Source organism: Dendrobium catenatum, unplaced genomic scaffold (assembly GCF_001605985.2).
Source record: "Dendrobium catenatum unplaced genomic scaffold, ASM160598v2 fragScaff_scaffold_594, whole genome shotgun sequence".
Classification (NCBI taxonomy): domain Eukaryota; kingdom Viridiplantae; phylum Streptophyta; class Magnoliopsida; order Asparagales; family Orchidaceae; genus Dendrobium; species Dendrobium catenatum.
Genome location: NW_021319056.1, coordinates 609,087 through 681,175, shown reverse-complemented (window position 1 = coordinate 681,175; position 72,089 = coordinate 609,087). Strand labels below are relative to the sequence as shown.

General features: G+C 35.9%; 5 protein-coding genes and 1 non-coding gene across 7 annotated transcripts in view; 3 read left to right on the top strand and 3 right to left on the bottom strand.

Annotated features, from left to right (window-relative positions):
* Window positions 1-618, top strand: part of LOC110115957 — a 28,640-nt gene extending 28,022 nt beyond the window's left edge. For both annotated transcript variants that reach the window (XM_020849374.2, XM_028694913.1), the window contains exon 16: window positions 1-618. This exon is cut by the window's left edge and continues 298 nt beyond it. The gene's annotated coding sequence lies outside the window, so the exon portion shown is untranslated.
* An 11,152-nt stretch (window positions 619-11,770) lies between these two features.
* LOC110115976 lies at window positions 11,771-14,036 on the bottom strand. The gene is made up of 2 exons (XM_020849402.1): window positions 12,828-14,036; window positions 11,771-12,751 (listed from the first exon to the last, which is right to left on the bottom strand). The coding sequence occupies exons 1-2, from the start codon at window positions 14,034-14,036 to the stop codon at window positions 11,771-11,773; spliced, it is 2,190 nt and encodes a 729-aa protein (XP_020705061.1).
* A 1,306-nt stretch (window positions 14,037-15,342) lies between these two features.
* Window positions 15,343-40,488, top strand: LOC110115975 (pyruvate kinase 2, cytosolic-like). The gene is made up of 13 exons (XM_028694924.1): window positions 15,343-15,381; window positions 16,148-16,225; window positions 16,323-16,454; window positions 20,312-20,392; window positions 33,169-33,237; window positions 33,363-33,452; window positions 34,971-35,115; window positions 35,208-35,296; window positions 35,436-35,531; window positions 35,750-35,817; window positions 35,904-35,994; window positions 36,125-36,181; window positions 40,136-40,488. The coding sequence occupies exons 1-13, from the start codon at window positions 15,343-15,345 to the stop codon at window positions 40,289-40,291; spliced, it is 1,191 nt and encodes a 396-aa protein (XP_028550757.1). The 3' UTR covers window positions 40,292-40,488.
* A 1,834-nt stretch (window positions 40,489-42,322) lies between these two features.
* On the bottom strand, window positions 42,323-42,395 carry TRNAA-UGC. The gene has a single exon. It is a non-coding gene; the product is annotated as a tRNA-Ala (tRNA).
* Window positions 42,396-45,440: 3,045 nt separating this feature from the next.
* LOC110115960 (probable thiamine biosynthetic bifunctional enzyme, chloroplastic) lies at window positions 45,441-61,303 on the bottom strand. Its single transcript, XM_020849377.2, has 9 exons — window positions 60,858-61,303; window positions 55,319-55,393; window positions 53,642-53,717; window positions 53,476-53,551; window positions 53,230-53,364; window positions 52,954-53,018; window positions 52,721-52,848; window positions 46,907-47,163; window positions 45,441-46,443 (listed from the first exon to the last, which is right to left on the bottom strand). The coding sequence occupies exons 1-9, from the start codon at window positions 61,053-61,055 to the stop codon at window positions 45,927-45,929; spliced, it is 1,527 nt and encodes a 508-aa protein (XP_020705036.1). The 5' UTR covers window positions 61,056-61,303; the 3' UTR covers window positions 45,441-45,926.
* Window positions 61,304-66,940: 5,637 nt separating this feature from the next.
* On the top strand, window positions 66,941-71,868 carry LOC110115959 (ras-related protein RABC1). The gene is made up of 7 exons (XM_020849375.2): window positions 66,941-67,099; window positions 67,219-67,374; window positions 67,816-67,884; window positions 69,040-69,105; window positions 70,102-70,223; window positions 70,428-70,556; window positions 71,563-71,868. Exons 2-7 carry the CDS (start codon window positions 67,242-67,244, stop codon window positions 71,671-71,673), a joined length of 630 nt encoding a protein of 209 aa, XP_020705034.1. The 5' UTR covers window positions 66,941-67,099; window positions 67,219-67,241; the 3' UTR covers window positions 71,674-71,868.
* Window positions 71,869-72,089: the final 221 nt, after the last annotated feature.

The following is a 72,089-nucleotide window of genomic DNA, read 5'->3' as shown; positions in this document are numbered from 1 at the left end:
AGATGAACATGCCAGTGTTAATTCATTTCAAGCAGATTCTGCTAACGGTAATATTTCAATCATTGCTGATCGAGCAGTAAAAACAACAAGCTGAAGCAATAATATAGCTGTGGTAATATTTTGATGGATTTGAACCGCCAGTTTGAGAAGGGAGTAGTCTGGTTTCCTCCTAATTTGAATTGCTTCCAAGTGCTTGCAGTGACTGCGTTGGAATGAAGAACATCAGGCAATGATCATAGTGGTAGAAAGTTTTTTTTTTTTTAATTTGCGGGTGATTATGTTAAAAGGCAAAATATCACCTTTCTTAGTTGTAGAAACTAGAAACGCCATTTATTTAAGAAATGAGCATCCATTGACTAAGACTTCATTTGTGATAATTTTTTTGTTGCTTTCTAAAACGATATTTTAGTACAAAAATTTCTTGAATTAGAAATTTTTGTACTAAAAAGTAGTTTTATAGAGTAGCAAAAAAGTTATTCCAAACGAATTCTAAAGTATATATTTAAGAAAAGATTTCTCTCTCTTTGATTGATTGCTGTAATATTTACATTGTTCAGGACATGTGACATTTGCAATGCAAGAAATGATGAGTGGAAATTAGAATGAACATTTTCTTCATTTAATTTGAAAAAAAAAACATTTGGTTTTGCATATATTGATCAAAATTTTGATCAAGAGTATTATTATGTTTATTTTGTGATGAATGTAAGATAAATATTGATTGATTTTTTGTTTATTATATTTATCTTGAACTTATTTAAAACAAGGGGTTGTTTTTTTTTTTTTGTGGATTTGGTTGTTTGCAAAATAAGCTCAAGTAAAATCAAAATGATTTTATTAGGTCATGCTATAGTGAAGGCTCTTGATAGGATCAATGGTGTGTTTAGGCTTTGTTTTGTACAATTAGGTATAAATTATTAATAAAAACAAAAGAATTGTATTATGAAATGTATAACATATTTAGAGGATAGATTTGATGCCTTGAGTTAAAAGTATTAGGGCAATTTCAAATTATAAGTTAGGGGTTTTTAATTAAAAAACAAATAAATTATTATATTGTTAAAAAATGAGAATACAAATTTTAAGCATTTTTGTAATCAATTAAGAAATCAAATATTAAGAGGAATAAAATTTAATTTTTGCTTATTATTTTTTGAAATAACTTTTTAATACAATTTTTTGACCTGAATATTTTTGTATTAAAAAGTTGCTTTTGAAAGCAGCTAAAAGATTAGTCCCAAAAGAAGTATGCTTTCTTATTACTTGTTAAAGCAGCTTCTTAATACTATTTTTTTTTTATTAAAAATCTACTTTAAGAAATAATAAAAAAGTTGTCTCATATAAAGCCTAAGATAATTTTTTGTGAAGAATACATGTTATCAGCAGAGGAGAATCAGTTTGCCTTGAGAGGGTTTCGACGCTTCTCATTTGTGAGAGAGGGCAAATTATTAGGTCCGGTCCGAATATCCAATAAAAAAATGGCGAATCTGATTTTTGGACGGACTGGCAATCTAACCGGTTGTCGAACTGGCCGGTCCGACTGTGTGAATGGTTTGGACGGATTAGCATTTGAAGGCGACGACGAGAACTTGCTGAGGAATCGCAACGGCAGCTGGCGAGGAGATGATGTCGTGACGAAGCGAGAAGGAGCCAGCAAGATGCTCTCTAACGTGGGATTTGAAATTTGTTTGATTCGGGTGAGTTTTAAACTCTTTAACGTTGAATTAAGGAGTGTATTTGAAATTATTTAAAATTTTACTCAGCTTTTTTATTTCTTCAAAGCAAACACCAAAAAAATAAATATGAGAAAAAAGAAATGAAATACACTCCTATTAAAATAGACCCTAAATAATTTTGAGATTTATAATATTAAGATTTTCTTCACTAGATTAGGGCTTGTCGAATGGTGTTTGATAGGTGAATTTGTAACGTCTCCAGACTTTTAAATTGGAAGAATTGTTCATTCATTTCTTAATTAATCCACCAGAACTACTAATATTATTTCAATAATGAAAAACTAGTGGAAGCGATCTCTAAATTCTTTATTCAATTTACAATTTCACTCATTTCATAAAAGTCATATACAATAGTCAAGAGGCCAATCAATACATCAACCTGTCATTCTAAACTCCTAATTTCAAAAGATTAAAATAAAATTCATAATAAAAGAAAGTCCAAGAAAGTTTGATGTCTCACTCCACTAGATTCTGCCCCTTCCTAAAAACATGTAAAATCATAGAGTGAGCTAATAATTCAATAGGGTATTAGAACCTATAATTGAAATCAGTACAAGACAATGAGATACAATATGCATGTCATCAATTCATTCAAGCAAGAGCAATGTAAACATATATCTATAAAACATGTAATAGTCAATATGAGCAATAACAATTAAAATCAGTACAAGCTGTATTGAACAATGATCAATAACCAGGTTAAGAATACGTAGGTTTTATCATTTCTATGCGCATCAGTTATAAAATAGTTTATATATTATTCTATGGAATCGATAAACCTGTCATTTACAAGCATTTATCCCTCTATATTTATCATATTCATGTTATATAGTATCTATGCATCTATATCATGTTCTATATATTTAGTGCAATGTATCCAATGTCAATAATGTCAATAATGTAATTCATGCATATATCATATGTCAGTGTATCTTGTAATCATATAATTCATATATATCATATGCTCTGTATCAATCTTATTATATAAATGTGCTCTTTATCAATCTTATCATATATCTATATCACTCATCTTATACTTTATGCATCTCACATTATATCATATCACTTATATCACTTATCATGTATGCTAATGTCATATGCATATGCAAGTAAGATAGAACATCCGACTACCTATTTTTCATATTTCCTGTTTTTGATCCTATAGACGAACCTACATGAGTCAGTCTCAATCATATCATTCTTGTTTCTAGGAATCAATCTCATATAATATATTACAAGTCATTAGTAAAGTGACTTTTATATAAGAAATTATCACTTTCTACCAATTGGCATATCATATTAGTCAATCTCCTTATACCTCCATGTTCGTATCAATTAGAACTACACTACAAACCTTATTTAACAAAAAACTCGTCAGTCGGTCCACTCTCTTGTATAGGATAACATATCTTTAACCAATTTGAATTAGTCAATCATTTTTTGCCAATCTTTCTTACTTACATACATTTCATATCATATAAACTATAATAGCCAACATCACATATAATCAGTACAATTACCAATATACTTATCAATATGCACGTAGTATGTAAAAAATACATATTACACTAAGTGAATAGTAAACATGTGCATATCATGTGTTCCATATATAAATACAACACATTCATTTCTGATCATTTTATAATTGACATTATACTATCCAATTCAATTAAATTGGCATACAAGCAAAATCACAAGTGAAATTTCAACATTAATCAATCAAAATGCTCAGGATGATGATATCTATCACATATAAAAGTTATACGATAGATAATAACTAGAATGAGATATATTACATTTTAAGTATATTTACGAGAAATCAAAATCACTGAAAATATAAATAGGATTCAGATTACCTACCACAATCAGAACCATTTTCTCAATTGGAGCGACAGACAAAAATGATCGAGAATGAACTTTATTTCTTCTCCTCGATCTCTCACCCTTTCTCTCCTCCTTCTCTGACAAGGCATGCAAAATTAGGGAGGGATTTCTAGGGTAAAGGCTTAATGAAATGAAGCTTCAGACCTAGTGTTATACACTTAATTTCCCAGCGTTGCAATGCTTAATTCCCCAGTGCCGCTACTCTCCACTCCCCAGCATTGATGCGCTCCAAAAAAATCTTTCAGATTCTTCCAGAATCTCTTCACCCACGATCGAGTTGCTAAGCCCCAGAGCTATAATGAACGTCATAAAAAATTTTGGTAAATTTTTGTTAATCTAATCTAACTTTAATTTGATTAGCAATTATAAGTTTTAGAAAGTTTAATGGGATTTTTAGTAATCATGAATGGGGTATGATAAGTGAAAAGCTAGGTTGGGGAAAATTGCTCTGCAGGCGCCAACATTGGCAACGCCGCGACATTGAGCTCTCAGGAAAATGGAGAAAAAATGGGGCTTTGGGTGTGCTCTGCGGCGCCGATCGAGTCTCAAGTAAGGATATTCTAGAAGATTCTTTGGGAGTACGGTGGCACTGGGAAGCTGGGCACCACAAGGCTAGGTCAATTTAGTAAATTTTTAATGAAAAAACTACAAGTGTTAAGAGCATTTCAGAGTTATAAAATAACTAAAACTATTTTTGCCCAATTCCTTTCACCCAACCCTAGCTAGAGAAGAGAGGAGAAAGGGATGAGAGAAGAGGAAATATAAAGAGACAGAATTTTTTAGAGGCTAAATCTTGGGTTTTGTTCATCGAGCTAGTTAGAGATATTCTAGAGCATGAGATAGACTTTTGAACCCCTATCTTTGATTCAATATTGTTATTTTACAAAACGTTATAGCTTAAAATATATTTTTCTTGAATTTCATGAAAGTTTCACTACGTAACTTTTTATATGTTGTTGCATGCTTTATTCTGAACATTTTGATTATAAGAAATCGGATTTTCATCAACTTGTTTTTTCCATGCAAATTTCTTAGTATATGAGCCAATTGAGATTTTTATGGTGATTGCAGTAGTTATATAAATGTCTTAAAATGTTTATGTGAATATTTCTTTGAAGTTGAAAATTGATAAGGTAAAAACTCAATGGGTATCATGTTTAACAAGTATCGTGGCTTTTAATTGCAAATTTATGCATTACACAAGCATTACATTGAAAAGTACAATTCAATTATTGATTCAGTTGCATTTACACTGTTCATAACATGATAATAGAGAAGTTTTAATATGTGGAAAAGTGCACTCTTTGATATGTGATAAGTGCCCTACGCCATTTGCCTAATGTAGATGTGGGGAGGGATTACGACTCCACTTGTTGAAGGCAGATGTGGAAGGTTATGTAATATGGTATGTACTCTTCTAGCCCCATCTACCTAGTGCAAATGTGGGAGAGATTCTGGCCCCATTTTCTATATGCACGGGGTGTGAGAGCTAAAAATATATGTATAAGTTAAAGTGGAGTTATAAGCAGGCATTGGGACATGTGCATTATAATCATTACATTGCATTTGTATTAATGAAATAAGTATAAGTAATAATCTGAAATGAATGTTGAAAATTCTAAAATTTTGATTGAACTCTAATAAAATATGAAAGTCAAGTGCAAGTGAATTTCTGAAAACAAGTATTCTATATCTAAAAACTTTTGTCGAAGTGACTTTACAAGTAAGTAAAAGTTTTAAGTATGCACTGAAACCTCAAAATGTTATGTTTTATTAGTGCTTAATTTATTTTTTATTACCTTTTTATTATATTTCAATTTCTCCTTTCAATTCGGATATTGATGTCTGTGACAGACTACTGAGCTGGTTGCGCTCATTCTGTTACTTCTAATATTTCAGAAAAAGTTAAAAGGTTTAGCGAAGTAGATCAGGTGTAGTGGCAGGATCTTTGCGATCTAACTAGCAAGGTATTGATTTTTGTAATCCAGTTTTACTATTTTGATGTATAGACATTCCTGATCTGGATTATTGTAATAATGTTTTGATGAAATGAAATTTATTTCTATTGCTTTTACAATTTAAAATATTAGTAACTTTGTTGTTATTGATGTCTGAGATTAAATCATAGGTTTGAAAAACCATTCTTTTAATTAGATCATAGGGCATCACAACAGCGGACACTCAATTCCCCCATTTTCTCCATTTTTCTTAGAGCTTGAAGCCGGGGCACCACCAATCCCAACACTGTGGCGCCCACAGAGCAAAATCTAAAAATTGGAAATTAGGCTATTACAAATTTTTTATGTATTAATTGGACTATACCATTACTGGTGAAGCTTGTCTTTAATTGCCTGAGCATGAAATTTAATATGTCCCTAATCATGAATAAAAATGGTTCAAGCTTGTTTGTATTCAAATAAAGTTTGAACATTATTCAAATGTGATTTGTACATAGTTTTAACAATGTTTGAAAATGATACGAAGAATCTTCAAATATGGTTCTAATTATATTTAAATTTTGTTTGAACAAGGTTTGAATATGATTCGCACAAATAAGGTTCGAACAGTGCTCTAACATATTTTGAATATGGTTCAAACATAGTTTACCTGATAGTAATTATAATAGAATGTAATTTAATAGCCATAATACATCATATGATAAGATTGATATGGCAGAGTGCAATTAAAATATCTATAATATATCAAATTATTAGGTAGATACGAAGGTAGATACAACTGAATGCAATTCAATTGCTATAACATAATAGAGTTTAGTCTAAGAGATATAGAGCTAAATGAATAAAAAGGAATATGTTTATCAAATTTGTGATAAATGTCGCTTGATTCGTAGGCGGGGGCGAATTAGAGTCATTTGTTCCAATTTAGTTTTTCTTATAATTTACCTATGGAACTATAGATATATATTATTAAGAAATAAATATATATGTAGACAATCTCTGGAGTATTCTATATGATCAAAAGTAAAGTTTTTTCTTGTCAAGTATATGATGTATTATATCGCTTACTTTGCAGGCTCCATGGCAAATTAAACATAGAATACTTATAGATATTTATGCAAGTGTTAGACAATTTTTTGTTAAATTTTCAAATGTCATATCTTATGATAGATTTAGGAACCTCATCAGTGCTAGCCCTTCTCCACTTCCAAGTAACTTTGGATGAAAAAATCTCTTTAAGTTTTTCTTGTCAGGTATATGATATGTTATATCACTTACACTCTGCAGTTTTCATCGAAAATTAGACATAGAATGCTTATTAGACTCTAAATGTAAGTTCTAAAATATTTTCAAATGCCTTAACTTATGATAGATATAGGAACCTCATCAATGCTGACTCTCATCCACTTCGAAAGTAACTTTGGATGAAAAGGTTCCTTCCTATTGTCAATTAACTTTGACATCTAAAACAAATTAGGAAAGTACTTATAAAATGAATTCATAATTGTCTGCATGATCTACACTAGAGTGCAAGGGGGTCAAAATCATAGAATGTCATTATCTTTTCTGGTAGTGAGATCTTACATACCTTCTAAAGTATTTTATTCTAATTTATTAAAAAATATATGAGGTTTGCATTAGCCAAAAGCTTCCAAAGCTTTTTCTCCTCTCTAACCTTCCTTTTTATTTAGCTAGTTGTATGTAGAGTTTATCGCTCTATAATACTAATCAAATAATTCATTTACGACAATGATGTATGCTTCATAGATCTTTGATCACAATATATATTTTTTCGAATGACGAGTGTCAAAGCTTATGCAAAATTATAACATATGTCGATCTCAAATCTAAATGCTCATGTAGAACTCAAGTCCCTCATTCGCAAGACTACTCATGAACTGATAATCTGCAATGTAGTTGTATTATCATATCTCAAAATCTAATTGACTGTCATTCAACCAACCTAATTAAGAGCTTAAAAAACAAACATTTTGCAATTTAGAGGCCCATCAAGTATATTATGGCACAACGTCCAAAATCCTTGTAACAAAAAAGGCATGCAATTAATCACTATATATACCCAGAAAAACAACCTGCATATAAGATTATTGCTATAATCATCATAACAAACTGCTATGATCAAATACTTATGATGTAGAACTATATGCTAAATCGGAAACTTGCACAAAATATTTAAGAACAATTTCAGATTTTCATTATTAGCGATTAAAACAACAACGTAAAACAAATAAACGGTTACTTCCGCTTAGGCTAAGCCACACAAGAGACTAGACGGAGTCAAAATACATAGGAAAATTAAAGCATTGCATTGGAGTAGCTTCCAACTTGACCACGACATAACAATGAAAGCTAATAACAAAGAAGTAACAAACCTACTAATACTACTGGATGGCGATTGGTGGACACAATCTCTCGCTTGAACAAATCTCAATAAAGTAAGTCGAATTTGAAAGTACGTGAATCAAGGAGGAAGATAACCTTCCCGGAGGGACATTGTGCAAAACCACGTACCAATCTTTGATCCTCTTCGACAAGCACTACGGGAAGAAGAAATCTCTAGGGATTCGCCAAGGGTTGAGATCAAACCGACGACATAAAGTGGAGAAGATTCATGATGCCTTGGCCGTTGGTTGGAGATCGGAATCATACTTTGAGTAGACCATGAATCACCATCGGGTATAGAGAGAATGCCGAAAGAAAGAGAGCGAGGAAGGTGGCGGTGGGGAAGGTGGAGGCTAGGGTTAGGCAATGGCTAGATGGGATGAAGAAATAACATTATATTTCCATAACAAAAATTATTCTCAAATTTTAAGTGAAAGTGGAGGGAAAAATCTGAGATTTGAAAAATTAAAACCATGGAATTAAGAGCTTTAATGGAGCATTAAAGGAGGGGGAGCCATGTGGGTGGCCGGCGGCATGTTGAGAGGGAATGGGAGTGGGTTATGTGGAGAAAACAAAACTCTTTCCTATTTGGCTCCTTTAATTTAGGAAAAGAAAAACTCCACCCAAATCAAATTTGAATTATGTCATGAAAGAGGTTTAATACTTTCCTAAAATAGCTCTCCAATTTAGGAAACTTTTGAAATTCAAATTTTGAATTTCAAATGAAGAAAATAATTTCCCAAATAACTTGAACTCTTTAGGCGAGCATCAAGGTGACATCAATTCCTCATCCATGGAGGCAACCATGGTGACCGGCGGTGAGCATGGATTGGGATGTGGGTAGAAAACAAATTTAATGGAGAAGATGGCTTGGATTGGTGGGTAGGTTGAAGTGAATTTTGGTGGTAGGGGTTATAGGATGGTAGGCGGTGGTGGGAGGGGCCGGCGGTGGAAATGGAGGATAAGGGAAGAAGGAAGAAGGGAAAATCATGAGCCACCGGCGGTGACTGTTGGGTACGACGGGTGGCCTCTCCTAGGCTCCACCTAGCTCTCAACCTCTCTCTCAAGCTCTCACAAAAAGAAAGCTTCAAGAAGACCAATGCAGGAAAAATTTGTAATATCATTCATTAACCATCAAAAGTACAAGATGAAGGCTATAAATAGCCTAATACAATGACATAAAATAAAAGACTAAAATACCCTCGAGGGGCTACAAGACTCAATCCCTCAAACAAGGGTAAAAAGGGAAAAAGCAGAAATAAAATACATCAAAATAAAATGACCATACTAAAATCAGAAATACATCGGGCAGATCGTGGCCGTAGATCTACGGCCACGTCGACGGTAGACTTTCCAACTGATGTCCCCATCATTCTCCCGGGGTGGGAGAAAACTCGACTCCGTCGAGTAAGAATCTCTCTCGTAAAGCTCCAAAGCATCTGGGTCTATCCGCTGCAGCTCCTCGCGGTCTATCCACGTGTCCTCCGATTCAGGTTTTCCTCTCCACCTGATCAAGTACCTTCTCCTTCCACCTTCCTTTGTAGAGATAATGTCATCACTCAAAACTATGTCCACTTTATCAGCCATGGGTAGTTTGGGAATGGTAGGAAGTGGGGGCAAATTCAGGTTTTCCAATGGTGGGGTTATATCAGGCTGTTGCAAGAATGGGTTGGGTGGATTGAAATCAGGGCCTTCGTGAGCAATTAGATCCTCAAAGTCGGGATGATGTTGAAATCCTCGAGGAGGTCTACCTCGTATGCATTGTCATTGATTTTCCTTAATATTTTGAAAGGCCCAGCACTCTTGGCGTGTAGCTTCTTAACAGTTCCTTGTGGGAACTGTTCCAGACGGATCCGCACCATCACGGAGTCACCCACTTTAAAAGTTTTAAATCAGCATATAACTTGTAATCTTTGTTGCTCTTTTCAATATTTTGTGCAATTTCCTTATGCAGTTCATGCAGATGGGATGCGAATGCAGATGCTGACTTAGAAATCCTATACCTAGAACTCATAGGAATCAAATCTAATGGTTGTCTAGGCTTAAACCCGTATACAATCTCAGAAGGACTTAGACCCGTGGTTCGGTTGACAGAATTATTGTATGCAAACTCAGCAGTGGGTAGGATAGTGTCCTAGTCTCTAATATGATCCCCTACCAAAGAACGCAGTAAGTTTCCCAAACTTCTGTTAACTACTTCTATCTGACCATCCGTCTGTGGGTGAAAGGCAGTGGAAAATTGTAGCTTAGTACCCATCTTCATCCACAGGGTTTTCCAGAAGTAACTAGTGAACTTAACATCTTGATCCGATACAATGGTTTTGGGTAAACCATGCAAGCGGACGACCTCATTAAAGTATAGCTTGGCGATGTGAGAGGCATCAGATGTTTTGGAACATGGGAGGAAATGAGCCATTTTGGAAAATCGATCAACAACCACGCATATGGCATCATTCCTTCGCAGTGTCTTTGGCAGGCCTAAAATAAAATTCATACTGACGTCCTGACAAGGACAACTAGGCACAGGTAACGGAGTGTAAAGCCCAGTGTTCTGTTTACGTTGCTTGGCTAATTGACACGTGTGACACCTAGCAACCATTCTACCAACATCTCTCTTAAGGCTCGGCCAAAAGAAACGGTACTCAATGGCCTTGATCGTCTTATCTCTCCCAAAGTGTCCAGCGAGACCCCCAGCGTGTAGCTCCCACACAAGAAATTCCCTAAGGGAGGTGCGAGGTATACAAAGCTTTTGAGCTTTGAAAAGGTAACCATCATCCAAAAGGAAATCGTCCACAAGGCGGGTGCTGCCTGTGGACAGGGAAGAGTAAATTTCCTTGAAGTCTGGGCGCTCAAGATAAGCCATCTTCATCTGATCAAAACCCACGACTTCCGCTCTCAACTCAAGAGTAGTCATCATTCGTCGGCTGAGAGCGTCAGCACCTTATTCTCGACCCCTACCTTGTGCCTAAGAGTGTACGTGTACTCCTGAAGAAATTCTACCCAGCGGCCATGTCGGGCATTAAGTTTTTTTTGAGAATTAATGTATCTCAAAGCCTCGTGATCCGAAAAGATGACGAACTCTTGCGGGAGCAACTAGTGCCGCCAGTAGCGAAGGGATTGGATCACGGCGTAGAATTCCTTATCGTAAGTGGAGTAACATTGCCTAATATCATTCAGCTTCTCACTGAAATATGCTACAGGGGTGACCCTCCTGGGAGAGGACTCCTCCAATTCCGACCCCCGAAGCATCGCAGGTCACTTCGAAGACTTTAGAGAAGTCAGGAAGTCTCATCACTGGGGCTTCCACCATTCGTTTCTTAATCTCATCGAATGCTTTGGTGGAAGCCGGGGTCTAATGAAAATCACCCTTCTTTAGACAATCAGTTATAGGAGATACTATGGTTTGAAATTTTGGATGAATCTCCTATAGAAGGTAACTAACCCGTGGAAGCTGCGAACTTCCCGAATGTTCTGAGGGACGGGCCAGTCAACAATGGCTCTAACCTTCTCGGGGTCGGCAGAAACCCCTTGCGCAGACACGATATAGCCTAGAAAGATGACTCGGTTTACGAGGAAAGTACATTTCTTAGGATTGGCATAAAACTGTTCTTTCCTCAAGACATCACAGACTTGCCTAAGGTGGTCAAGGTGTTGATCAACTGAATGGTTATAGATAAGTATGTCATCAAAGTAGACGACAACAAACTTACCCATAAAGGGGCGCAACACTTGAGTCATGACCCTCATAAAAGTGCTAGGGGCATTACTCAAACCAAAGGGCATGACTAATCACTCATAAAGGCCATCTTTCGTTTTGAAAGCGGTTTTCCTCTCATCCCCGGGTCGGATCCGGATCTGGTGGTATCCACTCTTCAGGTCTATCTTCGAGAATAATTTGGCACCCGACATCATATCTAGCATATCATCTAATCTCGGGATCGGAAAACGATACTTTACGGTGATTTTGTTAATAGCACGGCTATCAACACACATCCGCCAAGTTCCATCCTTCTTAGGGGTAAGAAGGGCTGGTACTGCGCAGGGACTAAGACTCTCTTTAATAAAACCCCTCTGCAGTAATTCCTCTACCTGCCTCTTGAGCTCGGCGTGCTCAGAAGGATTCATGCGATAATGGGGCAGGTTCGGGAGAGAGGCTCCAGGAACTAAGTCTATGGCATGCTGAATATCCCTAAGTGGAGGTAACCTATCTGGGAGATCATCAGGGAATATATCAGCAAACTGCTCTAAAATAGGTCGGACTTCCTCGGGGATAGGCACGTCAGATTCAGTGGGAATCTCACGACCAACAAGAGCATAAAGAGGAGCGTCGAGGGCGACCTCCGAATCCAAAACCTTAGCAGTAACTAAGTTCAAACCTTTCTTGGGATTAATTGGGGAGGGTTTGGTGTCATCCTTACCCCGGGGCTGCGAAGGTAAAAGCTTGATCTTTTTACCCGCATGTTCGAACACGCAGGTGTTCGAGCGCCCATAGATGTGGACATCATTATCAAAAATCCAAGGTCGACCTAAAAGAATCTGTCCAACATCCATAATCAGAATATCGCACCAAACATTCTCCTTGTAAGAGGCAAAGGAGATAGGCACGAGACTTCGTTCCTTCACTTCCAAGGCAACGGAATTGACCCACGCTACCTTATACGGGCTGGGGTGAGGAACGGGAGCGAGTCCTAACTTGGATACCATGCTGGAAGACACAGCATTGATGCAACTACCGCTATCCACGATGACCTTGCAGTTCTTATCCTTGATCTTCGTATAGGTATGAAAAAATGGCGGTCCTTCGCCAGTCATCAGTGGGGGTGGGCTGGGATAGTGCACATCTCACCACACAGATGGGAGTGGTATCCAGTCTCTGAAGGCAATGGAGGGCGGTGGTCTCCTCGTCCTCCTCAAAGAATTCGCCTTCATCCTCGACCTGATGGATTTGATCACCCTCGGGTTCAGGATCGTCCTCAATAATCTCTTCGATGATAGAAATCTTGTAAGGACTGGAGCATTGAGAAGCTATATGCCCGTACCCCTGGCATCGAAAGCACTTGGTCCCGGGGTTGGACCTAGATGTATCCGGGGTGGGTGGTTTAGGTCTAACATCAGATCGGGGAGCAGGAGGGCCGGAGGGTGGTCGGCTGGTGCTCCCGGTTGACGGTCGTGTGGTAGGAGGGTGAGGGGTGGAGCTACCTGAAGGTCTGTATGAGTGCCTAACGTCGTGGGACCGGCTCGGGTGCTGGGATCGACTCTCTTCAAGGTCTAGAACAATACTATAGGCATTCTCTAAAGTAGTAACGTTCCTGGTGAACAGTTCATTGCGAAGATCCTCTCGCAATCCAGTACGGAACATGGACAAAATTTGTGTGGGAGTAGCAGCGGTCTCCCCTTTGCATCTAATCAAGTAATCATCAAAGGATGCGATGTAATCCTTGACTGGTTTGCCTCCCTGGGTCAGCCTATTCCACTTGTCTAACAGTCTGGGGAAATAGGACGGAGGAACGTACTTGTGTTTCAATTCCCGCTTCATCGTGAGCCAATCAGTAATGGGATACTCATTGCGGGCTTCTCTAAGGCTTTCTAAATTTGACCAGAATTGTCCCGCACTACCTGTGAGTTTCATCTCAGCAAAACTAACCTTCCTTGCGTCAGAAATGTTGTACCACTTGAAAAAACTATCCATACCTTTGATCCAGTCAAGGAAGACCTGGGGATCTAGCGTGCCATCAAAGGTACGAGCATCCACTTTGATATTTTTCATGAGTGGCACATCGGGATCGTGAGGATGGTTATGTCCATAGTGGGGAGCACGATGATGGGCACGAGGAGGTCCCTCATCGTGGTAGACGTCATCCCCATACATGGAAGGAGGTCTCGAAGGGGTGTAGGGAATTGGGTTTTCCTTAGCTCGCTCTAACGTGTCGAACCTCTCGGTGATGTTCCTACGAAGCTCCGCTAGGTCAACTTGATTCTCCTTCAACTGCTGGCTCATGGTGTTCATCTGACCTGCCAAGAGGTCTAAAGTCCTTTCTATTTGTTCCAGGTCCATTCCTAAACACTATGGGTGACTTAGGAGGGGTTCTAGTCGGAAAACAGCAGCTAAACCCAAAAGAAACACGCTTAATCTGAAGGAATAAGGTGCAGGAAACTCAAGGTCAGCAATCTACATGTAAGGCTTAAGGTTCTATATGCAAATAATGAAGTGGGGAAGTGAAGGACAGCACTTAGGCACCTAAACGATGAACCTACAGCACACTAAATGTTGCAGGAAATGTTTGGACAGCAACTAAAACAAAGTGCAAAGTGATCCTAGACAACTAGAAGAGTTATAACAAAGGGGGCAGCACTTAAAATCCCAAAATCAACACTTAATGCTCATTAAATGCATGCAGAAATTTCTGGACAGCAAATGTAAGTAAAGATTAACATGTTTTTATAGATGTTATGCATGCCAAATTAAATATGCAAGCCTAAGTAATAGCCTAGAATGAATTCTAGCACATGTATCGCATGCTAGCCATGCTCTGATACCAAGATGATGTAGAACTATATGCTAAATCGGAAACTTGCACAAAATATTTAAGAACAATTTCAGATTTTCGTTATTAGCGATTAAAACAACAACGTAAAACAAATAAACGGTTACTTCCGCTTAGGCTAAGCCACACAAGAGACTAAACCACATCAAAACACTTAGAAGAATTAAAACATTGCATAAGTAGTAGTTTCCAACTTAACCAAATTATAACAATGAGGTCTAGGAGCAAAGAAGTAACAATTCCTATGAATACTAATGGATGGCAATAAGTAGACACAATCTCTTGCTTTGAACAAATTCTCTCAAAGAAATTAGAAATTGAAAGAACATGAGTCAAGGAAGAAAACCACCTTCTAGGAGAGACGACGTAGATCACCACGTACCTTCCAATAGTTGTTCCTTCAACGGCTATTACGGGAGGATGGAATTTCAAGAGATCTGTCAAGGATTTGAATCACTCCGACGAAGGAAAGTTGAGAAGATCCACGAATCTTTGACCATCGGATGTGAAGTAGGAATCAAGCTTCGAATCGATCATACACCTCAACTCAACAAGGAGAAACACCTTAAGAAGGGGGAGGGGCGAGAGAGAGAGAGGAGGTGGACGGTGGGGGAGGGAGGCTGGCGGTTTGTAAAAGGGGAAAACGGCTAGGGTTGGCAAGGGGTTAGGTTTGGGTGGACAAGAAATTGTTTTAACACACAAATCTGAAATTATTTTCAGATTTGAGTAAGTTTGGAGGGAAAATAAATGGATTTGAAATTTGAATACCTTGCAATTAATCCCCTTCATGAAGCATTAAAGGAGAGGGGCCCATTAATGGGGCCGGCGGCAAGAGCCACCGGAGGTGATTGTTGGGTACGACGGGTGGCCTCTCCTAGGCTTCACCAAACTCTCAACTTTCAAGCTCTACACAAAAGCTTCAAGAAGACAAAATGCAGGAAATTTCTTTTAATCATTCATTAACCATCAAAAGTACAAGATGAAGGCTATAAATAGCCTAATACAATGACATAAAATAAAAGACTAAAATACCCTCGAGGGGCTACAAGACTCAATCCCTCAAACAAGAGTAAAAAGGGAGAATGCAGAAATAAAATACATCAAAATAAAATGACCATACTAAAATCAGAAATGCATCGGGCAGATCGTGGCCGTAGATCTACGGCCACGTCGACGGTAGACTTTTCAATTGATGTCCCCATCACTATCCCTCTGTGGATAGTTGATTTATGTAATCTTTCTTAAGAAAAATCAGACGTCTATTTAATCCCCCTCTTCTTTAACATTGAAGAAAGGAGAATTTTGTATCATTTATAACATAATATATTTTTCAACTTGGTCAGTCCCCGTAGTTTTTTTCCTTTCCGGATTTTCCACGTAAAAATTTTGGTCTTACTATTTTTATCTGTACGTGTTGAATTTTTGTACAACACTGAGGCGTAACATATACAATTACAAATTCAATATTTCTAGCAAGTAACAAGTTTGATGTTGAATTATCATTTATTTGGGAGACTCATAATTATATATTCTATTAAATGAACTTTTTTAATGTTAATTTATTCAAATGTATAGCTCTTAATTTAGCTTACATGATCTGAGCTACACCTCCTAAATTTAGGTGGTGAAAAAGGGTGACACAATTTTCATTGGACAGTATCTTTTCACAGGAAGTGAGACCACCTCTATTTGGCTTGAGGTATAGATTCTATTGTTCATTTGAAGCACATAAATTTGTTGTGATTTTTTGTCTCATTAAGGTCTTCTTTTGTGATTTTGTATATTAATTTGCATAGGTCTTGGAGACAGTCGATCAAGATGTCACTTGTCTTGTGAAGAATAGTGCTACACTTGTTGGCTTCATTTTTATCGTGCATTTATGTCAAGCTAAAATTGAGTTGCCTACCTTGACCAGTTATGACAAGCAGGTAATATTTTACATTTACTGTCTTTATATATGGGAACTGGCTTTGCTTTTCTCCTATCTCCTCCAATTTAGATTATAATGTTAAGAACCTTCACGTGTCTTGCATGCCAGTCAAGTTGATAAAGACAACAAATATTAGAGTATAAAAAAAAAAAAAAAAAAAAAATCTTAGAGTATCTTTTTATCTATAATAACACACCATAAGTCAATACAAAAGATAACAAGGCATTAAGTTTTTTCGCGTAGAAGAAAAATCATGGGCTTTGCCCAATTGAAAATTAGTATAAGAGTAGTCCACCTTCAAATAATTAGAGGGACTTTCGTACAATAAACCTCTTTAAGCAATTAGAAAAGGCATAGGCAAAGGGCGCTAGGGTAAGTCCCCATGTTGATAAATGTATGTGATTTGAGGGGATAATGCGTTGAGATGTTGCAATGCACTGCTATTTGAAGATGAATGTGATCAAGCTTGATAGGGATAGCCATTAGACAGGGCTTACTAAATATGGCTGTGATTAGAAATTGTAGTGTCCAATATGATGGCTGCGATTAGAAATTGCAGTGTCCAATATGATGAATGATTACAATGCATGTGAGGTTATAACATATGTTTTGATGTGGCAATGACTGCGACACAAGCGAGGTTGTGATGCAAGTCTTAAAAGTGACGGTTACAACATAAGCGAGTATGCATTGTTGGTATTGAAGGAAATGCCCGTGATGCACGTGAGATTGTGGAGCAAATCTTGAAGAAGATTGTTGCGGCTCAAACAAGGTTGTCATAAAGTGTTGATGGATATGTTTGCAATAGAAGCAAGGTTGTGGCACAAATATGGATAATGACGGTTACTATATGAGTGAGGTTGTAACATAGGCTATTTGATGAGAGCTGTGGTGCAAGCAAGACTATGATGTGGGTCTTAACGTGACAATAACTATGGTGTAAGTGAGATTTTGGTTTAGGTCTTTAAGGAAATGATTGTGATGCAAGAGAGGTTGTGATGTTGATCTTGAGGCACAATATTTGAAAATATTATTGTAGCATAAGTGAGAGTATAATACAGATTTGGATGTTGATGATTATGACACGAGATTATGAAGTGGGTCTTAAAAGGAGATGACTCCTACACGAGTGAGATTGTGCTGCAGGTTTTAAAGGAGAAAATTGTGGTGCAAGTCTATAGATGGCAGTATTTATGATGCAAGTGTGCCTTTTATGTAGATTTTGAAGGAGACAATTGCATATTAAGCGTATTTTTAAGGCCCACAAGTATAAAATGCTCATATTTGAATATTTTATCATCAATTGACCCAAAAGAATTAACATAAAAAAGATTCCGAATTAGGATATCTCTCATAGCATTAGAGTTCTTTATTCGGCGACTTACTGCTATATCTTAGCATATCAAGTCCAGAGGAGGCAATGTTTCTATTTGGGAGTTTGCACATGTTGACTAACAACCCTTAACATATATGAGATGTTTTGTCTAATGACAGTAAAATAGCTCAATTTACTAGCCAATCTCTCTGATAACAAGAGTCTTCTACAAAAATTCTTTCTTTATTTTCAGTCTTCTAAGTGTCAAGATATGTATCATACTAGTTTCTTCGAGAAGGCTGGTGACATTTTTCTTGAGTTGAAATTTTTTTTCTTTGTTATAGGCAAATTCTATTTCAAAAAGTCTTTTGGATAACCCAGATTTTTGGTCAGAAACACTTTTTAGGTAGTGTCAATACCTTAATTTTAACTGCTCCCAATAAAAAAAAAAATGTCATCTATATAATTTCTTAAGATAATATTTTAGATGAATTGCATCTGACAAAGGTTGAGTTATTTGATGTACTGTTGTGAAGGCCATGCTGAACAAGAATTTTGAAAAAAAAAATCGAGTCATGCTTGAGGGCTTTGCTTAAGTCCATATATAAACTTATTGAGTTTGCTTTTTTTGGCCTCCCTTGAGCAATGTACCTTAATGGTCGCTCCATATGACTCCTTAGTGTGATCTTTATAGATGAAAGTATTACTCACATATATTTTTAACAAAGGTCAGCTTTGATTAATGGCAGCAGATAAAACAATCTAGATAGAATTGATTGTGGCATTTAGGATAATGTGTTAAAGTAGTCAATCCCATAGGCTCAGGTCTTTAGCAACCTGTTAGGCCTTGTAACTATCAACAAAGTTATAAAATTTGACCATCAGCATGTGGTTAGTTTAATGTCATAAGGGGCAACAAGATCGCAATATGTCAATTGAGCAAGGTTTTGTTTTGGGAAGAAAATGGATGACAAGCCTGAAATAGAGGACAAATTATCAAAGTACATATAAGACTAATAGTATTGTCAGAATACTATTATTTACCTTTATGAATGTCAATGAGCACAAATAGATCATCAAACTTTCTAGGAGGGGTTGTGTGGATGAGGTCATTGTGTGTTTGCACCTATATAGAAATGGATATAGGCGCTCTGTGAGGAAGTGGACCAGTCATATGGGATGAGTGAAAAAAGGCAGATGTAGAAAAGAAGATAGATCACACGTGAAAAGTGATGTCTGTTGAAATGTAAATACGTTTGGTGGTGTGTTCATGATAACAATAACTTTTGGGGGATGTGAGTAGCTCAAGTAGTTATGCCAAATGATCTGAGAGAGTTTTCCACTAATTCAAAAGGAATGTACAAAGCAGACAACCAAAAATTTTAGGTGTAAAAGTAAAAGACTGCCCTGGATACATGACAAAGAGGACTGCCCATCACCAACAATGGTGGATGAGATCAAATTGATAAGATATCATGCAATCAAAATTTTGTCGCCCTATAATAGACTAGGAACATTCATATGGAATGCAAGGTCCATGCTAACACATATAATGGGATATATATGATAACTTTTGGAGTTAAGATTTGGTAGTTAAATTGAACTGTCTTAGGAGAAAGAGGTTCAAATGTAATAGAAAGAGGTTTGAAAAAAATGTTGTTTTTTAGTCGGTTTAATTAGAGCTCTTTAATATGTGATGTAACACATATAATAGATATAAACGACAATCAATTTCTGTAGAAAAATTGCAATCCTTGTACTTTGTTTTGATGGTATGGATCAAAACCATTGAAGATGATCAACATATGAATAACTTTTGTGGTATATTATATTCATGTTTTTTTAAGGTGTGAATGCTGATCAAGTATTATAAGGATGGTGTGTGGTGTCATTCACCACTTTTTTAATGCATTTTTCTTTAAATCAAAATTATTGTATTAAATTGTATGATGCATGCTTTAAAATTTTGTAGAAGTACCTATAAGCAATGGAAATGATAAAACATTTATTTTCTTATTTGGTGGTGGTCTAATGAGTAGTTAACTTTATGTTCTTGATGCATGCATATATCTTCGTTAGAACTTATATAATGTAATAAGAAAATTAACATCACTATTAGATAATGTAGCTTAGTTTAGGATATTGATCTTGATTTATTGTTTGGATAGTTTTGTGTTTGAAGGTTTGCAAGCTTATACTTTGCTTGAAAATTGAAATATAACACTTTTTTTTTCCTTTGAATGTTTGTATGACTCACAAGTGAAAGCAAGTTCACATACACACCGTATATGCATGCGCCATATTGTCTACATTTTTTAAGCTTTTGGCTATTCACTTTTTTATGGAAGGCAATGCAGTACGGGCGGATGAATATATTTTACGTTGAGTTTATCTTTTGCTATTTACTGCTTAATTGTAAAGTCAATACTGTATAAGTAGATGTTAAAGCTTGTTTGATATATAAATTGTTCATTAAAATCCTTTTGCTGTGAATTACTGATATTCATATTTAACAACTTCTCTTTTTATAATCATATTAGGTTATTTCTACTTGGGGTTCGTTGAACAGTGTTGACCTTATATCTCTTTCCTACACTCGCGGTGCAGATGATGTAAAGGAGGTGAGTTTGAATATTTACTTCTTTAAATATGATATTTTCTTTATTTGCAACTCGCCGTGCAGACGATGTAAAGGAGGTGAGTTTGAATATTTACTTCTTTAAATATGGTATTTTCTTTATTTGCAAGTTTTTTTAAGGAATGTTCCGATAACTTCGTGTTTTTGGATAAAGTGGTTTAGTGCTTTGATAAGTACAAGAAATTCTAATATTTTTTTCCTATTTATTAGAAAAATATTAGAGGCTTAATGGCTTTGAAGTGAATTAGTATGGGTGTTAATTCGGGTTGACAGTTCAGTTTAATCCGAATATGCTTGACTGAAATGCCCAACCTGTTTATCATACGGGTCAAAATGTTTAACCTGAACTGCCACAACCTGAATCCTACTAATCTTAACTAGACACATTTGACCCTTTTATCATATGTCTCATTTAACTCGAACATGAATGAAAATAGGGTCAATTTCACTTTTTCAAATTAACCTGTATTTGACCCAAAAATTAATTGGGTCATGATTTCTGATTCTAACTCATCCCAAAAATTAATTGGGTTAACCCAAACCCAATTTTTTCTAGTCATATTTGGGTTAGTTATTGGCATCCCTATGAATGAAGAGGTGAATTGCTCTATTATAAGGCAAAGATGACATTTTTGTAAGTCATAATATCTAACATTCAACTAATATTCTTACTTTTTTTTTTCACATGAGTAGAATTAACACTAATTTTAATGGATGTTAGGTTGGAGGTGTCCCTTCGCTGATTGGATTTAAGTTGTAAGTAGCAAAATGTGCCATAGCGCCAATTTTTTAGTTTTTAAAACATGGGGTAAAGTAAAGCACATCCTAGACCTTAGGGACTCCAATATAATTTACTATACATTCTAATATAGGTTTATGCTCCAATTCAACATTATCATATGCAAACTCATTGTAACTGCAAATAAACTTTTGTTTGTACCGCATCCTCCCTAGAATATTTATGAACTTGAGTCTTCTCATTTGGACCAGACTTACAACAACAACAACAACAACATCAAGCCTTTATCCCACTACGTGGGGTCGGCTACATGAATGCTTTTTCTCAAAGCAAATAGATATGGGCTTAAGGCTGATCCTTGATGTAACCCAACCGAAATAGGGAAATACTTGGTCAATCCACCTTGTGTTTGAACACAAGTAATAGCTCCTGCATACATATCTTTAATGATTTGAATATAAGCATTATTGACTCCTTTCTTTTCAAGAACTCTCCATAGCACTTCTCTTGGAACTTTATCATATGCTTTTTCTAAATCAATAAATATCATATGTAGATCCTCCTTATTTTCTCTATATTTCTCCATCAAACCTCTTAATAAATGTATGGCTTCCATAGTCGACCTACCCGGCATGAATCCAAATTGATTTTGAGAAACATTAGTATCACGCCGCAACCTATGCTCCATAACTCGCTCCCATAGTTTTAAAGTATGACACATTAACTTAATACCTCTATAATTCGCACAATCTTGTGCATCACCTTTATTCTTAAAAATAGGAATTAACACACTCATTCTCCACTCATCTGGCATCTTTTTAGTCTTCAAAATAGTATTAAAAAGTTTAGTAAGCCATGAAATTCCTTCATCTCCTAAGCATTTCCACACCTCTATTGGAATATCATCAGGTCCAACAGCTTTTCCACCCTTCATTTTTTTTAAAGCCTCTCTAACTTCAGTTTTACTAATACGCCGATAAAAATATAAATCTTTATTTTCATCTAGGGTGCTAAGGTCACTATAGTCAATCTTATTTTCACAATCTTCATTAAAAAGTTTAGCAAAATATCTCATCCATCTTTGTTGAATATCATCTTCTAAGAAAAGTATTTTTTGATCTTCATCTTTAATACACTTCACTTGAACTAAATCCTTACTACTCTTATCTCTTTGTTTGGCTAACTTATACATATATCTTTCTCCCTCTTTATTATCTAATCTATTATATAAATCACTAAAAGCTAATGCCTTTGCATCGCATATTGCTTTCTTAGCATCCTTACGAGCCACTTTATATATTTCCCAATTATCAGAATTTTTAAAATTAAACCAGTTTTTATATGTTGGTGTAGGTTTGCAAGCTTTAGAAATGATGGTAATGTTTTTTTTTTTTGTAGTTGTTTAATTATAAGGATAATATTTTAAAGATCTCGATAAAGATTCATATTGTGGTTTTTGTGAATTATGGTTTAATTCATCCTTAATCTCTTGTCTAAGACTTTTAATGAATAAATAATTATTATAAAATAGTCTAATGATAAATAATATTAAACTACAAGATGTCTAAACTTAAATACTATTTAAAAACACCATATTTATTTTGTTTATATTTCTTTTTTTTTTGTCCGCACCCTAAAGTTTTCATGATTTGATTAATTATGATGTAGGTAAGGTTTGAATCCAAGATCCTGACAACAACTTCCATGACCCTTATCACCTGAACTCGATGGCACCCACTCTTACAATTCTTAAATTGATCATGCATTAGTCCTATAAATTTAATGAGAATCATTCTTCTTTTGGCTTGTCTTTGATATTGACCTATGTAAATTTTCTAGCAATACTTCACCGATAATATTGACTATGTTCTACTATTTTTTATTTTAGCAATTTCAAATCTTTGAGTATCAAGCACATTATAACATTTATAGAAATCTTTCAAATTATCAATCTTACTTCAAAATTCCCTAAGGTTATTCCTCTCTTCAAAATATGAGATATAATTATGAATTTCATGATAGTCAGACTGTAATTGTTTAGAATTATATCTTACCAGATTTCATTTAAATTGCATCATTTTATTATTTTCTTAAATGACCTAATTGTTATGACATACTTCTAATTGATATGATGATGCAACTATAGATTTTAATATCAAATTAAATGCAAAATATCTTAGGGTCTCAAAACAAATTTAGGATGGGATGCACAAAAATTTGAGAAAAAAAATCAAATTTGTAATCTGCCAACTCTTAGAACAGCAACAACATAAAGCCTTTATCTCACCATGTGGGGTCGGTTACATGGATCTTTTTTCTTCATTATGTCTTGTTAAGAGAATTCTCTATTTAAATATAATAAAAAAAGTCATTTTTAATATTTTCGTACAAAGTCGTTTTAGGTCTACCTCTACCTTTCTTAACGTGGGCCAAATCTAATGCATCTACTCTCCTAACATGATCATTGAAAGGCCAATATTTTATGTGTCCAAATCATCTAATTCGACTCTCTTTAATCCTATATGCCACTAGACCTCACCTTTTCACATATATACTCATTTAATATTGTGTCTATAAGAGTGAAGCTACTCTTCTACCAACTCTTAGTTAATTTAATTTAGAAGACACTTAAAACTTACTCCAAATGCTATTTTAAACATCGTTAAAATAGAATTTATGCAAAAAAAAAAAAAAAAAAAAAAAAAAAAAAAAAAAGTTTAAAATGATATCAAGCAAAGGCTTGGGATTCACACTTCAAAAGGAAAATCAGATTGTAGCAGGTTTGGTTAAATCTCCACCACTCATTAAAAATCAATCTCCGAGTATATTTTGAATAAAGAAAAAGGATACTGATGTTAAACTATCAGCTCAGAACTTTCGATTGTTTGCTACAGGAATACTGTATTGCAGCAAAACAAAATTAGCAGCTTTGCAATTACTTACCAAAATGATGCAATCATTAGGGGGCCTTCTGTTAGCGGTTGTTTATGGGATTTCAGCTAATTTGAAATTATGTATGTATATAGCAAATCCGAATTTCAGCATTTTCACAGGATCAGAAACTACAAACAGTTTTCATTGTTTTTGTTGATAGGGAAACTACCTACTTTGGGGTTATTTCTTATTATAAATCTGAAATTTCTAAGCCATATAAAGAACAATGATTGACTTAATAAAATCCGAGATCTTTTCTTCAATCTTGTGTTTGCCTAGTGGATTGGATTCTTTCGAGTCCGGTACTGTAATGATTAATATTTTTTTCAGAAATTTTTAGGCTTGGGCCGACATGAGGATTGGGTTTTCTTCTACTTGATGGAATCTTTCTTTGTTCTCTTTTTTCTTCTAAATATTTTGTGATGGTTTTTCAAGAGTTCTTGATTTTTGTCAAATCTTTAACAATAGGGCTTTCAATTGTGACATGAAATTTTAATTGACTTGTAGATTTTTGGTAACATTAAATATTTATTGTTTTATTTAATCGATTGCTGGATTATCTTTTTATTTGGATTTCCCGTATTTTCAAATATACATAAACAAAAGTGAATTTTTCTTTCAACAGGTGGTTTTTGAATCTGCGGAACCCATATCTTTGTGGTGTGATCTTCATCCATTTCGCTATATCTTTTTTGTGTCGCTATCTTGCAACTTTAAGAACCCTAGGCCCTAAGATATCTTGCATCAAATAAGTATCAAAGTTTAATATTACATCATCATGTCTGCTAGATGACATATGAATTGGTTTAACCAAAAAATAAATAAATAAATAAATAGTATCAAATAAGTTATGGTTATAGACAACTATAATTTGATTATTACGATGCTCAAAATACAACCTGACGTCGGAGCTGAGCCATTAATTGATTAACTTCAGGATAGTTTAATCCATTTGGTAGTTTATATGGCTACATAGGATTAGTGTTTGCCTATATTGTGTGTAGCCTAGTAGGTTGCTATGGTTTGTCTATAAATACATAGCCATTAAGTGTAATGAGGGAGATTTTTAGAGAATAAAGAAAATGAAGGCTTTTGCCTTGTTGTTTTTGATTTCTCTATCCTGAGAGTGATCTTAGGTGGTGGATTCTTTCTCCAAGAAGGAGTTCTTGGAGACTTGCTCGGCCACGGCCACCGGATCGTCGACGTGGATTCGTCGAGCCCCTCCGGTCCGGTGTCACAACCCTATATTTGATGGGTAGTATACTCAAAGAAAATTTTCAATTTAGATTGATAACTCGGTAGATATTTTTAAATATTATATGTGTTTGATTTTCAAAGGGTTGAAATTGTTATATCAAAGTTAGTGGGACGTGCTCAATCATTTTGGCAAAGTGCTGTACTGAATCTATTTGGAGTGATATGAAATATAAACTTAAAACAACAATACTTTTTATTTGATGAATATAGGGGCCAATTGCATAATCTGTTTAAAGATTATAAACAAAGTGGTTATAATTTGTTTTAGTATTTATGCAAGTTTTACAATATTATTTGCTTTTAGATTAGTTTGTTCACTAAAGGTCCTATGCAAGATATCATGAAAGAATTAAGCTAAAACAATTCAAAAACTTTTTATGAGGCTTTGTAATATTATTAGATATCAAGGAATTGCCAACCACTTTATTAGAACTATCGTGCTTGTGATTAATATCCTTAAAGAAAAATCAATCCCATCTCCCTTGAAGTCTGTCATACACAGAACAACAAAAGACTTGTGTGGTTGAATTTGATCTTATAAAAGAGATGATAGTTCATGAATATTCTTTTAATGATGTATTATACATAGATTAGATTTTATTATGATAATATGAATATACACTTAACATAATTGAATTTAAAGCTGTACCTACAATAAAATGAACCAACACAAGTTATTATTGAAAAGCAGTTAATATTGGAGCTTAAATGCAAATTTGAGCTTGAGATCATACGTGAACTTGAACATCCAATAGAAATTGAGGCTATTTCTGAATGTCAAATTAAACAAATCATATATGCTGTAGTTGATGAGCTGATTGAGCAATTGGATGATGTAACTGCTGATAAATCATTTACTAATATTAATCTTATGATGAATAATCAAATTAATATTTATAGAAAAATAAAAATATGAAAAATCTAGCTTGAATTTTATTTTTTTGATTATGTACAAATTGTGGAAGTATATATAGACTTTTTTAGAAGCCTTATAATGGAAATAAATCAAAGCTAATTACAAAAAAAGAAAAAAAAGGAAAATAGTTCTCAAGAGAGCTAGCAGCTAAACTAGGAAGGCTAGGGACATGGAGCGTAATCTAAAGGTTATAAGAGAATCGATCCACCAGTTAAAACCATCAATCATACCAACCTTGAGTGATTTCAACACCCCCTCAAATTTAATAATATAAATCTTTCATTCTAAATTTGCTTATAATATTTATGAACATGAGGTTGCAGAGTCTTTTGGCAAGAATGTCAGCAAGTTAATTTTCTGCTGACACATGGAGTACAAGGCAACCCATTTTTTAGTTTCTTTTTTATGAAATGCCTATCCACCTGAACATACTTGGTATTATCTTGTTGTACTAGATGATAAGCAATACTTATAGCATATTTATTATCACAATATATATATAGTCTTTTGGCAAGAATGTCAGCAAGTTAATTTTCTGCTGACACATGGAGTACAAGGCAACCCATTTTTTAGTTTCTTTTTTATGAAATGCCTATCCACCTGAACATACTTGGTATTATCTTGTTGTACTAGATGATAAGCAATACTTATAGCATATTTATTATCACAATATATATATATATATATATATATATATATATATATTCTTGGGCACTTCCCATTTTATTTTTAAATCTTATAAGATAATTTTGATTTATAAAAGCTCTCAGATTTCGTGGGTAATGACACTAAATTTAAATTCAGCACTAGATCTTGAAATAAAAGGTTGTTTTTGCTCTTCCATTTTATGAGTTTTCCTCCAAAAAAATTACAGTATCCAATCGTGAATCTTCTATCCACTAGTGATCTTACATAGCCTACATCAATACACCATTCATTTTGTAAAGTATCCTATCTTTTATATAAAATTCTTTTACTTGGACTTGATTTAAGATATCTAAGGATTCTATAAGTGTATTGTGTGCATGAATTGCTCGATGAGACTTGCTATAATATGATGTCATAAATATATCAATTTTAAACTAATCTTTAATATTGTCTCATGTCTAATTTTTCTTCTTGATCTATGTCTAATTTTTGACTTAATTCAGTTCGAGTTTTATAGGTTTTGTAATCAATCATTGATGTTTCTTTGAGTGGATTTGTGACATAATTTTTGCTGAGAGATGAATATTCTTTGTTCTAATTGAACAAATTTTATGCCAGTAAATATTTAAGTTTGCCCAACTCTTTAATATTAAATTGTCCAGTAAACTTTTTCTTGAGAGCCTTCTTTTTGCTGTTATCATTACTTGTAACTATTATATCGTCAACATATCTAAAGAGAATTGAGATTTTAATATCAATGAAGTATTTTATGAAGAGGATCTGCTTAGTTTGTATCAAACTTCATACATAACTTTAGTGAATTTGCCAAATCATGCTCGCAGAGATTGTTTAATGTCATATATAGTCTTTTTTAATTTGCACACTTTATTTTTTATGAAAGAATTACTAAATCCAAGTGGTGGATTCTTATAGACTTCTTCTCGAATGTATCCCTATAAGAAAGCATTCTTATATGGATTCATATAGATATCATACCGCTACATGGACCATCCATGATTGGCTACAAGAGAAATTAGGATACTTGCTATATTTATTTTCGCATATGGAGCAAATTTTCTTGGTAGTCGATTCTATAAGATTGGGTATATCTTTTGGTTACCAATCTTGCTTTGAATTGTTCAACGCTTCCATCTGCTCTATATTTAATCGAAAAAAATAAATCATTTGCATCCTGCAATTTTCTTCCTTCTTGGTAGTTCAATGATCTCCTAAGTGTGATTTTTTAGTGCAGTCATTTTCTCTCATGGTTGTTGACCTCAATACTAGTGTCGAGGTTGGATTGACCGCTTATGATGATTTTCGGAAGCAAAAAAGCACGACTTCATGCATAACTCACCCGACGAGCTTTGACCAAAAATCCAAATCACATAAATGGCCTCCGATTGCAAAACGGACAGCGCTAATGCGTCCAGAGCAATAGAAACAACTAAGATCGACACTCATATTTATTATGGTCGTCGATTGGCGAAAATTTAAATTTTGCATGTGTGAAACGAGGCAACATTGAAGCGTGCGAATGTGAATGATGACGATGATGTCGATGCACAATTAATTAAAAAAATTAGATATTATATAATATAAGTAATAATAAATAGAAATGAAATTAAAAATAATAATAATAAAAATGAAAATAAAAAACCTAAATCCTAAAATATCATTCTTCTCTTTTTCTCACCTTCTCTCCATTGACTTCTCCTTTTTCTTCCTCTTCCATTTCCCTCCTTTTCTTCTTCTCTTCTTCCTTTCCTCTCTTCTGCTTCCTCCTCAAAATCTAACCAAAAACCTACCCCAAAATCTAACCCTAATTTTTTTATTTCTTCATCTCCATCCCTCAAACTATGAACATACCTTCACAAAAGAAGCCTCATCTCTATCTCCTACACCCTCTAAATCAAAAAGCTCCATCATCCCATTCTACAGAGAGAATTTTCTCTATAGAAAGGGAGAGAAAATCCATGATTTCAACCTTCAAGTACCTCATTCAACACCTCCACCTCCTCTCACCCTGTTCATGCTCTTCCCTCAACCTAAAGAGAAAAAAATTTCCCTCTCTCTATCTCTCTAAATTTGGAGTGAGAGAGGAATTTTCTCTCTCTAACACCACAACACTCACCACTACACCCTTCCCACCAAAACCCTAACTAAATCCATTCCTTCCCTCTCTTTCTCTCTCTAAAAAGAGGGATTGGATCCTCTCTTTTTCTCTGTAGCCTCCATTTTAAAAAATAATATAAAATAAATATATGCATAAAATTAAATAGAATAAATGATAATAAAAAATCTATTTGTGCATCGCAGGTTTCATGCGTCGTGTCAACTCATCGTTCGCCGTCGCCTCCGCTTCTGCTACGCACCTAAGGTATATCCTTGATAAGTGTGACATATATGTGACGTCTGAGGATGTTGCACGGACCAAAGAAATAATGAATGAATTTTCGAACGTACTAAATACATTGTATAAGTTTGCTGATATACGCACTATTATCATTTAAAATGAAATTTAAGATAACTGCATGGGCCTCGATGAGCATGACGTATATGTGATGTCCGAGGATGCTGCGTGGGCTAAAGAAATAATGAATGAATTTTCAAACGTACAAAACACATTGTATAAGTATGCTGGCATACACACACATATCATTTAAAATGAAATTTAAGTACCCGCATGAGCTCTGATGAGTGTCATATATCTACACATATGACGCCTGGGGATGTTGCAGAGGTCAAAAGTGAATTTAAGTTCAAGTCCAATCCTTCTTTTTGAATGGACTGGAGTTAACGCAATTTGAACCACCAAACAAATACATGGTCGTATTGTTCATTGCTTAAAATTGCGCAATATGAGGCTCGCATTGAGGCCCGCCTTAGCACAATTTGTTAAGCCGCCGGTTCATATTGAACTGACTGAGCTGGCTCAAAGGTCAACTCAAGTTTATAGGAGGCGGACAAGCTCCGCCTCCTCTTCTGTTGTCCTCCCAAATTGATGGGTCCCACCCATCAATACAACAACAACAACAACAACATCAAGCCTTTATCCCACTACGTGGGGATAAAATAGAGGGGGATTAGGGAGATGTTATATTTTGTTTGATTGCAAATTAGAGTTTCTTGGCATTTGGGATCTAGACTCTCTTGTCTAGAGATTTGGGAGAGACGATCCTCCTCTCGAATTGAGGATCATTTGTATCTTGTTCTCGTGTTTGTTCAGCTTTGTTTCTCTTATTGCAATCCATCATTTTGGGGCTGATTTCGCCCAGATTTTGCATTATTATCGTTGTTTTCACCAATTAGTGATAGGTTTTCTAACGAACTCAAGTATTTCCCTTAGGGTTACTTGCGAACTCAAGTATTTCCTATCACAATTCCAGTGAAAAATGCCTTGAGGCCTGCACCTCGGGTTTTTTTTAACGAGGCTTGTGCCTCAGCTTCATTGACACCCGCCTTAAGGCGTGCCTCGCCTCGCTAGCGTGAGGCTTACGTCTCACCCTATTTATATAGATTCTTTTATTAAAACTTACATAAATCCTAAAGTAAAGTCCCGAACAAATCACGCCTTCATGCAACCCTGAGTTGCAACAACTGCCTCAATCTCCAACTTGTCACCTTCGCCACATCCACTGTCGTCATAGCCGCCGTTAAGGATCACTTGAAAGCCGCACACCACCACCACCTCATCTAAAAATTTTAGAGTATTAATTTTATCTTTATGTTGATGAAAAACATTTGTAAGAGAGGAAGATGACTGAAATAAATGAATAATAAGTATATTATGAGGCATTGGGCTCTACAGGATGACAGGGGAGAGACCAATTTTTTATAATTATGACTCAAATAAAGATACCCTCAGTATTGATAGTATGGATGATTTTCTAGTTATTGCCAACTATTTCAATCTTTTTTAGAAATTAAATGTAGATGAGTAGAGAACTGAGAAATAAAGAATTTGGAGCTGAACTTAATGTTATATGATACTCAAGCATTTTCTACATTTAATATTATTTTGCTCATCTAATATTTGTATTTCAATTATATTTCATGTAATTTGTCACTAGTCAGTTTACGTCTTGTGTAATTTTTATTTCATATATATGTCAATGTGTTACTTCATAGTTCAATAGAAATATAATATGTTATCTTTTAACATCTTGTTTGGGTATTATATAAGAAATCATTTTTAACCCTTATTTGTCAATTACGCAATTTTTTATTTTGAGGCTTACGCCTCACCTCACGAACAAAAAACGCCTCAATATCCAATTACACAATTTTAAACATTGGTAATGTCGACTGGAGTATTTAATTTTATACATTCATATTAGACATTCAAGGTCTATTATAAGAAAGATTCACTGCTAAAAGCATAAACTCTAAGAACCGACAATTGTTGATGTTAACTGAACTATATAATTTTATACGTTCATATTAGGATTTCAAGGTCTCTTACAAAGAAAATTCACATATTAAAATAAATACCACTGGTTCTGATATATATACGATAACTCCAAAAATTATGAGCTGAAACTGATCGTTTGTTTGCAAGCAAATAGGGTTGATAATGTTGACTAACGAAAAGACAATACTCATAAAACCCTGATGATGACCGTGTTGAATGCAAATCTCAACTGGAGGGGTTCATACAAATGAAATCATGCTATAATTTTGATTGCTTCATTTTTCTCAATTTAATGCATAATAGATATTTTAAAATTTAACAAGTACACATGCTTGATACAATATCAGACAATTTCATCGAAGAAAACTAAAAATGTATCTGCTATATAAATAAAATCATTCACTTTATTTTGTTTTTTTGTGTGTTGGAACTCTTCCAAATTTCTTTAGTCCTTAAAGGGCCTTCTTTAATGCACACCTAAATTTCCTCAAGAACCTTTACTTGGTTCTAGTGCTTTGCCGCGATTCAACAGTTGAATTTCTCCCCCTAAATTTCCTTCTTCCTCGTCGAATCGAGACTTTCATCAATTGGATTTCTTCACTTTCTCTGCCATTAGAAATAGAAACTCATAAACTCCTCTTTCTTCTTCTTCCTCCTGCCGAGCACAAATTATTCGACAACCTCAACTGAAGAAGAAATTCTCCTCCAACTTTTCTCTTTCACACAATTTCTTTCTTGCTTTCTCCCAAAATTCCTTGCTTCCTCCCCTTTGGTCTCTCTGAAAGAAGCGAAATGATATATCCCTCAATGAGTAGTCATATATGTTCACTCGTGATCATCTCCAACCCCTCACATGCCTATCAATCACCTTTAGATTGCTCGTACATTTCGCCAGCCGGTTCGCTCACCCGTTTGTTTGTTTGGCCCCCTCGCTCTGCCCACTTCGTTCATTCCCTTATATGGAAATGGACCGATTCGATTGAACCGGTTCAACAGGTTCTTACATCTTTGATTCTAAAAAAGAAAGTCTTCATGACTTCCAAATAATGACAAATTTTCTTTTGTTTTGTTTCATTTTAGTAGAGAGTGTCAGGGCAAGTGGATTGGTTGGTGATTCTTTTTTTTTTTTGAAGAAAGATGATAATACGTGATAATCACGAGTATTGTTAATCAGAAATACCTTGATGTTAATATTAGATTATTTTTGTATTATGGGGTAAAATAGGGAGAATAATAATGACATTATATTTTTATTTGATAAGATTATCTAAATCATCTGAGTGGAATCATCAATAAAGGTGATAAATTTTGTATTTCTAAAAATGTTGGGGATCAAATGTCAAGATGAACAATTAAAAAAAGAGTAAATGATCTAAAAAAAAAATTACAATGATGTTTAGCAATTTGACAAGTCTCGCAATGATAATTTTTCATGTTTTCATTCATAGAAAGAAAATGAAACATACCTTAGTCTTGAAAGAGGGATGCGCTAGACTATAGTGATGCTCTCATATGGCTTCTATATTAAGTTTGAAAATGAAAAAAATATGACAAGTGGTTTTCGTCTTCAAGAGATATAGCCCTTCATTTTTTTTCTCCTAACTTGCCTAATCATCTTCATCGTAGTGGGGTCTAGAAATATATAATAATTAAAAAAAAATTTACCTTACTGTTGTGATTTTTAATGATTTTTTCCTAACTTGCCTAATTATGTATTGGATAAAAGTCTTACATGAAAGTATTGCTGCACGTTCCATAATTTGATACAAGTGTTAAAATTAGCTGTCGTGGTACTTACCATTGTCCTTTATTTTCATAAAGAAGTCTTATATTTGTGTCCGTTGAATGCAGCTTAGAGCTTTTCTTCAATCTGCTGATCTTCATGAAACTCAGGTTTATGCTAAAATTGAAAATGCAGAGGTGAGCTTTCTTGTCATTTTTATCAATTTTTTTTTCAATATCACTTTTAAAGTTATAGCATCCCATATCAAGGTTGATTATAAAATATGAGGACCTCTTTTTTTTTCATTGATAATTATGATTAGGGATTGGAGAACTTTGATGAGATATTACAAGAAGCTGATGGAATTATATTTTCACGTGGGAATCTAGGGATAGATCTTCCTCCCGAGAAGGTGATAAATTTTTCATCAATTGAGCGGAAATATGTTGGTTAGATTCTGTTAGAAGAATTGTTTGTTTTTTTAGAGGTTTTTATATGCATAACACCTAAAATTATTCTAATTACATATCTAACACATAAACCTTATTATTTATTTATCTACCACCTAAATATCATTCTCTTCCTTTAAAATGCCACTCCATTAGCTCCCGTCTTTCCTACCAGCCCGACACGATTGAACTTCTGGCCTTTCTTCGCTCGAGCAGGTCTGCTTTTCATCTTCTACTTCGGACAAGTAATTTCCGCCCCACCGGCAGGTTCTATACCATTAAAGTCATCTACGCAACCATGAGGATGCTGTCCGCCACCAGCTCTACTGTGAAATCGAAATCCTCCGAATTGTCGATAACCCCATTGACGTTCGTGCCACGGCATGTACGACCACGCTTGCAAGATCCATATTCTCCTTGAATACATGGACGGAGTTTCCCTAGAAGGCCATCGTATATCATCGGAGCAATCTCTCGCTGATGTTGCCCGTCAGATTCTCTTAGGCCTCACTTACATTGATGGAGGTTCCCTAGAATGCGTCGAGCAATTTGAGGAATTTTATTGCTTCATGACTATTTAGCTTCTTCAACATTGTTTAATCATGCAGCAATCACAATTGTCGTCTTCATCATTTTCTTCTTCCTCCTCTTCTTCCTCCTCTTTTACTATGAATCTCCGAGCTTAAGATTTTTTATGAATTGAATTAGGCCTGAGATGCATGTTGGGCTGGCGATCGACAAATTTGTTGAACTCCTTTGTTGTGGATTTGATTTTAGTTCAGTGTCATTTATTAATCAATAAAATTAAGAGTTTTTCATAGCTAGAGCTTATCAAAGCAGAATTTTTTATTGTATTTTTCTTTCAGTCTTGATTTTTTTCTTGATCCTATTAAATTAGGATAACTGTAAGTATTGATGATTGAGAGAAACTATTGGAAACACTTTCTTTACTGCTATAAAATGATATTGATCGATTGAGGGTCTCTCTCTCTCTATCTCTATCTCTCTTTATCTATCTTTATATGGTAAAGATTTGATGTGATGCAGCTTGTTTCAAGTTTTGGGATTCATCGCCCTTCTTTCTGTGTCGTAGATGACTTTCATGGTGTAGATCCTGCCGTGAGGCGGAAATTACTTGTCCAAAGCACTTCACACGACAACAATGAAGAAATTGAGAAGATGAAAAACAAATCTGCTAAAGCGAAGAGGATGGGAGGAGTTTGGTCGCGTCCGAGGCAGAGTCGGGCTCGTAGGTAAAGATGGGAGTTAACGGAGTGGTATTTTAGAGGAAGAGAATGATGTTTAGTTGGTAGATAAATAAATAGTAAGGTTTAGATGTTAGATATATAATTAGAATAGATTTAGGTGTTATGTATTTCAAAATCATTTATTTTTAATTAACTTCGAAAATATATATATTTTTGTACTCTAAAAATTTGCACTAGACTATTTTATATCTGCATGATCTATGTCTGTTCCAGGTGTTTTTATTCCAGAAATCTGCTATTCGTAAATGCAATATTGCGGGCAAACCTGCGATAATTACCAGAGTAGTTGATAGCATGATTGATAATTTGCGTCCAACACGTGCAGAAGCAACTGATGTGGCCAACGCTGTGCTGGATGGTTTGTAATTCAATTATCGGTTTATATAGTAAATGACCTTTGTCTTTATTATGGTATGCCAATGAATAATTTTGTTTCTTCTCCATTTTTAGGGACTGATGGTATCTTACTAGGTGCAGAAACACTCAGAGGTCTGTATCCTATTGAATCTATAAGTACTGTGGGTAGAATATGTGCTGAAGTAAGCATCTTTTCTCATATTTTTATGATGACTTACTTGGAAAGAACTTGTTGGCAATGTTTCTTTATATATATATATATATATATATATATATATATATATATATAGAGGTGCTTAATTAGTTTTAAATATTTTGTAGGCGGAAAGTGTCTCTAATCAGTCTATACAGTTCAAAGTTATAGTGAAGCATGTTGAAGAACCAATGTCGCATGATGAGTCGGTTGCATCATCTGCGGTAAAACTGTTTTAGGTTTCGTTTGGGATGGCTTTCCTCCTGCTTCTTAAAGCAGCTTTTTAATACAAAAGTTAAAATTTTTAACTAAAAAGCTGCTTTAAGAAGCAGCAAAAAAGCCGTCCCAAACGAAGCCTTAATATCTATCATGCTGTGATTATTTTCATCTATATGATTTGCTTGTATGAGATGCTATAATTGATATATAAATCTTCTTCAAGGTTCGGGCTGCAATCAAAGTCAAGGCTGCAGTGATCATTGTGTTAACTTCATCTGGCAAGGGAGCAAGGTACAAATAATTATAACCTTTCCTTTTCAGAAATATCAGCCTGCAATGCGAACCCTAGATATGTGATTTAATGTTTTCCATGCAAGATTGGTTGCAAAGTATAGGCCCCCAGTGCCTGTGTTGGCCGTTGTAACCTCATCTCAAGCTAGTACATCTGCATTAACCGGAACTGCTCGGGTATAGAAAATTTCAATTATCATAATGGAAGAAAAGCTAATTCATGAAGTATTTTGTATTATTGGTTGAATTAGATGTTGCAAAATCTTACATTGGGGTACTATTATTTATTTCTATTTCCTTGGTGCAGGCTAGGCAACTTCTTCCAGTAAAGGGAATATTTCCAGTTTTAGGGGGATCAATCAGGGTAAGCATTTTTATGACATTATATATAGCCAATTATACTTTTCTCTTTGGCAACATTCTTTTTTTTCTAATTGATCAGTATATATATTGTACTTGGTTGTGAAGTGGCCAAATGTTTTTTTTTTAATTATAATTGGATTATGCCAAGTATATTTAAAGTTTCAAATTAATGAGACAGGAATAAACGGTGGGACGGATATTTAAAGTTTCATTCGCTAACATTATTAATAACAAATCCTTCCAACATACTGAAAGAGCAAATAAATGCTTCAAATTTATTTTAAGAAAAATAATTTAATTATTGAAAAATACCTCATGTAGTATCACGTATATGATACATATTTTCTCTCTTCCACTCATTTAATTTCACTAGATTTTATCGTATACATTTATTTAATATTACAACAAAATAAGTGAATACATCATATTTCTAAATTTTAGTAATATTATGTAATTTTGAAATAATATGCATGCTTACCTTAAAACATAAAAAAAAAAAATAATAACATTTGTTGACTAATAAAAATGATGAATAAAATAATGAAAATAAAGAAGAAGAAAAAAAGAGCGGAGAAATAAACAGAAATTGAAGAGTTGCATCTCTTCATGCCCTCGATCCGACCCCACCTCGCCAAACGACACCATTATTTGATTTAACAACTGCTATCAAACGATGTACTCAATAAAAAGGGGAAGAGAAACAGATAGAGGAACACTTCCAATTTCTCTGAAAATTTCTTACTCTTGCAATCGTGTCTCCCATCTAAAGTCGACTTCGTATCCAACTTCCTGTCCACGCCTCTCCTCTCCGCCTCAGGCTCCTTCAATTTTGTCAACAGTAAGCACCCGACTCAGTCATTTTTCTCAGTCTTTTTCCCCACTTCACCACGGCCAAATCCCCATACAGCCGCCTCCAAGGGTTGAAGCCAGTGGCCGCACTCTCATACGAAACACGAAACATTTCCGACTCAATGATTTAGATTCTTCTGTTATAATCTTATTTCATCTTTTATTTAATCTTATAACAAATTTTTACTTTCCACTCAAATAGAGTTCATCATTACTATACTGCCACCTCTTATCTATTACTCATATTTAAATCCAAAATGAAGGCAGATATTTCTTTTGAAGTATAATTGGCCATTCTTATTACTCATCTAAATCCAAAAGCCATCATTGCATTTTGTCTTATTCTAAAATTATATAAGAAATATAATCTCTGTAACTAAGTTATGCTAGCCAATTTAAATGTAATATACACGTCTCCTTTGCATGCATAAAAATTTTCATACAGATTTTTTTTTTTTAAAAAAAAAAAACAATAGCAAAAATTTAAGTGGCCTTCAACTAAAGTCCCAAAGCAGTAAAAGTTTCAATATGAAGTTTCTGCTTCATTTTAATATTTTTTGCATGCAAATACTATTCAAATCTAATTACAATTTCTAATTTTGCTTCTATGGCTCATAATCAAATGGGCAAATAAGAAATTACAGAGCCCTCGCACCGTCCATTTTAAATCCGGTCAGGAAGAATTTAAATCGAAGACCCCGGTCGTCGTACCTTAGGTCCGACCGGGATTGTTTGAAATTGAAGACCTGCGCCGTTGATTTTTAATCCGAGCAGATGGTTTGGAATCTGAAGACCTCGTGTCGTTGACCTTAGGTCCGACCGAGATGATTTTAAATTTGAAGACCTCACGCAGTCGATTTTAGATCCTGGTGGGATAGTTTAAACAAACAATTCTTCTAACAGAATCTAATCTACGCCGTCGACCTTAAACCATCCCGGTCGGACCTAAGGTCAACGATCTTAGATCCTTAAACCTCACGCCGTCGATCTTAAATCCTTAGAATAAGACAAAATGCAATGATGGCTTTTGGATTTAGATGAGTAATAAGAATGGCCAATTATACTTCAAAAGAAATATCTGCCTTCATTTTGGATTTAAATATGAGTAATAGATAAGAGGTGGCAGTATAATAATGATGAACTCTATTTGAGTGGAAAGTAAAAATCTGTTATAAGATTAAATAAAAGATGAAATAAGATTATAACAGAAGAATCTAAATCATTGAGTCGGAAATGTTTCGTGTTTCGTATGAGAGTGCGGCCACTGGCTTCAACCCTTGGAGGCGGCTGTATGGGGATTTGGCCGTGGTGAAGTGGGGAAGAAGACTGAGAAAAATGACTGAGTCGGGTGCTTACTGTTGACAAAATTGAAGGAGCCTGAGGCGGAGAGGAGAGGCGTGGACAGGAAGTTGGATACGAAGTCGACTTTAGATGGGAGACACGATTGCAAGAGTAAGAAATTTTCAGAGAAATTGGAAGTGTTCCTCTATCTGTTTCTCTTCCCCTTTTTATTGAGTACATCGTTTGATAGTAGCTGTTAAATCAAATAATGGCGTCGTTTGGCGAGGTGGGGTCGGATCGAGGGCATGAAGAGATGCAACTCTTCAATTTCTGTTTATTTCTCCGCTCTTTTTTTCTTCTTCTTCATTTTAATTATTTTATTCGTCATTTTTATTAGTCAACAACATTTAATAATAATTTATTTATAGACGATGTTGTAAGTGACTTCAAATCATCGTGTTCTTTTTTTCTAGGAATAATAGTCACCACAAGAGCCACCATCTAATTAGTGCAAATTAAATTTTTTTTTTCCAAAATTTTTTAAATTTACATACACGGTGCATCTCTAGTTAGTACCATGAACGATGCACATGCAACTATTCCCACATAAGTCATTTCTTTTACTGTCTTTATATCATTCCATATTTTTTATAAAAAATATTAAATGACTGTTCACCCATATAACAAAAACATGTGAAAGGAGCAAAGTTGGCGACTCAAGATGACGTTCAGCTTGCGTGAAGCATCACTTGAAGGGTCAAATGACCTCCGATCGTCAAACGGATTGTGTTGTTGTGATCATAGCGTCGAATTTGCCTAAGTGGGACCAGCTCGAGGTGGAATCTGACAAGACTGGTCAAAATCGGCGGCCGACACCTGAGAATGACGCACGACGCTGTACAAATGACGTCTGATCTCAAAGTAGACTTTGTTGTTGCTTTCGAAACACTTGAGTCATCTAAGAACATCTATAACTTTATTCAACAAAAATCACGGAACAAGAAATTGCACGGAAATCAAATCATATCGGATCCCGCGCCTCACTGTAGCCTGAACATCCGGCCACGAGCTCCTCACATCGACCTCGAGCTGGCTCTATTTGCTCCTAGGCTCGCGGCCTGATCCCAAAACCCGTCAAACCTCTGACCAATTTGACTCGGTTCCTCCTCCCAGACGACCGCGAATCTCAACAACTCTCCCATTCTTCCACGAACGATCGCACCTGCACAGCCACTGACCTCCCAGCTTGTTCGATCTCCCACGACCTCAATCTGTCCGTCCACCTCGAATTGCTCCCGTCGACATCTAATCCAAACGGAAGCCACACCTCCGCTTTCTCCTCCTTGTAAGCCGCAATCCTGACTCCATAAAAATAATTTGCAAAGAATATGTTTTCACTTTTTGTCACACTCATTATGAATGAATGAAAAGTATGAATTTATAAAAATAATCGACCTGAAGTAGTTGGCTAAGGATAATGAGGATGATGCTTGATGATACAAGAAGATGCAATAGCATTAGTTAGTTTTGCATTACTCAAGTTCAATAGCTGGATTATTTGAAATTCTATAAATATTTCAAGCGCTTATTTTTGGCTTTTGGCTATCCAAATCACTGGAATGCACACAATAAAACCTCTCTAAGTATGATGATTAAGAAATAATCACCCTATTATTTTGTTCCAATCTGCTATTTTTTTCATGGCTTGTTGCTGTAAACAATTAAAGTATGCTTCTAACAGCCATGTAACAAACAATTTTAGTTTATTTTGCTTAGATTGCCATTTTCTCCTTATAAGTTATATTATTCTTTGCCTGGCAAACAGGATGGTGCGACCAGCACAAATGAAGAGGCTAGCTTGAAACTGGCAATAAACTTTGGAACTTCGGCGGGCATCATAAAGCCTTATGACCGGGCTGTGATATTTCAGAAGATTGGGGATTCCTCCATTGTAAAGATCATCGAATGCAATGCTTCTTGAGTAGAAAACCACTCTGTTTATCTTTTTTTTTTTAGGTTTTTCCCTTCATTATGAGAAGAAAAGCCTGTTATGATATCGACAATAACTCAAAATGTACCTACATGTTTGCTTCCGGAGAGGTTGAAAGCTTGCCATTCATTCAGTTTTATATAGATTATACATCTGCAGCTTTAATTTTTTTTAACAAAACGTTTTAAGCCTTTGTTGCCAACCTCAGTTCTCTACTAATGAGCATACTTGTGCTATGTTTTAGGACAGATTATTCTGTGTGATGTCTGAATGCGTCCGGAGGTCAATTCGGTCATGCCACATCATCTAATGTACTGTGCATTGGGTGATGTGCCGCGTCTGGATTATCCTTTGGATTTATTCGGACTCCGCACGTAATAATTTTTTCTATTTTAGACCGCTTTTTTTTAGTTTTTTTGGTCTCTTGCCTTCTAGAGAGGCTTCCTTGAATTGCATGTGAGCTCTTTTTTCGGCTCAGCTCTACTTGCTTAAAACACTACCATTGAACTTGTTTTATTTTTACTTATGGAATGTAATTCTTTAATTACCCCTTATTATCTTCTTAGATAAAATGATCAAATTGGTCTCTCAACCTTTTATGAGTCAAAATGGTTCACAACTTTTTTGATTTTGATGGACAAATTTAATCATTCAACTCCTTAAAAAGGGGTATTTTTATCCTAGCATTAAATTTTAGGGTTAATGGTATTAAATCAAGAAGTATTTTTGTTATTTTAAATTAAATTATTTATCAAATGTAATTTTTAAGTAATATTTTTTAAAAAAATTATTAAATTTTTGTTTTAATAAAAAATGATTAATAGTTTTAGTTTTAATTTAAAATTTTATTAATAATCATAGTTTTATTTTAAGATCATTATTGATTAGAATTAATAATAATTTTATTAAAGAAATATTTATTATTTTTTTTTTATAAAAAAAATGCTATTACTTGAAAAAGTATATTTAATAAATAATTTAATTAAAAATAATCTAAAATCTAAAATCATTAATTTCAAAATTTTATGTTATGACAAAAAAAGCTTTTTTTTTTTAAAGATACAAAATAATATTTTAGTTCTTTATGAATAATCAAAATAGTCCGAACTATCAAAATAGATTCATTATAGGATTATTTTGATTTTTTTTAAAGAGACAATGGGGCTTATTAATCCTTTTCCTTAATAAATTTTATAGATTTAGTACATAGAAAAAGGTGCATCATTCATAGAATAAGAAATATGCTTTTATGTATATCTACTAAGAAAAAAAAGTGTTCATTATTTAAGATATTTTATTAGACATAATAAGACTGGTGATACTAGTAATTAAAAGATTTTTTTCCTTAAATTTGGTGGTTAAAAAGAAGAAAGCAAGTGAAACAATGCAATTATGAAATTACAAAATATTAAATTTTTTTTTTTTTTTTCATTCCAGAATTTTATGGATTTACAAAATATCAACTTGACCAGGCGACCTGATCATTTTTTGAAAGTTTTTTTTTTTTAATCATTTTTTGAAAGTTAAGTGACATGCATATGCAATAATAATTTGCCAATATAATATAACATTGTTGAGTTTGGACTATGAAAATGATTATATTTTCCTGAATTCTTTGAGAATTTTATATGCTTCTTTTTGGAAATAAAACATTCTAAGAAAATCTAAAATAATTATTTATTCATATTTTATTAAAATAATTCTGATTTCTTTTTGTTAAATAATTAACATAATATGATATGATTTAAATTGATTCTACATGAGACTTAAAACAGTTCATCTTGATCTATTAATTAGAACTTTAAATCCTAAATTAGAAAATATTGAGTTTAAAATTTAATTGGCACGTAAGTTCAAAAAAAAAAAAAAAAAAGGCCTCATTATATTATGAGAAATAAATTACATTTGAGTTAATTTTTTTTTAATAATAGCTTACGTGGATATTAAAAGAAAATACAACAAATTAATGTTTTTAAAGCGTTAATTTACCATGTGAGAGATTCTTATTAAAAGAAAAACTTCTGGAGATGCGGGGGATCGAACCCCGTGCCTCTCGCATGCAAAGCGAGCGCTCTACCATTTGAGCTACATCCCCATATGTTTTGATCGTGAGATATTTGTTTTTAAATTCTAAACTTTAGAAAAGAAATATTTAAGTTTAGCAAACAAATTTCAGTTCTCTCTCTCTCTATATATATTTAAAATTACTAGCAAATATTTGCATGAGAAATGCATCATTATCATTATTTTTATAATCTTATTTGTTTTCGTACAAATTCAGAGAATGATAAGAGAGATTTCTAAAAAATACAAATATCATAAAAGTGATATGTAGTTTATGTCAAAAGCTTCGTAATTAATTTTCATAAATTTTATTTTTGTTTTTTTTTCTTTAATCTATGTTTTATTTAAAGAAATTGGAAGAGTGGAAATGAAAATGAGAAAGAAATTAAATTAAAATTACTTTTCATCCAATTATTATGTTGAAAAGAGATTGAGGAGATAATTTAATATGATGGGGATCTTATCCCACATGAGACTTCATTACTTATCACATTCACCTTACATGGTTGAGCCCAAATCCAATCCTATTAGGCTTATATCATATTATATTTAATTATATTACCGTTCGCCCGTTATGACATCAAATCTATCAAAAGGATTTCAGCTCGAGCTGTGGGTTTGAACCTACGTGAGATTACGAGAAGCCAATTAAAATGATTTGATAAGCTATTTCAAGGCAAAGTGATAAGTTATCTCAAGTCAAGATAATGAGAAGTTGTTTCAAAGAGTGACATTAAATCATCCTAATTTGAGGCAATAACAAATCATCCCAAGCCAAGATGATAAGTTATTGAAGCATGGGAAAATTTTAAGTCCTCCCATGATGAGATGATAAGTTATACTTGGATAGGACATTGGAAGCATGTCCTAAGGTGAGATGGCAAATCATCCCAATGGCAAGCTGTCCAAAGATGAGATGATAAGTCAGCTCATGATGGAATAATGACAAGTCACCCCAATGTGAGAGGCAAGTAATCTTAGAATGTGATAACAACAAAGTTATTTAAAAAAAGATGATAAAATGAAGACACATTATATCTTGTGATGAAATATATCAAACATTAATTTTTAGTCGATGATGAACATTAGATTAGACCTGTCAAGATTAGACCCGACCCGTAAACCTGATCTGGAAATCCAGAGGCCATGTCGCGTCACGTCCAGCATCAGTCGCTGGCGTCCGTGGTAGTTCCGCGCTGCGTCCGACGTCCGGTAGTTTCACGCTGCGTTGCGTCCCGAGGCCATGTCGCGTCAGTGGGTTGAGTCGGATTGACTCGAACCTGAAGCGGGTCGGGTTCGGGTCCAGAAAATCAACCCGTTTTAAAAAACGGGTCGGGTCGACCCAAACCCGAATAGTGCTGGGTCAGTTTCGGGTTCGACCTGAACCCGAACCGTAATCCGAAATTGACACCCCTACATTAGACGTCACTCATTGGTAGATGTTAGGCGGTCTTTGACTTGGAATGTTAAAAATTGGTTGATTATTGGCGATTAGCTTAATCACTTCCCTTTGGAAGGGAGTCAACAATTGGGAATATGAGCATCAAAGGATAAGCAAAGGTGTTTTTCAGTACCAATCGATGATGGATGACATAAAATGAGCAATAGCAATTGTTAGAGTAAGAGAGATGATAATTGTCGACAATGGAAAGACAAAGTGTATTAGAATATTACAGGAGAAGTATGGATAAACTAAACCCTAAAATAAATGGTTAGGATTCCAAATAGGGATTAAAGCTCTAAAACTATCTTAGCCTGATAATTCTCTCAACTAAAATTTCTTCCAAATGTATAGGAACATGATATATGTATAGACACTCCATCAAATGGTCCAATTAAGCTCTCCATCGTCATTTATATTTTTTTGAATATCTTTGTACCTTACTAAACTGCAATTAAATGATCTTGAATTTGATGAATTTATTTGTTCAAGATGATTGTTTTGACTGTGAGCAAATAAATTTTGGCAGACATTTGATCTCTCAAAAGATGTAGAGAAATTTTCATTAGGCTTCTAAGAGCATCTCCAACCGAACATCAAACGAGCGTATGGTGTCGTTCGGTCGCTCTAGCCGAACCCCAAATCTTCTGTCATTTACTTGTGGGTGAACTGTGCGACGCCAATATTGGCGTTGCACTGTTCAGCTACACTATTTTGCTCTCTCAACCAGAAAAACGAGCGAAAGGGAGAAGGATCGTTACCTTCGCAGAAGCACATAAAATGATGTTCGATTGGAGCAGCACCACGGCATTTTGAAATTTTGTTGTATTTTGCAGTGAAAATGGAGTTCTCCGTTGGAGATAACCTAAGAGTTTAACACAAGCTCATTTGGACTCAAGTTTGCAAGACTTTGTTCATGCCAGATTAGTCTCACTGCCTTAAATATTGCTTTTAAAAAAAATAGGATTCTCTTGTAATAGATTTCTAGTATCTTTCTATCACAAATACTGAATGGTTGACAACCTGAAAATTATGTGAAAATTATTATTTGATTAGTTCACATTTATAAATCATATCAAACATATAACCAAATGCCACAACATAAGAAAGGGATTAATTATTTTGTGCAGACGTCCAATGTCATCCGGAGATCAATCAAAATGTGTCATGTCACATCTTCGTTATGTACCGTGACTCGGTACTGCTCGGTACCTCTAATGTGGATGCACCTAATTCGCCTCCGGACGTAAAGCTATGTCCGGCCTCCGCACAAAATAATTTCTCCAACATAGTTGAGTTCAAGCAGTTTAACCATAGTGGATAGGGACTTGACTAAAAGATGGTAAATTGGTCTAAATTGGAATTGACTTTCAACTTGAATCAAAATCAACAGACAAATTCTCAACTAAAAATTTTCAAAAGTCAATTAAAACTGCATTGATTTTCTATTTAAAATGAGCTAGAATTGAAATTAATAAATCATAATCAGCTCGATTTGATTTTGGATCAAGCCAGTCCATAGCCAACCTCGACTCGACTCGAATGATTTAGAGATAATATTGAGCAAGGTTTCAACTGAAAATCTAATCATTAACAACACAAGATACAGGCCTTCTTCTAAGATCACGCTGATTCTAATAAAACCAATCACACAATATATTACTCACTGCAGATTACGGTGTAATGAATGATTAGAGAGAATCAGAACCCTTCAAGTTGTAAATATAGACCAAAAAGAAGTATATTATTTCCAAAAAGGAACCATGCTTCAGTTGATCCGTCCTTAATCATTCAAGATACTCTATTCATCAATCTGCCGAGAATGAGGAAACCCTAAGACCAGAAAAATTATTCTCTGCGGAGTCCGGATGTCGTATAAAAATACGCCACATCACCTCCAAAATATACCGCACTCGGTACCGCGCTCAGTACCGAGACTCGATACTGCTCGGTACCGAGCTCAGTACCAAAGTTAACCGGACAGTTCTCTCTTTCGGTGTCCGCACAGAATAATCTCTCCTAAGACCATGCATTGCAGTTTGAGAATCTTCAAATATGGAAAAAAAAAACACAGGTTACAAGTCACCTTTCTCACCAAGAACTCAAAGAGAAATTAAGCCATCACCTTACAGTCAACAATGATTTCAGTCTACGGGTTTCAGTGGCAACAGATTCCTGATCAAAAAGGGCAGAAACAACTGCAACACCTTTCAGATTTGGCACACCGAGTTCCATGACCGACTGTACATTTCCTGCACCGATACCACCAATGGCAACCACAGGAAGTTTTGAAGCTAAACAAACAGTTTCAAGGCCCTTTAAGCCAATAGTTGGATTGCTCTGCTTTGTGTTAGTTGGAAAAACTCCGCCACAGCCAATGTAATCAGCACCGTCAGCCCAAGCTTTCATTGCTTGTGCTGGGGTCTTACAGGATACTCCAATGATCTTGCCTGGACCAAGAATTTTGCGAGCCAATTCTGCCGGCATATCAGACTGGCCAATGTGAACGCCATCAGCATCACAGGCAAGTGCGACATCAATCCGGTCATTGATCAGTAATGGTACATGGTAAGAACGGCAAATAGCCATGCAATCCACGGTTTTTTTGACAAATTCGCTGGTTTCTGCCTCTTTTTCTCTGAACATTGTAAAGGATAGTATAAGTGAGCTTGGGTACCAAAACAGGGGATATATAACATTTGAACTTATCATCCTAGCAAGGCAAGCAGGGGCGGAACCAGCGTTAATTTTCAGGGGGGCAAATTTATAAGTAAAAATGTAGAGATTTTTTTTTATATAAATATCTTAAGAACCAAAATTTGCTTCGGGGGCGCTGCCAAAATAAATTTTTGATTGTAAGGATATTTTTTGATTTTTTTTACTATTTCTCTTTGTAAGGATATTTCTCTTTGAATTTTTGGTGGTAAGGAAAATTTTGGTTTCCTAACAATAACATCTCTACATAATGTGTTTAATTGTCTTGGGGCAATTGTCTAAAGACCATATTATTTTAAAATTTTTAGGGGGGGGCAATTGCCTAAAAACTCTTATAATAAAGACTAAAAATGATGGTGGAAATGAATGCAATGAAAGCAATGAACCTTAGCTGAATGATGGTGGCACCTCCTTCAATGGAAGCTTTAACAGCTTCTGTAATGGAGCGAGCCCATTTTTTGTTCATTCGAGAGTCAGTGACAGCATACAATAACAAACTATTTGCATTGAAAGTCCACTTGGGGGCATAGTTATTTAGTTGATTCTTCAGCATGAAGAGGTGATCAAAGGGACCTTGGGGTCCATTTCCTATCATAAGATCCTTACTGTAAAGCAGTGCACTCTTCACAAAGCTTTTAGCTGCCTGCATGAAATATTCGAGAAAAAAAAATGCTGAGGATTTCACTTTAGGAGACAGAGAATGCAAAAGATACCGAAGTTCAGAAAATACAGAAAACAAGTTTCTGTATGATATTTATTTTGTAAGGTATAAAACTTATTAAGAAGCAGTCACACTTAATTCCGAGCATATTTGAGGTGGGTTATACGCATCCTGATAAACATGGATACAGAAGGCTATGCATCACCTTTCTTCTTTCATTATATTAATATTTTAAGGTTCTAAAAATATCTTTACCCGATCAACTCAAGAAAAACAGATCTGGTATCACCATGTGGGTGCGCAGACCAACACAAGCAACGGATCAGTTCAAAGAGTCTCAGTTTATATATGTAACCTAAAAAATAAATTACATTTATTATATGCATATAAATATTTCAAGAACATTCGAATTATATTCCAACTAAGAAAGTCAATCTTAAAAACAATATTGAATTAATAGGGGCTAAAAAATTGCCTTCGGTTGATTTCTTGTCAAGCCAATAATGATTGATTTCAAAGGGTGATAACTTTAGAATGTTATCATAAGAAAGTCTCATATTTATGTTTTAGTGAATTGATTATTATATTATATCTCTAGTCTATAGACATTATATATGCTCACCACCCCTCCCCAAACCTTCTCCCTCGATCATGCCCAACCTCCTATACTCGCATAAGAATGCATCCTCTCACATAGCCCGCACCTACTTCCAATCACATTGTCACGCCACGAGATTTATATTGGAAAAATTGCATTATCTTTCATTTTAGTCATTTAACTAAAACTTACCAATTTCTTATGAACAACAAAAAGAAATATGATTACATTTATATTCATCAATATGTACAATTGTTACAAACCCAAAAATGTTATATATACAATAGTTATGATGATATAAAAGATTAGCTACATCACTATAAATACATCATGACTACAAAATAAAATACATATGCCAAAAAAAATAAAACTACACATGATGTCCGGAGTCTCACATTGTAGGGTCCTTACTCTTTCCTAAAAACATGTAAAATCACGTAATTAGCATAAAAGCTCATCAATAACTAAAATCTTACAACTGAAATCAATATAATAAAAAATAATATATTACAAATTATATAAAAAAAAATTTATGCATTAATAGCTATATCGGTCATCTGTACCAACTCAATTTATAAAACATTACATCTCAGTCTATTATATCATCAATAACGATATCAATAACAGTAATTCATACCAGTAACAATAATCAGTGTTAGTTTCAGTCACAATATCAGTAATAGTGAATAATCTCAACAACAATAACAGTAAACAACATCTATGTAGTGTAAGCAATAATATAAGTAACAGTAATGAGTAATCGATCAGTAATCGATATCAATAGTCAGTAATCAATATTCTATCAAATGTTCAAATGAAGGTATCTAGATCTTGGGTATCTTGCTCCTGTCCTTATAACTCCTGGTCAGTCTTATTCAATTAATCTTAATTGTAGCATTCAATGTAACCGTGGTATAGGGGTGTTGTAAGGAAATGAAATGTGCATATTTACTCAGTTTGTTAACCACCACATAATCACTGCGAACCCCTCAGATCGTGCCAGTCCATCTACGAAATTCATGGTCACCTCCTCCATACCCTTCCAGGAAGCGCTAAGGGTTAAAGTAACCCCCATGGAGCCATAGCCATATACTTAGTTCTCTAGCACACCTCAAAACTTCCTACCATCTCCTCCACATCTTTATGCATCTCTTTCTAGTATAATTCAGCTGGCAACCTTTTGTATGTCTTCTACACTCCCAAATGGCCTCCAACTATGCTCCCATGGAACCACTGCAACAAGTGGGGAATATGAATAGAAGTTTGTGGCATCACAAATCTCCCTTGATATAGTAGGTGGTTGCTCCTATACTTTAATAAATCCCTCCTAATCTTCCTTAGCTCCTCGTCCTGCCCACTATCTTCTTTGATAGCCCCCCCTGCTCCATTTCCCAAAAGACCTTCCATAGTGGTTGACTATCAAAAGCCCCCCCCCCCCCCCCCCCCCCCCCAAATCTACCATCATTGGTATTGAAATGGTTAGCTCATGGAGCTCCTCCACACACCTTGATAAGGCATCACCTGCCTTATTCTCTAATCTTGGTCTGTACTGGATTTTAAAATCATATCACAACAGTTTGGACAACCACCTCTGATGCTCCTCAGTCACCATCCTCTACTCAAGCAAATATTTCAAGCTCCTTTGGTATGTCCTGACAATTAAGTGACAACCCAACATGTATGGACACCACTTCTGAATGGCCAACACGATAACCATCAATTCCCTCTCATATACTAACTTCAGTTTAACTCTTGCTGTCAACACTTGTCTGAACTAGGCTACGGGTTTATGATTATGCATGAGCAACATATTGCCAAACCCATATCTCGATGCATCTGCCTCCACCACAAAGGTCTGACTTAAATTTGGTAGAGCCAAAATGGGTATTGTGGTCATGACCTTCTTCAGTCCTTCAAAAGCCTGGGTAGCTGCCTCTCCCCACAAGAAAATATCCTTCAGTTGTTCTATCAAGGGCCAAGTTATGTTGTTGTACCCCCACACGAACCTCCTGTAATAACCAGTCAAACCTAGGAAGTCCCTCAATTCTCTCAAGTTCTTAGGTAGAGGCCACTTCTGTATTGCTTCAACTTTGGTTTGGTCGGCAGCCACCCCCGCTTGAGATACCATTTGCCCCAAGTACTTTACACTAGTTTGTACGAAGCAGCACTTTTTCAAGTTGGCCCTCAGTTGATGCTCCTATAGAACCCCTAAGATCACTCTTAAATGCTCCAAATGTTCCTCCTCGGTTCTGCTATACACAAGTATGTCATCAAAGAAAACTAATACAAACTTCCGGAGATACGGTCTGAATACCTTGTTCCTAAGGGATTGGAAGGTAGCAAGAGCATTAGTGAGACCAAACAGCATCACCAAGAACTCGTAGTGCCCCTCGTGCGTCCTAAAAGCCGTCTTCTGAATATTCTCCTCCCTCATCCTGATTTGATGGTAACCGGACTTCAAGTCCATCTTGGTAAATACCACTGCTCCATACAACTCATCCAGTAGTTCATCGATCTTCGTAATGGGGAACTTATCTGAGAGAGTCTTCTTAATCAAGGCCCTATAGTCCACACAAAACCTCTAGTTCCCATCATTCTTCTTGACCAACAAAATTGGGCTAGAAAAAGGGTTCATGCTCGGCCTGATGATCCCCGCCTCTAACATCTCTCAGGTCAGCTTCTCAATCTCATCCTTCATAATCCAAGGATAATAATATGGTCGTACACTAATCGGAGAAACCCCTTCCTTCAAATTGATTGCATGCTCCTACTCTCTGAGTGGTGGTAAGCTTTGAGGCGGTTGAAAAAAAAAATTTAAACTGTTGTATGAGTGATTGCACTGAAAGAGGAATCTCTCCCCCTTCCTCCAATCTGACCACTTTCAAGCTTTGCAGTTCCATTAAAAATCCTCCTCCCACCTCCTTTATGGTCCTGATCATGGATTTGAGAGATACCACGGCTCTGGACAACCCTGCATCTCCCTGGATCACCATCCTTCTTGCCTCCACCACCAGGTCCATCCTTAGCGCTCCCCAATTGACCTTGGTATCTCCCAAGGTCTGCAACCACTTTATCTTCAGGATGACATCAGTGCTCCCAACTCTAATGAAAGACCCTCACCTGAACCTCTTGAATAGTCAGCACTAATCCCTTGCACACTCTTCTACCCATCTCAACCTTCCCAGTGTCCATCATTACGCCATAGCCCCTAGTGTTCACCAATTTCACCCCCAACTGGTCAACGACTTCATTGGAGATAAAATTATGGATAGCCCCACTAACGATCAACACCACCACCTTTGTATCTGTCATCTCTCCCTTCTCTTTCATAATGTGACTTTGGGTGAACCTTACCACTGAGTTCAAGGAGACTGCTGTCATATCCAGATGTAGCTTCTCCTCCTCCTCAACCCCTACCTCACTCTCACCTCCCTTCTCAACTTCCTCATCATCATAGACAGTGAGAATCTGAAGAGTTCGGTCCTTACATCTATGCCCTGTCGTGTACCTCTCATCACATCTGAAGCATAATCCCTTTGCCCACTTCTCCTGCAACTCCTTTGTGAGCTTTTTGAAGTTCCCTCCAAATCCTACTCTAGGATTCTCCTTTGGGGCTCACGCAAGCTTCCTAGTACTAATCCCTTGGGAGCTAAGAAAGTCGTGGTCATCTTGTACGACCACCCCTGAGCTGCTGCCTCTAGCCCCTCTCTCTAAATACTTTTGGTCCTCCACCAACTGTGACAACTCCATGGCCTCACCTAAGTCACGCGGCCTCATCGCTCTAACAGTCGCTCTACTCTTGAGCTTGATCCCCTTCATGAAATTCCCCTCCAGAACAGCCTTAGAAAGTCGATCCAACTAGCTAGCTAGGTATTCAAATTTGTCACGGTGCTCTGCTACAGAACTCTCCTGTGTCAGGGTGAAGAACTACTCGTAAAAGTCTCTTTCTCTATTACTTCGAAAACATTTTAGTAAGCAATCCTTGAACTCCCTCCAGCTCCGAATGGGCCGCCCCATATCCCTCCATTGATACCATGTCAACGCCTTTCCCTCGAAACATAGACCGACCGCCGTCAATTTCTCTGCCGGAATCGGATGAACCGGTCAACATGTTCTTGTAAATTATAATAGTATCCCCATTTGTTGGTAGGAAGGAACTCCAAAATTTATTTTAACCAAATTCTCCTCAGGCTCGGGTTATACAAAATTATAAAAATACCCTGAGACAAAAATATTGAAAAAGAATTCTTACTTCTATTAAAATTATAAAATATTAGGGGTAAGTTCCTCTCCACCATGCATATTTATGATAAAAAATTTAAGTTTAAAATCTTTGAATATTTATTGCAATAGCTAAAAATATCCACAAGACCTCATAATTATTCATATAATACTTTATTTTTTGTAACAATATTATAAATAATTATAAGCTTTTTAACTTGATTACTACCGTCATAGGCCACTTCAATTTTATCTACTCAAGGGATATTTTTTGGAGAACATAAATGGTTGAATTCATTAGGAGATAAGGCTGATAAGCTACAATGAATATGGCTAATACCATTAATAATAATTTGTGATCATTTTTTTAAAGGGCTTTGGAATAATTTTTCTATAAACAGCATTCATAAGGCTCTTATATTTATTTACTTTAACTACTATTGCACATATAATAATGGAGAACATGCCCAAATGTTTTCAATGAGCACAAAGTCCTGTGCATGTTCCTTTCCTATTTCTTTAACTTAGTTTAGAGAAAGTTCCCATTACAGGATTGCTAAAACCATTAGAAGTTGAAAGAAACCATGCAATTCAAAAGTGCTAACTATAAGCTGACCTAATAATCCCTACAATCATAATTAAACCAATAGATTGCATAGGTTTTATATAAAACTTATGATGTAAAACATCTAAAAAGACAAAAAGGGTAAAGAGTAAAACCTGAACAGATTGCAGCATTGGAGTACCTTTAGCAAGTTCTGCTGCTATATATGATGCCAAAGTGCAACCAGTTCCATGAGTGTTACGTGTCATTATGCGTGGTCCACAAAGCTCATGAAATTGTTCCCCTGAAGAACATTTTTCTCAATACAATAGATACCATCGACCTAGAACACTGAATCTGAAGGAAAACAGAAAAGATGCATAAACAAAAACCATGTCACTAGTCATACCATCAAAAAATATGTCAATGGCGGCCGATGAACCAGGGAGATCCCCACCTTTCACAAGTACATTCCTGTATTACATAAGCCAATTATCTAAGGCTATCTACAGATGCTATTTACATACAGCAAAAAACTAAGCAATTATTCAAGATCAGTTTAACTGGTACAGCATATCAAGGTAAGTAGCTGGTAAAATAACGCTTTGGTAGATGCTAAAAACAACGAGAAAAACAGTTAGCAAACAGCAATTCTTACTCTTCAATATGTCATTTTGTAACATACCTAGCTCCAAAATCATGTATAGATTTAGCAGCAAAACGCATGTCATCTACAGTATCCAAGGATATTCCTCCAAGTAGGGCTGAAGCTTCTTTCAGATTTGGGGTAACTATATCAGCCAATGGAAGAAGCTCCTTGCTGTGATATAAAGTTCGCAAATTAAAATTCAATTAGATCTCCATAAAATAGCATTACTAAACAAAAGAAGTTCCTAACTTCATGCAAATTACAAATTCATGTATTGCTTACCAAAAGCCACTGAGCGTGGATGGACCGGAAAGCACATCGCCACTGGTAGAAACCATCACTGGATCAACAACAACGGCTGCCTTCAAGGGAATAAAAATGCATGAAGAGCCACAAGGTTGAAAGTACATGTAAACTATGGTGATAAAAATGAGAAGTAATCACAAACCTCGGACAGGAAACTCTTTTATACTCTGGCATAAGACCGTGATCATACCTGGAGAAGGAAGCATGCCTGTCTTTATCTGAGAATTCACCAAGCAATGATTCATTGATAAAATAGAGAACAAAAGATTTTCCTTCAGAAAACACACAGAACGACAAAAGTAAAGTTAAGAAAGTGTAGAAAGCCAACAAAAACAGCCATTCTTTATCGTGATGAGAGGCTTGTATGGCGTTCAAAATCGTACAGCTATTTTTTTATTCTGATGAGCAGGCATGTCTGCATTCAATAAGTGTTAAACAAACTAATTTATTAAGTAAATAAGGTCATTGATACCACTTGGACAATAAGTGGCCTTAAATATAACTGATCTAGATTTCAAGGTTGAAATTGTCATGATATCCGTTAAACTTTTTTTTTTTGGGGGGACTTTTGAATCAGTTAAAGGCAAACTCATACAAATATCACGCACGCAAGCTTCGAACCCAAGACCTCTTGGTTGGTACTTGGTAGCCAAAGCTCTCAACCAACAAACAAAAATGAGCTGCATTTTAAACAATATTTCACACTTCAGTAATACATGACCTGGGCATGGCTTGCCATTTTTGGTATGATACTACTGATATTAGCACTTACGATTCTCAAAGCTCAGCCCCAAATATTTAGTTAGTGTTTGAACTTGCCTTTAAGAATCAATTTTTTACAAGTACTCTATTATAGCAGCTAGTATCGAGAAGTAAAATTTTTCTTAAATTTCTTAATGAAGCGTGCTCGTTCCTAAAGCTTATATACGTGTATCCTCTTACAATAACATTGTTCTCAATAGAATGTCAATGTTTCCTCTACACACAACATGGTAGCAATACCACCTACACTATCATGCTGTATATCTGAACATCTGAACTATCAGAGAATTATCCTTCCAAATTTATTTTAAAAAAGAGATGACGACATCTTTATTTAATTGACTTCTTAGTACAAGTAAGAGAACAAGATCAATAAAAAATAATCCTTAATAATGAAGAAACAAAATTATAATAAACAGTATGGATTACTAACATAAAAGTTAACACTTGTAATAATTATGATACGGTCCCCGAAAACTCAAAGTCACATAGAAGATGACAACTTAAGTTCAAAAGCAATAGTTGAATGTTTGGTTGCCTAGAGGTTACAAGTGTAATAAGAACTTCATTAGCACATGAAAAAAAGAGTAGCGTGCATCAGACGTAAACAATTTGTAATGAGTTATGTGTCAGGGAAGGTACAAATAAAATTCTCAAACAAAGGTATTAAAAGAGAATGTCGATGGAGGCATGGAGTGAATTTAAATAAAAATAACATTTTTGTTATTTTCATAAATAAATAGTCACTTTCAAAACCCTTTCTATTGTCGAAAATTTAAACACATGCAATAGGAAAAAAAATTAATTTCCAATCATGAGAACGAAAACAGTCCCTTAAAAAGCAGCTTATAGGAAGCTCTTTTTTTCTATTTGCACACACATGAACAAAATAGTATCTACTGCTACAATACACAATTCACAATTCACAAATTAAAGAATAGGATAACTCATCAACCACAATTACCACCTATAATCTAACCTGAAGAAAAAAAGCATTCTCGTTATCTGATTACAACAAAACACAAAATTCTACTGCAAACCTTACTATGAAACTTACCACATCAACTTGCATATCAGAAAGCACCGATCTCAACTGCTCTGCAACGAAGTTTTCTGCAAGAGAGTACACTCCCTAAACAAATAAAAATATTGATTGTCATATGCAAAACATTCAACATCAATTCTCTTGGGATAATGGCGAAAAATATAATAGATGATAATTTCTTTTAAGTGAAAGGCAATTACACATTGGGACTTGAAATTTAAAGAGAGAAAAAAAATTTATAAAGAAAGTGAACAAATTTATTGATTGGGGTTTAGATTTTAAATAAAAAATATAGACAATAAATAATTTCAATTGTAAGAGAATTTTTTGTTCTCTTGCAAAAGTAGCAGAGAAAAAAAAAGCATAATTATTTTCTTAATAAAATTTTAACTATTCTTACTTTTATAACAGAATATAAGTTTATTCCTTTCATATATATCTATGTTGCACCGATACGGATACTTGAATGAGTATTATAATAATTAATCAATTAAAATGTATATTATATTTGTATTAAAACAAATCTACAAGTTAAAAAGTAAATTTAAATAATGATATTTTAGTCTAAAATTTTTCCCTTCATAATATATTGTAATTAAAAGATGATAGGCTGACGTTTCTATGTTTTTGACATTTTTTATGGCAATTTTTTTATTTCATTTTATTGATAAGCCTGTTGCGTGTAGGAACAATCATAATGGTAGAATAATATAGAGTTTAGGATACTAATTTTGTATGAAGATACAACATATATATATATATATAGATATATATATATATATATATATATATAATTAGGATAAATTATTGCAAGTAGTTCCATATGTATTGATAAACATGTGCTCTCTTAATTCATATAATAAGTTTAGTCCCACATAACCTTTGATAATGTCTTTTTTTTTCTTATTAAATGATTAATGTTTTTGCTTGCATGATCTAAATAGGCCACCCGAGGGGGCTTATCCACGTTCACAAGCTGGGCATAGTGTTAGACCGGTCCACGCGGGACCGGCCTAGGCACGAACAAGGCGGAACATCTCCACCTCTTGCGTTAGCCGCACGCACCGTAAGTCCACGGGAGCACATTTAGGAAGGTTTTTGAACGAATTTTAGGAGGGAAATTAAATGTAGGGATTGTTTAGGGATTTCCTTTTGATTTGTATGCATTAAATACTTTGTTTTCCTATGGTTAGGGGAATTTGGCTGAAATTTGAGATCTCTTTGATTTCTTTTGGGCTCTAGCGGCGTCTAAAGATTGGGAGAGAATGATCCTCCTCTCGAATAGAGGATCAATTGCATCTTGCTATTTTCCTTTTCTATTTCATCAAATAATATAAATTTCTACTGTTTTCCTAGTTTTGTGTGGATTTTTGCGGAGAATTATCGTTGTTTTCCTAAGATTGACAGGAAATACTTGAGATCTACAAGTGTTTTCTATCAAATTGGTATCAGAGCAAGTCTTGGGACCGTTCTGGGGCTGATTTGGGTGAATTCCGACGGCTGATTTTTGACCGGGAAAGAAGAAAGTTGTTGTTTTTGTAATCCAAATCAAGAATTTTTGGATCTACAAAAATCCGGACGAGATGGCGGCCAAGAAAATAGATGCGCTTGAAGAAAGACTTGAAGGAGAGATGAATCAAATCAAGACGATGGTGGAGGAAAAGATTTCCTCCATGGAAGAATAAGTAGCCGATCTCCGGGACATGATGAAAAAAATGTTGGAAATCCACAACCAAAAGGCGGCTTCAGTGGCAGAAGGGGTGGAAGGGAAAAACACGAATTCTGAAATTCGTAGGGAGGAAGATGAGGTGGAAATTGTGGAGGGAGAAAGAAGGAAACCTTATCTGGAGCCTTTCGAGAGGGAGGATAGAGGATGTAGGTATCGGGAAAGGGATGGGTATGGAGGGGCGGAGCAAAGGGGTGGTGATTGGGAACGTCGGGAGGGAAATTGTGGTCGCCGAGGTGTTGATTTTGAAGGAAGAAGAGGGGAATTCGAAGGGGGTTTGGGCTATGGCAAGGCAAGGGAAGACCAGGAGATGTGGGTTGGGCCGAGCACTTGGGAGAGAGGAGGCTATGGAAGAATAAGATGGAATGGTGGAGATCAAAAGGTGAGGAAGCTTAAGATGCCCATATTTGAATGGGAGGATGCGTACAGGTGGATTTATATGGTGGAGATGTGCTTTGCCGTCAATGGGCTAATGGAGGAGGAGAAGCGGACACCGGCAAGCTTGTGCTTGGAAGGAAAGGCGCTATCATGATATTAATGGAGAGACCAGAGGAGACCTATTATGAGCTGGAGGGAATTCAAGGATTGCATAATAGAACGTTTCCAAACGAATCGGGGAGGAGATTTATATGAGCAGTTCTTTGCTCTGGTGTAGGAGGGATCAGTAGCAGACTACCGGAAGCGGTTTAAGCACCTGGCTAGTAGGGTGGAGCGATTATCAGATACTGTATTGGAGGGGAACTTCATGAAGGGGTTGAAGGCAGAGATCCGAGCGACAGTGAAAATTCTGATGCCTAGTAACTTGGGGTAGGCCATAAAGTTGGCACAGTTGGTGAAAAATTAGAAGAATCTAGAGAAGGGAACCATAAGCAGCAGCTCAGGAGGCTCTTACGAGATGACAACCACTCTTTTAACACCCAAGAGGCTTGCATCAAGCAACATTAATGAGACCACCAGGGAGAAGCCAGTGGGAGGAGGGAGTGGGAAAAATTTCAAGAGGCTGACAGAGAATGAGATGCATGAGAAGAGGGCAAAAGGGTTATGTTTCAGGTGCGAGGAGAATTATACGTCATGACATCGGTACAAGGACTGAACTCTTCAGATTCTTACCGTCTGTGATGACGAGGAAACTGATGAGGGAGGTGAGGGGGAGTTAGAGAAAGATATGGAGAAGTTGCATTTGGATCGAACCAAGATTTTCCTGAACTCAGTGGTAGGATTCACTACAAATCATACCATGAAGGTGAAGGGGGAGATAGAGGACATGGAGGTGGTGGTGCTAATTGATAGTGGGGCTACCCACAATTTTATTTCCACTCAGGTTGTCGACCAATTGGAAGTGAAATTGGTGGACACCGGTTGTTATGGGATGATGATGGGTACAGGAAAGGTGGAGAAAGGCCAAAGGATCTGTAGAGGAGCGGTGTTGAGCATCCAGAGGATTTAGTTAAGGAAGGACTTTCTCCTACTAGAGCTGAAAGTATTGATGTCATCCTGAGGATGAAGTGGTTGCAAATCTTGGGGAAAACCAAGGACAATTGGGAGCACTCACGATGAAACTAATGGTGGATGGGAGAAAGGTGATTATAAGGGGAGATGCAGGGCTATCCAAAGCCATGATTTCACTTAAGACTATGATTAGGGGCCTAAAAGAGATGGGGGAAGATTATCTGGTGGGAATACACAAGCTGGATGTGATCAGGATGGAGGAGGGAGGGGATGTTTCTCTTTCAGTGCAGCCCTTGAGTCAGCAATTTGGTAAGGATTTTCAACCATCAAGGATGGCCACCTCCACGGGAACATGAGCATATCTCCACCTTGAGGATAATGTGGATGTTTGGGAGGGGAGTATTGTTAGACCGGTCCAGCCGATCCCGCCTAGGCACGAATGAGGCGGAACATCTCCGCCTCTTGCATTAGCCGCACGCACGACAAGTCCACGGGAGCTCATTTAGGAAGGTTTTTGAACGAATTTTTTGAGGCAAAATGAATGTAGGGATTGTTTAGGGGTTTCCTTTTGATTTGTATGCATTAAATAATTTGTTTTCCTAGGGTTAGGGCATCTTGAATTTGGCTGAAATTTGAAATCTCTTTGATTTGTTTTGGGCTCTAGCGGCATCTAGAGACTGGGAAATATTTTGCATCTATTTCCCAGCTAGAAATGCATCTTCTAAGCTAAGCTATTTAGCACTTACTAGATCTCAAGCTAAGAGTAAGTGTATATACAAAACCTTATTTTCTCTGTCTTCATTATTTATGTTCTCCTCTTCATTCTTTGTAATATTATGAAAAGATTTGCTTTTGCTTCTACACAGAAGCAATGCAAATCCATGTGAAGAGTTTGTTGAATCCTAGAAGGTGATAATGATCGGAGCACTGTTGTCGAGTGATGATGGTTAAAAGATTATAGTAGGGCCGACGATTGTTAGAGGATCTTAGTTGGGTGATAGATAGTAGCCATAATATCATAGTTGGGTGACAATGATCAAAGGATAGTAGTCGGGCAATGACGGTCATAGGACAATTGTCGGGCGATAGTGATTGGAGGATAATAGTCCAATGACGGTGGTTAGAAGGCAATACCGGTGATAGTGGTCAAATGATGGTAGTCCGGCGATGTTGGTCGAAGGACAATAGTCAAGTGATGTTGGTGGGGGACTATTGTCTGCGAATTGTGGATAAAGGTTGATAATCGGACGTTGGTGGTTTGAGGACCTTAGACGGGCAATCATGATCGGAGGACTGCAGTCGAACGACAGTGGTTGAAAAATAATAGTCAAGTGGCATTCTGATAATGACGGCCATGTGGTACTCCGACAGTGATGGTGTCGAATCTCAAGCTAAGAGTTTAAGGCTTCTTTCATATAGAGAGTATAGGTCTATTTATACATTTTTTAGAGTAGCATTTCCCATAAATATAGACAAATTTTAAAACACTCCATCAAACAACCCGTATTAGTCACCCTTGATCATAGACCGTTCTTTCAGCATTTAAGCATTATAATGATGTATGAATTAGATAGCTTAGGCTCATTGAATTTGTCTTGTCAAGACACGAAATTTCGCTATGAGTATGCGATGTCTGGAGATCATTTGGTCCTCAAATTAATGTCCCAAAATTTTGTATTACAATTTAAATGCTTGATATGGGCTCATCTGGACTCAAATCAGATCACTTCTGATGTTAGAGTTCATCTCATTGAGATGTTTGATTCGACTATACGCTTATTGAAATCAAAGTTTTTTTTTTTAATCAAAGTTAGGATGGCTTTAAATTTAATTCAAGAAGTTTCCAACTCAAATATGCATCAAGATTCGTGTCCAATCAAATCAATTTTTTATGACGTATCAAAGCTAAGGCAGGTCATACAAGCATTTTTCATAAAAACTAAAAATAAAAAAAATTATAATTTTTTTTGTCTTTTTTTTATTACTGGGGGGATTTGTATATACACCAGAGAATTCTTCTATTTCATATGGATAGCAGAGAATTCTTGTGTTTTATATATCTAATATCTTTTTTTTTCACTAATACCCAAATTATATTTAAACATAAGTATGAAAATATTTTTTGGTTTAAATAAATTAATATTAGTGATATTTTTATGCAATTTAAATATTATTAAATTATAGAATTTAGATGTTAGATATATAAATAATTAAAAATTCAGTGATAAGTAAATGCCATGTTTTCTTTTATTCTCTCTACTCAACCCTTTCCTACTCTTTTTTGGATGTTCTACAATAGATAAACGAGCAATCGCCCAGCAATAACTAGAAATTATGACGAAACGAAATAAGTTTTTTACTCCGACAGAGAAGCACCTGAACTCCGATGGTATTCTGCGCCGTGACAGAAGTGATGACGGAGGAGCAGTATACACAGGCGGCGGCACAGGCCTTGATATCAGCCTGGATGCCAGCTCCGCCGCCGGAATCGGAACCAGCGACGGTCAGAACGTGAGCGAGTCGCCGAAGACCACTGCCCTGCGTCACGGCAGCATAAGCACTTTCCTCCAACATGCCGGATAACGATCGAACTCTATCCCTGTTTCTCTTCTGCCTAACGAAAAGAACTTGGGACCTTTCAAAACGTATCTTAGCATAGGTGAGGCCAATTGGAACCGGAAAAGAAAAAGAATCGGGATGGTTGAAGAACAGCGAGGAATTGAAGGCAGCCACTGTTACGGGCGGCGTGCGGTTCCGGATGGGACGACCGAACAAGGAAATTTGTTAGAAAAAATGCTAGGCTTGCCGAATGAATCGAACAGTAAAGGACCTCGAATGCGAGCTTTTATTAGGTCCGGTGTAAGACGTAGGGCAACGTCCGGTCAGAGCAAAATACAGTCAAAAAATTCAACATTTGCTGGGTATTGCTAGGTATTATTTCATAACAACGAGGAATACCGCTCTGTCAAGATCAATACCGAGTACTCAAGAGCCCTACGCGAGAAATCTAACTATATTATTACAACACTAACATAAAATCTAAAGAAATTAAGCAGCAAATAAAAAACCATACCTTCTGAGCTTTAACACCGAAATTTTGAGAGAAACTTCGCTGGTTGCTGAGTGCTGTAAACGAGAAGGCAGCAAGCTCTTTTATAGCCGGAACGCAGCACTCCCGTCATCAATTATCAGCTCCCAACCACTCATATTCAGCGACCGGCATCAATTTCACCATATCCTCAACCACTTTCGCGGATTAACCGGATCTTGTCCCCGCTAAAATACAAAATCCCCTCGTTTTCCGCTCCATTACAGCAAGATGAAACCGCACAATCCAAAGAATGCGCCATATACTACCGCGCATTCTTTGGAATGCGCCATATAGTACCGCGCATTCCGAAGAATGCGCCATATGGTACCGCGCATTCAAGTCTGGATCGGGAGGAATACGCCACTAAGTACCGCGCATTGGACATATTGCGCTATTTGGTACAGCGCATTCATAGAATGCGCCGTTTCATTAAGCGCATTCTTTGAATGCGTTAAGCATGAGCGCGTATTAGCTGCTTCTCAAATTTTCTCCTCGTTACGCTCCTTCTGCTAAATTCCAGAACAAACACGCTTCTTTCGAAAATTTGGCCTTCTTTCTATACGTGCCCTCTCTCTCCAACTTTTCTCTCTCCTTTTTTCTCTCTCCAACTTTTCACAATGCGCCAAATGATTTGGCTCATTTGCTCCTTTTTAAATTTTTTTTTTTAAATAGGCTCTTTAAACTAATTTTAATAAATAGCATGCTTTTATCTATGAAGTTGGGCAAGAGAGAGAGAGAGAGAGACGTAAAAAAGAGATGAATTTGGAGTGGAGAAGAAGTTGGGCAGATTATGAAAAAGAAAGAAAAAAGAAATGCTAGTTACGTGGAGGGGGAACCAATAGATGTATGAGGGAAAAATATATATTTTTATGGGGGGTGAAAACCAAAGATGCTTAGTTGAGAATAGCAAAACGATCTTTAAGTAGCTCAAAAATTTTCCACCCTTTAACTTTGTGACATAAATCATTCTTGATAGCAAACTTAAGAGAAGAGGAAGACACCCAAGTGCACCCATCTAGATGATTATTTCTTTCCCTCGACAGGAAATAGATGATGTAGCAAACGAAAATGAAACAGAAATATTTTTCTCTATTGTTAAATTGTTGAAGACTTTCTAAGTAATCGAATGTTTGAATGAGATTCGGCCTTAAGAGGAAGCAATCCAGGAGTGGCATGACAGAGGTTATCACCAAAAAGGAGTAATATCATTTAAAGAAAATATGCTTATGAATTTTTTAGGCATTTTGACAAAAAGGGCAAGCAGGATGAATCGAAATAAATCTTTTAATAAGTAAATCCGCACATTTTAACTTCTCTAAAATGGTCATCCAAGTGTAGCAAGAGTATGTTGCTTATACCAGATGTATTTAAACCAAGGCACGCCCTCCCAATTAAGAAAAAAAAGAAAAAGAGATCAAGGATTTTAATTTTGGTTTGAATGAACCTTCCCACGACATGACAAATTACTTATAGATGGGGACATAAAGAATCGCAGAACAAACATGCTTAGAGAAGGAAGCGAGGGGCGCCCAATGACTATCTGCAATGTAACAAAAAACATGAGTGATGGGGAGTATCAAAGAGTTGCAAAGTTCAATTAATGAACTGCCATCACACCACGGGTCCCATACCATATATAAATTACTGTAAGGGGTAACAGCCAAAGAGATGGCATTCCTCATATTCTGAGCGGTGAAGCAAACAAATTTCCAACATTTGGAGGTATTAACTGCATGTTGCTTCCAGGGGGAGATGTATTTGGATTTAAATCAAGTGCTTAAAATGTAAGACTGATTGTATAACCTCCAAATAAATGAACATGTTACAACATGATAAAGGGTATCCAAAGAAGGGATACCTAAACCCCATGGATTTTAGGTAAGACAGTGACCTTCCAAGAAATTAAATGCAACTTTTTCTCATTAATCTAGAACAAAGTTTAGAAATGAGTTTACAGCAAGCTTTCGGTATGATAGATCCCCTGATCCAGTAAGCAATAGTATTTGTTATAATGAATTTCAAGAACTGAACTCTACCTGCAAAACAAAGAAATTTTACCTTTCAATAATAAAGTATATTAGAAATCTTACTCAGGAGTGGTTGGAAGTGAGATAAATGAAGCATTTTATTAGAAATGGGGAGCCCCAAGTAAGTGAGAGAGGAATCAACTCTAGAAATGCCAAGAATATCACAAATGTTAGTGGCAGCTGGGGCAATTTTGGAGAAGATAAGAGAGCTTTTAATGGGGTTTATCTTAAGACCAGAAGCAACAACAAACAAGTTGAGGGAGGATTTCAAACTTTCAGCATTTTCAGGGAGGGCAGCACCAAAAACTAAAAGATCATCTATATAAAGCAGATGATTAAGTGAGATCCCATTAGAAACAAGGCCAAAGAAAGGAGGAGCAAGGTTCATGTATCACAAACAGCAAGATAAATCATCCATGATAATACAAAAAAGCAGGGGGAGAGAGGACAACCTTATCGAAGCTCAAAGGAGGCTTTAAAAAACCCTTCCAAAGATCCATTAATACATATTAAAAAATACACATCCGTAATACAACCTTTAATCCATCTCAAGAACTTCTCAAGAAATCCTTTTTACCTCATTCTATTATGAAGGAAATCATTGGAGACCGAATCAAAAGCTTTAAAGATATCCAATTTGGCACAAAACAAATTATTATAAGTATTAAATTCCCTCAGCAGCTCAGAAGCTAGTAAAATGTTATCAGTTGAGCATCTATTTTGAATGAAACCCGCTTGACTTTCATAAATAATGTGAGGTAATATAGGCTTAAGACTATTTGCCAAAAGCTTTGCCTTAATCTTATTAAGCACATTCCAAATAAGCCTATAATCCAAAATATTAATCGCATGGGATGATTTAGGGACTAAGTTATAGCAGTAGCTTTGACCACTTTTGGTTTATAACCAGTGGTGTAGAAGTTATTCACTGCATTGCAAACTTGTAACCCAATGATATTCCAATAGTATTTATAAAAAGCAAAATTAAATTCATCGATGCCAGGAGCAAAATCATTTTACCTATAAAAAATAACACCTTTAATTTCAACATAAGAGAAAGGAGCCACAAAAGAGTCAACTAAGTGAGCATGAACCGAGCCACCCATAGGGATATTCTAGTCATTGGCATTCACGGGTTGAGAAGGATTAAACAGAGATTCAAAGTGATTTATGATAGCAACTTCAATGTCAGGAGGTGAAGTAAAGTGTCCAAGGAGGGTGGTGATTTATGTGAGAGTGTTTTTTATCCCTTCTAACAAGGATTTTGACATAGAGGAAATCAAGGTCATCTTCACCAAAAGAAATCCATTTGACTTTGGCCATTTGGGCGATCCAAGAAGCCCAAGCCAATTGCTGCTAGACTTTCATCCACCATCATTGGACTTCTGTCACCCATTGCTTACGGTCCCTCTGACCACTGTTGCTCGCTAACTACAGTCGTTATGACCACTGTCGCCAGTAGACTAAGATCTCTCAGACCTCTGATGCTTGCTGAATACGGCCCCTTCGACCTCTATCGCTCGCCGACTACAGTCCCTCCGACCTTTGTCACCTGTCAACTATAATTCCTTCAACCTTCATTGCCTGTCAACTAAGGTCCCTACCACCATCATTATTCAACTATGATCTTACTGAGTAAACGAATATGCCAACACTCTCTTATAAACTACCCTTATGTCATAACATTCTTATAGCTCTCACCATATAATGTGCTCTATATAATGAATGGCTTCATTATATTTGTTAAATTGAGCCAAGACATTTTCCTCAGTGAATGGCTTCATTTGTAATAAATGATAAACACTAGTGAAATCATTTTTATTGAGCCAAGCCCCATGGTTTTTCCCATTTTCAGGATTTTTACATAAAAATTTTGGTGACTTTTATGACTCTTGCCCCCCTCTCTCCTTATTTGAAAGTGTGTTAAATCTTCATTCAATGCTAATATTCTAAGCTTTTTATCTCTCTACGGTCATAAATGTTCTAATATGCAATAATAATAATTGATATGTCAGCAAAAAACTATCTTGATCGGGCGCGAATCTCGATGCAAAATCAAATTGGAAACTTCCAAAATTTAAATTGGACTATCCGAACTCCCAATTTCAGCAAACTTATAGTCAAACTGAACGTATCAGAAATACAAACCCAACGACACTAAATTCGACTCAATCTGAGCCCAAATGAGTCCAAATCAAGGTCCTGAAACACTATTGGAAGGTTCGAACCACAATTTGGATTACCAAATGGTTTCCAAACATAATGTGCTTATAGTTGAATAAATAGGCTCGACGAGACAAATCCAACGAGCCCAAGATCACCAAATTCCGACATCATTAAGACGTTCAAATGTCCATCAAACAGTCTATGATCAAGGGATTCAACATCGGTCGTCCATACAACTACTCCCCATTTACCCTTGATCTCTTGCCTATTTACGGGCCATGTCACTCCATAAATCTATAAATAAACCCCTCATTTCTCTTTAAAGGGACCCCTGAGCAAGAAGAGAAGAAGAAAAGAGAAGGAAGAAGCTCATCCTCGACCATCGTCAGAGTTTCGCCGGACCACCACCTAAGGCTGTCGAAGGCCACCACCTGAGGCCCTCGCCTTCGCTGAACTGTCACTTGAGGCCCTCGCCTTCGCCGGACCACCACCCGGGTCCCTCGCCTTCGTTGTACCATCACCTGAGGCCCTCGCATTCGCTGGAACACCACCTAAGGGCCTGAACTCCGCTAGACCAACACTTGAGGCCTAAACTCCTCCAGACCATCAACTGACGCCATAATTCCACCAAGTCACAGTCAGACTACTAATTAACTCCCCAACTTCCAAGTGATGCCAGATTTAACACTAGACTTCAACTATACGGTTGACATTTATAATTTGATCGCCCTCAAGGACGAGTCAGCCCACTGTACTCAACTCAAATTATAGTGAAACATTTTCAACTTAGCTAGGCCCCGTGGTTTTTCTATTTTCCGGATTTTCCACGTAAAAAATCTTTTGTGTCTCTATGTGTGAGCTGGATTTCCGTGCAATGCTAAGACATAAAATTACAACTCTATCGTCGCGTATATTCTAGCCCGCAACAATAATTATGATTACAGCGATGGTGGCAACCAATAGTGATGATGGCAGTAGATGGTTGCGATGGAACAACTATCAAATCAACTTATTTCAAAATATATTTTAAATTTACAGAGCATTTGAAAACCGACCAATTTGTCTATTTAATTTACTGATCGTGATAATGACGGATCAAACGAAATTGCCTCTAAATTTGGAATTGAAGGTCAAAAGAGTGAGACACGGTATTTGAGATTCCGCAGAATTTACAGCTGTCTTATGTGCTTTTTGATAGAATTTAGGTTAAATTCTGCTACCAAACGGCCTCTCGGACATAGATCTCCCGAAACCTGATCTCTTGTTCTAAATCACATTTCCAGCGCTGTTCGAATTTCTTAAGCGCGGTGTTCCTGATCCCCCTGGGTTCGTTGGTATGTAATGCACCCGATTCTTCTATCTGGTTTCTTTATATTTGGAATTTGGCATTTTTTCCTTCTTTCGGAAATGATTCACCACATCGGTTTCGCTTGACAAATTGTTTTTATTTAAGATTGATAGTATAAGTGGGAGGCCATGGCGTCTGCGAACCAGGGAGATTTTGATTACTTGTTCAAGTTGTTACTGATTGGGGATTCGGGAGTGGGGAAGAGCAGCCTTCTTCTGAGCTTCACCTCCAACACCTTCGATGATCTCTCTCCAACAATAGGTGCACTCAAATTTTTACCGTTAATCATACTAGGATACATATTTGCGATCATGTGGTGGATCTAATCAGGCGATGGAGCTTGTTTTTTTGTTTGATTTAATATAAACAGAAAGAAAAGGAATTTGCCGCATTCTTTTGCGGCTATCTATGGTTAGTAGTTTTAAGGTGGTGTTGTCAACAATATTGTTCGCAAGGATTGTAGGCCTCATCTTGATATGTATGAATTATGCAGGGAGTTTGGATAGTCGGGTTCAATCAAAGTGAAATATTTACCATCTTATAGTTTTCTCAGTGCCCTATAGGATGATAATCAGTAATTAAATCACCTAGATCTCCTGATCTCTAAAATTATGTCAATTCTTTTAAGAGCAACTTCAGGAAGTGCTCGCTTCTCATACTCCAAGATTCATTTTCATTCATGATTGTATTTGCTTCAAGCAGGCGTTGATTTTAAGGTGAAGATGGTTACAATTGGTGGCAAAAAGTTAAAGCTTGCACTATGGGATACAGGTACAATAATTGGCATTCCTAGGGTGGCAAACTAAAATGCAACTTAAAGTGATGTAATTGCATATTCATACGGTACTTTTGGTTTATCCTCCACTAGATTGTTATTTTTATTATTTCTTTCAATATTTTCGCTAAGTATTTCTCCATGTGAATGCTTTTGTTACTCTACTTTATTTCCTCCACCTTTTGCTTTTATTATTGAGGATTTACATTCAAGGCGTGCTTAAGGAGTCTACATTATTTAAGTCCTTGATATGAGAATATCACAAAAAAATTTTACTGGGTAGCTTTTACTTAGTGCCAGCTGAAAGATGTTTATATGAATGGTCACAACAGCCCAAGCTATAGAAAAAGAGAACATAGTGCATATAACATAAAATTTCCACTCTGTAACTTTTGATTAATGCTATTTTAAATTAGAAGAGAATCTTGGATATTATAATAGTGCATATAACATAAAATTTCCATTCTGTAGCTTTTGATTAATGTTATTTTAAATTAGTTATATAAATGGACTTAATGGTGTTATCAAGAGAAACCAAGAGAAAAAAACACCTAAGAGTTGGGAATATGTATAATGATTACATACTTTTGAAAGATGTGCAATAGCAATGATCATAAAATGTCCTTTATTTTTTTTAAACTGAAAGATCCACAATTTCTTAGAAGAGTTATCCTAGGTTTCTGGTTTGCATTTGTGGGTGTTTCCTGTAAATCTATTATGTTACCAATGAATGCTAAAGAAAATATATAAGCAGTTAATGCTTTTGTTAAATTAAAGTTTTGAACGGTTTATGATGTTTATCCAGTTTTTGTTATTTGTATATTTTTCATATTTATTGAAATTATTGCCATTAATGTACATATAAGCAAATACCTGTTTTGTTGTATAGGTAATCTGTCCTTGCTAGTGATTTTATCTTTGCGTATGTTAAATTATCTTCTAGCGATTATCATTCCATATATGCTAGTCTCTGTATAGCTCTTTTATCAGCTAAGCCTGATCTTTTTCTTCTTATTTATGACATTTTGTGAAATTGCAGCAGCAGTGTATATGGGTATGAGGGTGTCTTGTATAAAACAAAATTTCACTATCATTATTAGAATGAACATACACAAATGCACAACTGACTATGAATTACATTTGCCATGCAGCTGGGCAGGAGAGATTCAGGACTTTGACAAACGCATATTATAGAGGAGCCCATGGGATTATAATGGGTACATAATATTTTCTGTTTTTTTTTTCTCCTTTCCTTTCATTCAATGCAAAATGCTTGTTAATCATGATATCCATATTCGTTTGTGACCCTATATTTTGAAGGTTTGAAAAGTTATATGCAGTCATTATTTTAACCGGACTGAACTTTGAGCTATTGGATTGGTTAAGGCACCTTGATCATTGTTGCATCGGCCTGTTGTGTGATAGAAAAGTACCCCTTAAACTTAAGGGGAAATTTTATAAGATAGTGGTGAGGCATGCAATGCTTTATGGTGCAGAAAATTGGCCATTAAAAGAGAAGCATAAAATTAAGTTAATTGTTATAGAGATGAGGATGCTCAGGTGGATGAGTGTTTTTAAATGTAGAGACAGAATGCAAAATGAGCTTATACATGAAATGTTGGAGTAGCTTTAGTGGAAGATAAGATTAGAGAGAATCACCTTAGATGTTTTGATCACATAAAACGCTAGGCTTCCGTTGACCCTGTTACGAGAGTAGATGAATTAGATCCAACCTATGTTAAGAACGGTAAATGTATACCTAAATATATTTTTATTAGATTTAAATGAGAATTTGACTCATAGTAGGACACAATAAAGAAAAAGGATTCATGTAGTCGATCCCATGTTGTGGGAAAAAGACGTTGTTGTTGTTTTTAGGAGAAAATAATCAAAATAATCCCTTACTTTTTATGAAGGATCAAAATGGTCATCAACTATATTAAATGACCATTTTGGTTTCCCAAATTCTTAAAAGGAACCAAAATAGTCCCACAACAAGATGTTACATGCATGGATATATATATACACACACACTAAAATTCTCATGATAATAATATTCAAGCATATCAAAATTTTCTAAAGTCTCAGAATAATTTCATGATGTCGTTCTATAATATTATATGTATTAGTCAATTTCATTAGATCTTTTTAATTATTTTTTCAATACAGACTCTGAGCTAAAATATATTGTGGCTTTTCCTCATTGATTTCAGTCTATGATGTAACTAGAAGGGATACATTCACCAATCTTTCTGATATCTGGGCCAAGGAGATAGAACTCTACTCTACAAATCAAGATTGCATCAAGATGGTTGTTGGAAATAAAGTTGATAAGGTATACCGAGATCGATACTGTTGATCCACTTCCTTCTGACATTCATTTTATTGTGGATATAGTCGTGCTAATCTTCCATTTTTTCCATGCTACGATTGCTTGAATGCCTGCTTCCAAATCTATTCTTTCTTTAGTCCTGTTCTTCACTTATAACTACGAGCATCCATTGACTGACCTCCTGAAATTTCCTTGTGATTTCATCAGTTAAATGCCAGAGCTGTTACAAAGGAGGAGGGCATAGATTTTGCAAGGGAGTATGGTTGTTTGTTTCTGGAGTGCAGTGCAAAAACTCAAAGCAATGTAGAGCGATGCTTTGAGGAACTTGTCCTAAAGGTATATATACAAAATGCCACAAACGCAAAAGCTAACGAGCATCAATCAAATTTTATTTCTTTTTTTGAAGTTTTAACCATTTGACCATTAACATATAATCCTGCAACTCTTTAATCAATTTAAGCAACTTCTTGCTTTGAACTTCTTGTCTATGTGAGAACCCCATTTTCTTAACTTTTCAAAATCAGTCAAGTTCCAAATGCAGGGAAACCGTGTTTGTGTCGTTCAAGTCCAATCTCATCGTCCATCTCCTATCTTTCTCGACGAGGACTTGCCCAAGCCTGATCTCATACCCTCCATCTCTGATGCCGGTGACCCCGCCACCCTCTTGCTCCGATTTGTCTACCCCTTCCATCCCCTTCCATAGCCCGAACTCGATCTCGTGGCCCTCCTTCATTTTCGTTGCTGACGCCTCTCCCCTACCCCTTCCCATTATTGGCTCCATCATATATATATATATATAATTTACAATCAAGCAAATAATACATACATGCTTAGAATCCATGAAAGGTGTTTACTTGCATTCTTAAAATGCTTGCATTATGAAAACAATATAACCAAACATCCCCTTACTAACAAGAAATTATTTTTTGCGTGGACGCCAAACGCCATCCAGAGACCCACAAGAATGTGCCACATCACCTCCTGGTCGGTACCCGGCTAGGTACTGCTCGGTAGCGCTCTGTAGCCGGCTCGGTACTGCTGATGTAGCGCATTATGGTTGGTCTCTGGACGATAAACTGCGTTCGGCGTCTGCATAGAATAATTTCTGCTTACTAACGACCCATCTAATTTCTTTGAGCTACAAAAAACACATCTTAGAAAATATTACATTTGTGAACATTACTTTTGACCTCCCTTTGAAACTTCTCAAATATATTGTTTCTGTTCTCAAATATATTAAATTATTATCTTATGAAACATGAAATATATAACTTCTAACTGCTAATGAGCCCTATCAGTAGATAAATTTCTCATTCATAACATATTTGATGTGCTGAAGCAGATATTGGAAACACCAAGCCTTTTGGCTGAGGGTTCTACAGGAGTGAAGAAGAACATTTTTAGCCAGAGTCAACAGCGAACTGATTCTCCTCCTCCAGGGAGTTGCTGTTGAGTTCGCGTCTCATGTTTTTGTTCCAATTTCCACAAGGCCGCTTTCAGCTATAATTTCATCTTGTGCTCCTGTATATTGCCTTTTCCAAGTATATGTGATTCGTACCCTAAATTCTTTGGCTTATTTAATGCTATCAACCTCTATTGGGAGCCACTTTTAACAATTTGTAATGCGAATAAATATTGTATTCTTTGATATTACTGGAAACAATACATGCTCAAACTGCTTTGTTGCTATGGACACAGCTACAGGAGAAATTATTCTGTGCAGATATCAGACGGTCTGAAGATTAATCAAAATGCATCATGTCATTCGTTACAGAGCGGTATTGAGCACTGGTACAAGCAAAAAAGTGACATGGCATGTTCTGGTTGGTCTCTGGACACCGTCCAGTGTTCGCACAAAATAATTTCTCC

Excerpts from the sequence above, each read along its gene's own strand:
- LOC110115959 (XM_020849375.2), top strand. The coding sequence starts at position 67,242 with ATGGCGTCTGCGAACCAGGGAGATTTTGATTACTTGTTCAAGTTGTTA. Across the intron at positions 69,106-70,101 it reads AGCCCATGGGATTATAATGG|TCTATGATGTAACTAGAAGG; the intron begins GTACATAATATT and ends CATTGATTTCAG. Across the intron at positions 70,557-71,562 it reads TTGAGGAACTTGTCCTAAAG|ATATTGGAAACACCAAGCCT; the intron begins GTATATATACAA and ends GTGCTGAAGCAG.
- LOC110115960 (XM_020849377.2), bottom strand. The coding sequence starts at position 61,055 with ATGTTGGAGGAAAGTGCTTATGCTGCCGTGACGCAGGGCAGTGGTCTT. Across the intron at positions 53,718-55,318 it reads CTGATATGCAAGTTGATGTG|ATAAAGACAGGCATGCTTCC; the intron begins GTAAGTTTCATA and ends GTGAATTCTCAG. Across the intron at positions 52,849-52,953 it reads CATTGACATATTTTTTGATG|GGGAACAATTTCATGAGCTT; the intron begins GTATGACTAGTG and ends AATGTTCTTCAG.
- LOC110115976 (XM_020849402.1), bottom strand. The coding sequence starts at position 14,036 with ATGGACCTGGAACAAATAGAAAGGACTTTAGACCTCTTGGCAGGTCAG. Across the intron at positions 12,752-12,827 it reads ATACCACTCCCATCTGTGTG|ATCAAGGATAAGAACTGCAA; the intron begins GTGAGATGTGCA and ends ACCTATACGAAG.
- LOC110115975 (XM_028694924.1), top strand. The coding sequence starts at position 15,343 with ATGGGGCCGGCGGCAAGAGCCACCGGAGGTGATTGTTGG. Across the intron at positions 33,238-33,362 it reads CTAAAATTGAAAATGCAGAG|GGATTGGAGAACTTTGATGA; the intron begins GTGAGCTTTCTT and ends AATTATGATTAG. Across the intron at positions 35,995-36,124 it reads CATTAACCGGAACTGCTCGG|GCTAGGCAACTTCTTCCAGT; the intron begins GTATAGAAAATT and ends TCCTTGGTGCAG.